The sequence below is a fragment of the Enoplosus armatus genome, chromosome 14 (genome assembly GCF_043641665.1).
Source record: "Enoplosus armatus isolate fEnoArm2 chromosome 14, fEnoArm2.hap1, whole genome shotgun sequence".
NCBI classification, from domain to species: Eukaryota; Metazoa; Chordata; class Actinopteri; order Centrarchiformes; family Enoplosidae; genus Enoplosus; species Enoplosus armatus.
The window spans coordinates 14,586,974-14,658,037 of record NC_092193.1 but is presented as its reverse complement, the minus strand read 5'-3'; the positions used below and the strand labels follow the sequence as shown (position 1 = coordinate 14,658,037).

The 71,064-nt window shown below is 40.6% G+C and overlaps 5 protein-coding genes across 7 annotated transcripts; 3 read left to right on the top strand and 2 right to left on the bottom strand.

Annotated features, from left to right (window-relative positions):
* Positions 1 to 22,973: 22,973 nt before the first annotated feature.
* LOC139297021 (junctional sarcoplasmic reticulum protein 1) lies at positions 22,974 to 27,350 on the top strand. Its single transcript, XM_070919602.1, is given in 9 exon segments — positions 22,974 to 23,025; positions 23,921 to 23,973; positions 23,975 to 23,998; positions 24,000 to 24,021; positions 25,751 to 25,779; positions 25,880 to 25,955; positions 26,061 to 26,195; positions 26,281 to 26,381; positions 26,451 to 27,350. Coding segments are annotated over 9 exon segments (879 nt in total). The 3' UTR covers positions 26,838 to 27,350.
* Positions 27,351 to 27,482: 132 nt separating this feature from the next.
* sf3a2 (splicing factor 3a, subunit 2) lies at positions 27,483 to 30,933 on the bottom strand. Its single transcript, XM_070919452.1, has 8 exons — positions 30,909 to 30,933; positions 29,721 to 29,993; positions 29,583 to 29,629; positions 29,083 to 29,192; positions 28,920 to 28,969; positions 28,322 to 28,462; positions 28,168 to 28,236; positions 27,483 to 28,058 (listed from the first exon to the last, which is right to left on the bottom strand). Exons 2-8 carry the CDS (start codon positions 29,916 to 29,918, stop codon positions 27,783 to 27,785), a joined length of 891 nt encoding a protein of 296 aa, XP_070775553.1. The 5' UTR covers positions 29,919 to 29,993; positions 30,909 to 30,933; the 3' UTR covers positions 27,483 to 27,782.
* A 1,336-nt stretch (positions 30,934 to 32,269) lies between these two features.
* On the top strand, positions 32,270 to 36,143 carry plekhj1 (pleckstrin homology domain containing, family J member 1). Its single transcript, XM_070919337.1, has 6 exons — positions 32,270 to 32,611; positions 32,798 to 32,865; positions 33,005 to 33,071; positions 33,281 to 33,371; positions 34,335 to 34,398; positions 34,932 to 36,143. Exons 1-6 carry the CDS (start codon positions 32,518 to 32,520, stop codon positions 35,022 to 35,024), a joined length of 477 nt encoding a protein of 158 aa, XP_070775438.1. The 5' UTR covers positions 32,270 to 32,517; the 3' UTR covers positions 35,025 to 36,143.
* A 714-nt stretch (positions 36,144 to 36,857) lies between these two features.
* On the top strand, positions 36,858 to 43,757 carry LOC139296715 (fizzy-related protein homolog). The gene is made up of 14 exons (XM_070919195.1): positions 36,858 to 36,987; positions 38,381 to 38,458; positions 38,870 to 38,985; positions 39,183 to 39,246; positions 40,671 to 40,801; positions 40,899 to 40,984; positions 41,074 to 41,257; positions 41,417 to 41,482; positions 41,759 to 41,861; positions 41,996 to 42,180; positions 42,301 to 42,534; positions 42,951 to 43,055; positions 43,248 to 43,340; positions 43,463 to 43,757. The coding sequence occupies exons 2-14, from the start codon at positions 38,386 to 38,388 to the stop codon at positions 43,502 to 43,504; spliced, it is 1,482 nt and encodes a 493-aa protein (XP_070775296.1). The 5' UTR covers positions 36,858 to 36,987; positions 38,381 to 38,385; the 3' UTR covers positions 43,505 to 43,757.
* A 13,047-nt stretch (positions 43,758 to 56,804) lies between these two features.
* LOC139296496 (spindlin-W-like) lies at positions 56,805 to 61,823 on the bottom strand. Of its 3 annotated transcripts, none has more exons than XM_070918907.1 (5): positions 61,757 to 61,823; positions 61,053 to 61,094; positions 59,818 to 60,077; positions 59,052 to 59,285; positions 56,805 to 58,583 (listed from the first exon to the last, which is right to left on the bottom strand). In XM_070918907.1, the coding sequence occupies exons 2-5, from the start codon at positions 61,070 to 61,072 to the stop codon at positions 58,378 to 58,380; spliced, it is 720 nt and encodes a 239-aa protein (XP_070775008.1). In that variant the 5' UTR covers positions 61,073 to 61,094; positions 61,757 to 61,823; the 3' UTR covers positions 56,805 to 58,377. The 3 variants fall into 3 exon arrangements, with proteins under 3 accessions (XP_070775008.1, XP_070775007.1, XP_070775010.1); XM_070918906.1 differs by having other exon boundaries at positions 61,695 to 61,803; XM_070918909.1 differs by lacking the exon at positions 61,053 to 61,094 and having other exon boundaries at positions 61,757 to 61,796.
* Positions 61,824 to 71,064: the final 9,241 nt, after the last annotated feature.

Below are 71,064 nucleotides of genomic sequence, written 5' to 3'. Positions count from 1 at the left end.
TATCAGTGGAAACAGACTTGGACGTGAGCAGGGTGGCGAGCAGGAGGAGGATGTGGAGGAGGGGGGGTTGAGAGGAGGGGTGGGGGTAGAACAGCAACAGTGAAAATGAAGGATAAGAAAAGAAATAGGAGACTGGAAGCAGGCAGATGGGGGGGATGGACGATAGACACGTGGAGGATATCAAAAAGGTATAATGCGTTGTGAACGAGGAGAGCGCAAAAGACAAAAAAAGAGGAGAGTGGGAGGGGAACGGGGAGAAAATAGGGACGTGATCCGGGTGGAAAGTGGGAGCAGAGGGAGGGACTGGGCGGAAGGAGACAACAGAAGTTGGGTGAGGGAGTATATGCCTAAAAGGCGATAAGGAAGACTGGGCAGGTGAGGGGAGACAGGCTTCAGAAATTAGGTTTTAGATGGACTAACCTTCCGTGATGATGCCTCGAGGGTGGGCAGATGCCACTAATCTCTCACTTTTGGCTCAGAGTATTGCCATGTTGGTTTAGATTGGCCTGAAGGCTATAATATACATAATGTCCAGCGTACCCAGAACCTATGTATACAAAGATGGTGGCTACTTGAAATTACATGAAGCACTCTGAAGTTAAATCACTCCTATTTGTCTATTTGCATTATACTTAGTTTCTGCCATTTTATTGAAGTAAAGCTCCAAACAACCAGTGTGAAAACACATGCACATCTATCTTGTCCAGGTGCTGAGTCCAAAAAAACTGTACCTGTGATTCATATCTCCCCCTGGACGCCCAACACCGTCATCTGCTCCCAATAAAATGTATTCCCTGTAACATGAAAAATAGCATAATGTTTAGAGAACAAATTGGCACCTTGACACACAGACTCAGGTGTGTGTCGGGAATAGAGTCTCACCCATAAGTGTTGATACAGCCAACTGGATAAGTGCACACATTCAGGCCTGAAAGATATTAATAACTACCAATAATACATCTCAAATTAATGAAAAACAAATGTCTGCCAACATACTGGCGTGTGCCACTATCATGTCCACTCAGGCTCTGAGCCACGTTTACCAAACGTTGTACGTGATAGTAGACAACACAATCTCCACTCAATGTTTACTTACTCGCTTTGGTGGTTTGCTCAGTTGTTATTGAATTCTAATTTCTAATTTTCTATTATTCTGCAGTTTTATGTCAAGCACACAAAAAGCACACAAGCTGTGTATGAAAAGTGCTATACAAGTATCATTATCATGGGGTGTCCCTATTGCCTACCATGTGATTGCAACATCCCTGGATTCCGGTTTGGGACCTTGTTGCATGTTGTTGCAAGTTTATTATAATTATTATTACAGAAAACAAAAAAGAAACATAGGCATAAAAAGTTGTTTTCAACCATGAAATAAAATAAAATAATCACAGAGTGGAGAGAATAAGCTATCTGAGTGCTTTTGCGTGTTGGCTTAACCTCAGTGCTACCTGCTATCTTTCTCTGCTCAACCAATCAGCATTTGTTTGGCACATCTGGGACTGGAGCTACACATGACATGTAGCTGCATAGTTGAGATTTTGAAGCCATCTTCTGCAAGCCACGCGTTATCCAAAAACCTATTTCCTGTGTCCCTCTTTACGTAGCTGTATGTTTCGGCCTTGACATGAGGGCATACAGACCTTCAGTACAGGCAGGATTGTGGATTCACATGCTGCTGCTCTGAGGTGTTTCTCTTCTTTACCTGCGCAGCAACAGCTCAACCATACCAACTAGCAGCCAAGAGCAGTAAAAACTCTCTGAACTGGATGTAAATCTTCAGCATGGTGCAGACGCACAATGTTTGTTTCTCAGTGATACCATCAGAGAGAAAGGGGCATTATCAGCGTTTTGCCCTACAAACACTCTGCAGCTATGCAGCGCCCTGAAGTCACTACAAACACACATTGTCTCCCTCAGAAGCCACAGCAGGCGGCCAGAGCCGGTGTGGTGTGTGTGAAGTGCAACAGAAAGTCACAACAAAAGCTTGGACATAAAATGAGAGGGGAGATGAAAAGGAGTGTCACAAAATGTTAAAAAGTGAGTGGGACACATAAAGCGGATGGAGTTACAGTATATTTTAGAGGAGATTGATAGCAGAGTAGGAAAAGAGATTAAGAATAATCATATCTGGAAGGGAAAGACAGATAGAGTATGTGCCTGACGGAACGATTGCTGGAGATAGAAAAATGAAAGGGGGAGGGAGGAAGAGATTGTGTTTGTGTGTGAAAATGGAAACAACGCTGCAAGGTGGAGGGAGACAGAGATGGAGTGAGTGTGGGAATTAAGAGATATGGAGATATGACAGGAGAGGCCTTGCACAAAATCAATACAGCTATGACTGGAGAGAGATAAAGTGGATTGAGGGAGAATTGGGGCAGGAGGAGGAGAGAGAGTGGTGACAATAAAGCTGAAGGAAGGGCAACGGAGGAAGGGGGGAGGGGCGAGAGAGAGACAGAGGGAGTGAGAGGGTGATAAGGAGAAAAAGAGAGAAAGAGGGTGTGATGAATATAAGTGAGCGCAAGATGATGTGAGAGGAGCTGTTGTTTGTCCTCAGGCTGCTCTCTTCGAGGAAGGACAAGGATGTGGGGGTGGTTAGCAACATTTACTGACACAAACTGTGAGCATGTACGCGTGTGTGTGTTCTTGTTTTTCACAGCAACCAGCCACCAATAACATTATATAAGAAAGATCAAAACAGAAGAAACCATGGCAACTGTAATCCAACAGCCACTAGCTTCACACACACATAGAAGGAACACACAATATTAGGTGTGACAGTGCAATTACAGATGCTAAAGATCTTTTCAGATATCACAAATCTGTCTTTTTAATAATCCACGCCTGATGTTATTTTTTTAGTACCACGAGGAGAGAAGAGCTCGCAGCCTAACAGGGAAGAGACGTTTTTGTTACCACAAGGCTCTTAGTCAGAGCATTCCTGACGGGAGCCCAGACAGTGACGGGCATAGCTTCTGGTAGATGAACGTATTTCAGGCCTGAAACAGAGGCATGATGGACAGAAGATCAGGGCATCTGGGTCACCGTCCCAAATGACTCCCTCGCTTCCAAAAACTCAGGCACGAGCCTCCAACGGCTGTCTGGATCCCCAGCTTAGGAGAGGATGAGGGGGATAAATGAGGTAGCTCCAGAGAATGCCGTTTCACCAGCTCCAGCTTAAAAGCTCATTTACATCTGTTTCACCCTCACACGGGGCTAAACTGGGTCTTGGATGGCCTAAATACCAGTTACCCCACCTGTCTTTACTCTTCGACCCACTGACCATCAGACTCTCAGGACACCAAGCCTGATCACTGATTGTTTGCCCCGTGCAGAGATCACAGCATGTACTGTGTGTCTAGAGCCACTGAAACTAGAGCTACACACTGAAACTGTGATTTTACACATTTCTATGGATGTACATTATTGATATTTTCACAGATGTGTGGTTACAGGTGTTACTTCTTTTGTTGCAATTTCAGTACGTGTCTGTATTTTCCACAGGTTGAGCGTCCCTGTTTTATGCAACTATGGTGCTTGGTGTAGATGCAGAGATGAACGCAATCACTTTAACTAAGAAGCTGCTGCCATGCTAGCTGCTCTGTGAGGCTGTAACATTACAGCAGTGCTTTGAGCTAAATGCTAATGTTGGCATGCTAGTGTGCGCACAATGACAATGCTAACATGCTAATGTTTAGCAAGTGTAATGTTTACCAGGTCCACCATCTTAGTTTGGTGCTAACAATTGCTAATTACTGCTAAACACAAAATAGAGCTGAAGCTGATGGGAATGTCAGTAGTTTGGGGTAAATTTGGCCATTAATTAATCAAAGTTTTGACCTGGTGATAGTGCTGGATGAAAAGTCATGTGCAATTATAACTTTTTCAATAACAGACAGTTAAGTAGATAAAGCACCCGACTGAGACCACTGAGTCGTCCTGGTTTATCATATGAAAATATTATCTATACCATAATATGAGACAAGATGTCTGTGATACAACTTACACATTTATGATTGTTATCAGTACATACAGACTGTTGACATCGTGTAACAGCAGAGGTCACCAGTGTGGGTGTGCAGGGCCTTTAAGTCTCCGGCCTTAACTTGTTAGAAAAAACAATGAATGGCTGTATTTGTTCAACGACAAAATATTATCACATTGTATACCAACACTGAGGTATATCATCAAAAACATTGTGACATTTGATTTTGTTTCCCCCCAAACAGCCATTAGAGGAGAGACGGATGAATGAATATGTGTGCGATTACTGTCTGAGTCCATGAAGTCGTTTGCCTCTATCACATTAGGAGATTTAGAGGCTCTTTTAGTTCCAGACTGAACAAAGAAAAGCTTGGCTGCTTCTTGATTTTCGTGTCGAGTCTAATGGTCAGGAGTCCTGCGGGGACCTGAGGCCCCTCTCACTGAAATAAGGAAAGAGCAGCTTGAAAATGGAGTCAGCTAGCAGATCCAGTGAGGCCTTTTACGTGATAATTAAAACTTTACTGTCAAATCTAAAAATCACTTGAGGCCACTGTGGAGAGGAGAGCAGCAGACGGCTGTCTGACATGCTGTTGTGGAAAGTAACAAAGTACATTTACTCAAGAACTAAAGTACAAGTTTAGTATTTCCACTTTATGCTACTTTATGCTTTGACTTGACTACAATTCAGAGGGAAATATTATACTTTTTACTCCATTACAATTATTTGATAACTTTAGTCACTAGTTACTTTGCAGATTCAGATTGATAATACAAACTGTAATAAACAAATAAAATACTATATTATTATTAGTTAAGATAAGATTTATTGCTCCCTGGGGGAAATTCACAATCTACCCAGGAGTATAAAGTAATTAAAAAGAGCCCCACCTTTGCCAGCTGCAACATTAAAAAACATGCACATTAATGCATCACTTACTGCTTCACTTACTCAATTATAATCCAATAATATAATAAACATTATTCTGAAATGGGCCATTCTGCCTAATGAGTACTTTTACTTTGCTACTTTAAGTATATTTTGATGCTAATACTTTCGTACGTTTAAGTAAAATTTTATATGCAGGACTTTTATTTGTAAAAGAGTATTCCTACACTGTGGTATTGCTACTTTTACTCAGGTAAAATATTTCAGTACTTCTTCCACCATGTGTTAAGATTTCATCAGTGGGACAAACAAAGGAGAATTAATCTAGTGTCCGTTTCACGTTTCACATCTCAGTTCTCCAGCTTACCTCATTGACGTTGGTGTGCATGGACTTGAGTGTGTGTCGGCGGGTCGGTGGGGGCGTTGTGGCTGATTGCCTACCTCTCAAAAATCACCTGCTGATATAATGTCGTTATCAAAAATGTGGTGGGAATAAACAGAAGGCAGAAGGCATCCTCCCTGTGAAGCAACAGTTTCCATTCAGAGCCAATATCAGGGCATCTGTCACAGTGGCTCATGCAATATTCCATCACATAGTCGCTCTGGACCATATGGGTTATAGGCAAATTCTGGGTATCTAACCAAGCATTTCATTACAGCATGTTGTCTTTCTGTGCTTGGATTGAAGCAGAAGTAATGGTGCGGAGAATGTGCCACAGCACTCAATACAGTTTTCTGTATTGGATCTATATTTTTGATTGAGGTGTATTTTGTTAATAGGGGGAGTTAACCATGAATTCACAGACATATTATCCCTTACAGATACTTGTTTAACCCGGGCCACAGGGGGCTGGAGCCTATCCCAGCTCACATTGGGCGAGAGGCGGGGTACACCCCGGATAGGTTGCCGTCTGTAACAACACATAAAGACAGACAGACATTCACACTCACATCCACAGCTATAAGAAAATACTATGATTTTTAGCCATTCTAGTGGCATGGCCCTGGGGATGGCAATGTCTGTCTCTTGGTTGGTTCACCTTTTTGGTCCAGACTGAAATATCTCAACTATTGGATGGATTGCCACCAAATTTGGTTCAGACATTTATCTCCCCAAGAGGATGAGGACTAATGACTTTTGTGATCCCCTGACTTTTTTTGTAGTGCCACCATGAGGTTCACCTTTATGGTTTTGAGTGAAATGTCTCAACACGTATTGGTTGGATTACCACGCAGTTTGGTTCAGATATTTATGTCTTCCTTAGGATGAACTATGTTAACTTTGTTGATCCATTGACTTTTCAACTAGCACCATCATCAGGTGAAATGTTTTATTTGTCCAACACTTAATGACCAAATACCTGCAAAACTGATAACATTCCCATTAGCCTCAGCTGTACTTTGTGTTTAATGCTAAATTAAGACGGTGAGCATGGTAAACATGCCAAGTACAGCCTCATAGAGCAGCTAGCATGTCTGTAGATTTAGTCAATTAGTTAATCTTAGTCTAGTTAATAAGAATATTAATCTTTGTAGTTGAAAGTTTATCATGGATTCACAGAGGCAGATAAACAATAAATGTACCCAATATAAATCTGTTCATTTATACAAAATAAATACAAGACACATTGCTGTAATGAGATGCCAAAAATGTAGTAAAGAACTTATCTGTGAAGAATGTTGACTGAAACAAAGAAGTTTATCAGTGCATTTTAACTAACCCTGCATCATTACAATCTGTTGTCACACACTTGTGTTTTCTACTCATTTCACAATAGGTTCGATTATGCTGTGTGTTACTCTGTGGGGGCCCAGGTGTGCATCGCATCTATTGTGCCTGGTGCCGAATTGTATTTATGAATATCATCATACTGAGACGACAATGGAGTTATTGTTGAACAGTCGCCCTTTTCTCCTCTGTTATGAGAGCTATTCTCATGTTTCATGATACCAACTTCACTGAATGAAAGGCTTTTCTATTCATAAAAAAACACATATACGGCACAATTGTTTATGCACATATTCATCTTCATTCTTTTCCTTTTTCTGTTCTGCATAATGTCTCCTTGTACACGCTGGCTGGAGACGAAATGAAAGAATGATGACTCAATTAACGGGAAGCAACAGGAATAATGTCTTTGGACATGTGGAATGAAGTGTGAGGATCACATATTGTCACTGCAGACGCGCAAACACAAAAACACAATTATTGTGGCCGTGCATCTCTGCGGTGTGTTACATACTCTGCAGTGTGTGCGTGTGTGTGTGTATCTTGCATCTGATGATCTTTGAAAATAGTTTCTGACATGTGGAAGGCCAGAGGACACAACACTGAATCATATTGGTTGCTCCTCATATTAGATTCTCTTGTTTTCCTTTTGTCACGTGACAAGACACGACTCATACCTGAGGCCGCTCTCACCTTCCTGTTATTGCAGAGTTTCATTTTCTCACATCATCGATCTGATTTGGTCTGCAGATGAGGAGGAGGAAGAGAGAGAAGGAGGGAGAGAGAGAGAGAGAGAGAGAGAGAGAGAGAGAGAGAGAGAGAAAGAGTAGTTGTTGATTTTCTTTTAGTCTGAGTGTGGAAGCATTATCTGCTTTTTAGAGGGTGTTGTTGTTCAGAGGCAGCCGGCTGGAGAGCCCTGCCTGCTGTACCTAATCAGAACCGAGAGCGTGACGCCCTGATTAAAAACCCAATGAAAGCACTCACGCACACTCCATCCACGTCTGCTTTGAAAACACCAAGTCTCTCTCAAACCTTTTCTTTGCTTCATTCACACACTTAGATGAAAGCACATTACTTTGGAGGTGCGCAGAAAAGACACTGCTGTATAAATAAATAAATGGAAGCGTAATCAATATGTGTGGGTGTGTTCTGCTGGGCGAAAAGAATGAATTTCATGTACCGGGAACCGTGTCTGGGGAGGGTATACACTGTAAAATCAAGAGTAAGGTATAATCTTCCACTGTGAAGGGTAACACAGACACACATTAACACATGATGTGGCTGTAGCTTGATGTGAATCCCAGAACGGCTCTCTTGCGGGTCTGAATTTCCTTTGAAAAGGAACTGATATTTAACTGTAAATTCATAGGAAGGTTCCTGGAAAGGACTACTGTATGTGCTTCACATTTATGAGAGGGAAAATGGAGACAGTATTCACTTGTTACACTTCCAGTTAATTCAATCCAATTAATATCTAGTGTAACCTAGAGGCTGATCATGCCAAAATGTGAAATGTGTCTACAAGCAAGCAGTCAACATATCCCCCAAATTAAATGACAAAATACGTAATTTGTCCATGCCCCTTAGAGCGACGTTCTTGTTGATCTGACGCCCCTATCGGCAGGACGGCATCATTTGTCTGTGCCTTCCAAAAGCATTCCAAATCACTGGTGGAAAATGAAAATACATTTTGTGTTGTGACAGCACTATGGTTAAGGTTGGGTCGTGAACAAGCTCTATTCAGTCAGACTAGCTAGCTTATCGTGGTCTCTAAGGGAAAAATAAGTTCACATAGTTTATCTAACTGTCTAGCGCCAAATCATAACAGAAGTTATCTCAGGGCACTTTTCATACGGAGCAGGTCTAGACCGTACTCTTTATAAGATTATCTACAGAGACCCAACGATTCCCTCTATGAGCAAGCACTTGGCAAGGAAAAACTAATTTTTAACATGCAAAAACCTCGAGCAGAGGGTGGTCATCTATCTTGACCACTTTCACCCGTTAAAAAACTGCAGTTGATGTTCACAAAATCAAAGCTTGGTGGCTGAGATGGGATGTTTGGGATCATAGGTTTAAAGATGAAGCAGATATTCAAGCTCAGTAAGCCTCCCCTGGATGAATAAAGGTTTAGCAAATGCCAAGACACACACACACACACACACACACAGTACTGATGGCTGTGGATATAACTATATCTAGTAGCCTGTTAGCGAAGGACTAGGCGGTTATTAATCTTTCACCTTCACTGCTCTGCTGCATCTCTCTGTTTCAGTATATCTCTCTCTCACCTCACACTAACCTTTCATTCTCTGCCCTCCTTCTAGTTTTGCGGCTCTTAACCCTGTGGTCATGAGCAGTGAGTGGTTATGTATGCATAAAACGAGAAGGGGAGGAGAGGGAGAATTTTAATTAATTTCCATGCCTATATCTCCCTCCATCCACCTGCTCTATAGTCCTAGCAGGCAGAATGTAACCTGGAGTCAAGCCCAAGCCTCCATGACGGGAGAATTGCAATTATTTCTTCAACGCCCTTATCACACCTCATAACCGCATCCATCCACCCAAGTTCTCTCTTTTAAAGCCTTCATCCAGAAATTGAAGGCTGAGCACAGATACCCTTTTCCATCAGCGCCTTAGCTTAAAATTCCACAAGTAAATATATTCACGCCTCGGCGTTATCCAGTGTGGCAAAATTCTCCATTTACTACCGTACAGCTCTGGTGGCTGGAGTATTTGGGGATTGAAAGACCATACATGTTTCAGTCGATTAAATCGTGAACATTTTAAATTGCAGGTTACCATTTTCTAAGTTCTTACCAGTGGCATGTGGTCCATTAAGGGCGTTGGGGCGCCGCCTGTCCTGCAATTCCAATTGTGAAATACATATTTTAATGAAAAATTGTTAATGTTATTTCTGTGTTGTGTGTGTGTGTGTGTGTATATACATTTAAGTTGTTACTCTCACATAAATCATACATTATAACAGAAACGTGCGATGACTAATAAAAAAGCGCTGCATACAGTCTTTGTCTGTGTGCCGACACAGACAACTGAGGACAGAAGCAGTGCGCCCGTAAATGACACCAAAACGCGGTGGAGACTCTCAGCAAAGTTTTTTTTTTACGCGACAGTATAGCAGATAATGCCAAGATTTATTAGCCCCACTGAGTGGAAAAGTCGCGCCACGCCACTTGTTCCTACATCAACAATTCATGTATCTATTTTTATTGGTGGTTTCTTTTTCTTGGCCAAAATAAGGAAACATGGATGTTGTGACAAGAACACAAGAACAGTACATGTTAGTAATAGTTTCTTGCATTTAAAACGATTATGCAAAGTGACCCTTCAGCTTGTTGTCAGGTGATAGAGTGTGTTGTCCGTTCATTGTAGGGTTGATGGTTCAATTGTAGTATCGGTGGGTCGATCCCTGGCTCCTTCTGTTCTGTCTTGCTGAAGTGTCCTTGGATTCAGCTGATGAATAAAAAAAGCTCTCTGGTCACTCTCTGTTGTCTTAATGAATGTATCTATTAAGAACTGGCGCCAGGAAGCCAAACTCTACTCACAGGTTCGGTTTAGGGTCAGCTTGCCAACCCTCCCAACACCGGCCTAGATGTACCCCCCAAGCTGTTGTGAGAACGAGGCCCTCTGCTTCATCTTGTCAACAAAACCAGACAGAACCAGCTTCCCACAAGCATATCTCAAGAAATATAAACACCCCAAGGTCTTCAAGGCAGTCTGAACCTCCTCTGACGTCAAAGGTTGCAATGCCCATTTTGAGTTATTCAATTCCGTTTAACAGTGATTCAGCATTTTAGATATACATTCCAGCAATTTTCTACCACGCTGAACCCAAAATTACGCCCATATTGTATGATTCTGGACACTGTAGAAAGTGAGGAAATTTGGGCATTTAATGTAATCTGGGATTTTTGCATAATTGTCAAATATTGAAAATCTACTCCCCCAGTCACAGACTGATCAGTCACCCAACCCTGTTGTCAGACAAGAATGTCACGACTGGAGGATTTTGCAAAGCGCTGGACTGTGTTCAATGCCAGCAATTATTATGTGCATGTCAACTATATGTTATGGTCAGGGAAAAGATTGTGGTTATGGCCAATAAACTATGGTTATGGGATGGTTAAGGTTAGGCAACAAAAACACTTGTTGGGAAGTGAACTCATATATAGCTACATATCAGGCAGACTACTTCCTGCATTGGTACCAAATACTGGCACTCGATGTAAATCGTGAGATGCAGAATCATCCAATAGGGATGTAATTCCAAGGGACACTGGATCAACTACACTGTCTCAAACATTTTCATACATTTGATAAAAGAGTGGTAATCAGCTGTTTGGAAGGATAGGAAGGCATACATGTATGCAGTTTGTACTTCAAGGGCTTAAAACATGCAAAATCACTGGTACTGACCTTCAAGAACATTACTTAAGGGCACTTTAGTAGAAATTGCTGCAAAAGTGAGAAGTTTTCTTTACTCAACTCTTCAACCCATACTTTACAGACAGTGGGAGGATTCTTTCACCTTTACTCACCTATACACCTCCCCTGCTGCCCCGCTTTAACAAGGGGAACCTTTTCTGCTGAGAAAAAACACATGTACAAGAAGAAACAATTTCCTTCATTAACTGGCTTCCTCTTTCCTGCTGCCACACTTCCTGTCCTTGTGCTGCCTTTCGCCTCCCAGGATATCCGATCTGCATGAGGAGAGAAAAGATGGCACATTAATCACCACTGGTACTACTCAGAACTCCCCTGACAGTCTCTGAAACACACACATACAAACATTAAAGATACTAAACCTCACACACCATCGAGCTCTCCGAGCCCACAGAAAAGCAGTTCAGTTCCATGCTGTTAAAGCACTCGGGGCGTCTCACCGGGTTTAGAGAAGGACGGCTTAGAGCCAGGTTGGGAGAGGTCAGGGAGAAGGGCACAGAGGGATGGAGCAGAGAGAGGAAAAGATCCAGGAAGGGAGGAAAGTGAAAAGTGGGGATTGGGACAGCAGAGGGAGAGATTAACTGGCCTGAAAGAGGGAGGTCTAAATGAGAATATATAACGCATGAAGTAGAAGATTGACAAGTGAGTGGGTAGAAGTGACAGGAAAATGGAGGCTTTGGCAGAAATATAGTATGAAATTGGTTGCAGAATTAGAGTGCATTTGGACACATGATGGCGGAGAGGCCAGAAAATGAAAGGATTGTGCAAAGAGGATAAGGGAGAAAGAAGGTGGGAGAGAGTTGAGGCTTTTGGTGGTTACCTCCATTCACCTCAGTCTGAAAAATATATCCTCTGCTAAAGGCAAAACAACACCCACCTACATGCTCTCTCTCTCTTTCTCTTTCACACGTACTTAGACACACACACACGAGGTAAGATGCTGATCCCTGGACCCTTTGACCCCAACATGGAGCCACCACACTTTCTCTCTCCGTCTTTGTCTCTGTGTCCTCGCTCTATTGCTGAAGTGAAATCAGGCCTGAAACACGGAGAGATTATTCCAGCACACTGCAGTTTATTTCACCAGAACCACGCTCTGCTGTGCATGCATCCAGTGAAGAGCTGTGCCAATACACCTCACTGGCCTAACTTGTCTCATTGTTGTTTCCCCTTTAGTAATGATTTTATATAAAGGTTTTGGAGAAGAGGACTAATCCTAGATGGCCGGGGCCCTCAGCCAAGTGGAGGGCCAGTAAGCCGACAGCCAGCATACCTTTCCATAAACAGAGACAGATAGTAAGAGCTGGTACACTGTACATTTGACTGCACGATTAACTCACTGGTGTGATGTAATGCAGCATTATAGTTTCTATGGACTTTAAATAGCCTGCTGCAGCCTGACAGTATGCAGCTATGGTATGTATGGCTTCCATAAGAACATGTATTGGGAGATTTGTGGTTCATTAATAGCACTCAGAGCCATAAATGGGCACTCCAGCGATTTAGTATTGCACTTCTATAATGTCTGAGAAACAGATTAATAAAAGAATGGTCAAAATTGAAGCATATCCTGACTTTTAGTCCCTAGTAATGGTCAAGCTGGATCTACCTACACTTCCCACAATGCAACTCGACAGCATCTTTTTTATGCTCTTCCTGCCACGACTTTCAAATTCTACATCCAGTTTATAATGCATGCTTTCTGCTTGATTTGAATTCTCCAAGCTCAAGCTGAGATAACTCTGATGACATCACCATGTCATCATCTTTTTAGACTTGACAAGCCTCCCTGCAGAGCCACAGAGGACATCATGAGACTGTGTTCAAAGGCTCGATAGCACTAACCATGACGAGGAAACTGACTTTGACATTTAAAATTGGTGGAGTACCCCTTTAACATGGTATTTACCATCAAGGTAACTTCTGTAACTATGACGATGAGCGGGTTTTGTGGTGCAGCAGCATTGTTTCATTGTCTTTGAGATGTCTTCTTCTCCCATGTGTGCCAATGTGTGTTCACATTCAAGTGTGTGTGTTATGTCCACCTGAGTCCCACCAGGCTATTACAACTGACAGAGACAAAAAAAAGGTGTTATCCTTTTAGATTCCTTGATGTGTGTGTTTGTGTAGTCACTGTGTTTGTGTGTGTGTGTGTGTGTGTGTGTGTGTGTACAGGGGTTCATAAGTGTTTGTGTGTGTGGAAGCAACGGTGTGTGCAGTGATGCATGGCCCAGTCTTCATCTGTGCACAACATAATAAGCCAATCACCGCGGCTGATGGAGAGGGGTGAGTGATGAGAGCTCCATCTCCCAGCGGAGAATGAGACTGAGGGGGATAGATGATGTGTGCTGATGCAGGCTGGGCTGCTTGTTGCCTGGCATGACCAACCTAACACCTGAGACCGAGGCCACGGCAGCACAGCAAGCCACAGCTGATGCGGGCCTCATTGTTACAGGGAGCACATACACAGTGAATTATTGCCTCGGCTCAAGCCTTGCCAAAGTAATGGCAGAAAAACACAGTTTGTTTTATAATGCATCACATCTGAGGTTGATAGCTCTGGCACAAGTTGTGCTAAGTCTGAGCTCTGTTTACTCTCACAGTGGGCCCCAATTATCTTGTGATATATTAAGAAATTAACAAGCACTTGGTCAAGCGTCATGGCATTTCATGCATACAGAAAGGAAAACACTGATAAATGAGGCTCAGGTTTGCATTAATTACTGCGCTCTAACTGCATTGAGACAACAAATGGTAATGTTATTTTATTTTGGCACCTGCCGTGGGACTCCTACGCACAGCTGAAATGGGAACAGTCTTGGATTATTATAAGGAGGCATACACTGATCACCCTCTTATCACCTGCTGCAGGACCACAGACACACTCACAGAAATACACAATCAAGCAGACGTTTCATAACACATACAGAATACAAGCAGCGTCTCCCCCCTGTATTGATCCCATATTGATTGTTATTTGTTACTGCAGTTCTATGTTGAACAGGGCTATATATCTGATAAAGGCAGATAAATGCACAACTCCAGAACGCTAAAGAAGCAAAAAAAAAAAGACATGAATAATCACCAAAATTTCTAGACGATCTGTGATGGCATTACAGTGTCACAATCATGCAAATAGCCCGGGGGTGTGGGGGCTGAATCAAAGGAGGCGGCAGCAAATCCGTCTCATCTATGTAACCATTCACACATGCAAAAGAATATTCTCAGCTGAACAGGGGGTGAAAATTTGGCTGAAAGCATCTTATTGCCTGAATGTTCAGAAATGACTGCTGGTTCCTGTTTTAGAGAGAATACTCATCACTGCACACAAATATGCACAGGCATATACAATGTGCATTTACAGTCAACAAACAGGCAATAAGAAATCTGCTGTCAGGTGCCAGCAAACGCTCAGTGGGCACAACAATCACATATGTGAGCCTGCATGTGAAATCAGAGAGGTTTGTCTGGAGTGCCTGCAGTGGTGAGATAAACAAAAAGCAAGCCTTGCCCATTTGTCAGTATGTGTGTGTGTGTGTGTGTGTGTGTGTGTGTGTGTGTGTGTGTGTGTGTGTGTGTGTGTGCAATCTGAATCTGCGCTCTACCTCCCAGGACAACACAAGCCTGAAGGAGACCAGGGGCACGGTTCAGTTCAATAAGCGTATACTTACTGCCATCTTTCCCTCCATAGTTCTTCTATCTCCTGCTTTTCCCTCTGACTGCCTCATTTCACAGCCCATAAATACAAACTGAGACCAGCGATACAGCAGCAAGAACGGAAAAACATCCTATCAGGGCACAAACAGAAGCATCTATTTTGTATTCTTGTTAGCCTGCCATAGCTCTGTTGCTTAACAACTAAATATCTGACAGACTTGTAGTGCACCAACAAGTTTTATTGATTTATTAAAGGCTTTATGTTACTTTATGATACTACAGTAATGTGATGCAACAGTAGTTTGTAAGCATCCATTTGGCATTTAGTTTTTCCTGGAACTCAGAGTTGGGAGTCTTGTTAGTTGAGTACCAACAGACGTGTCCTTATTCCTCTTTTGCCTCCAACTTCAGTCAACCCAGCATCTCGTATCATCGTGGGGACAATGTCTGACAGAGTCCAATAAATAATTCACTGAATATAATCAACAAAACAAGTTATTTCTTTGAACTTTTGGGTCCACTTTGAAAGCAATGTGCCTCATGTATGTCAAGTAAGAGATGGAGTGTGTGTGGGAGAGAGATGTACAAAGATGGAGAAAGTGCATGTGAGCGTGTGTGTTATCTTTTTTCTGCTTTGATCTCTCTTGCTATTATCCACTTTCGCCCGCGGTCAAGTGTGCAGCTGTCATGGCTCCCCATGAAACAAGGAGACAGACAGAAGGGGGGTTCCTGTTGAGTGAGGGCTGCGATGAGTCCTCAAGTCTCTGCTGTCACTGCGCACAACGCAGCTTATGTAAGCAGGAGACGGCAAAGGAGGGAGGGAGGGAGGGAGGGAAGACGCAGAAAACAATGAGCAGAGAAAAGAAAGAGAAGGGGAAGAGGGGGAAAAAGTGTCAGGCAGGCAGTGAGAGAAAGAGAGGGAGACAGAGAAAGACGGGGAGAGCTGTCATCATAAAGAGTCTGACTCATTCCTACTGTTCTGGATATAGCACTGAGCTGAGAGGCATGTAGCTAATGTATGACAGCTTGAGAACAATTACAGTCCTTCAAACCAGGATTAGTCTCATAATATGTGAGAGAACGGGCCAGTCTCTACAAAACTACACAGAGAAAGGACTCAGTTTCCACTGAAACTGCCACCAAATTATGTCTATTTATTTTGTTTCTCAATAATTCCACTATTTTTAGTTGAATTTCAAACGTTTTGTAACATTTTTTGAAAAAGGGGGAACTATTTTCTAATTTGCTGCCAAACTGAGTTGCAGCACTCAATTTTTAGGAAGATAATAATATTTCATCTTTGTTATATCTTCCTCAATTTTAGTTCATCAGATCAATGCAAACTTCTGCTGTTTAGATATTGAGGTTTTCACAGAATCCATATAGGACAACTTTATGTGTGAATATCTGATAGCACCAGCATCGGTCAGATATGTTATTTATATTCTATCATATTCCCTCTGCCTTTGTGTCTGTAGTTATCCGCAGAGGCAGTTAAGGACCTCCGCTTGGCATGTTCTCCCTCTGTAAGTGCCTCCAGAAAGGACTGGCTGTGAAAGCTGCAGTCAAATAGCTGTAATTATCTACAATCAGTTGACAACCAGGGGCCGGCTGAAAGGCTGCTCACACACAAACACGGCGGAGGGAGAGAGGCATTGAGGGGCATGGAGGGTAAAATATCTCGGGGAAAAGAAAGGAAAATGGCAGGGATGTTACTTTCAAAATCAGCCAGCAACATTGTGAAAAACATGTTATAATTGAGATCAGAAATAAAGCTGCAGCAGCAGATATGAATACTAATCAGAGAATAAAATGACAACAGGACTCTGAAGCTGTCTGTCTCCTACAAAACCTCCTGTTTCTTTCCAAAAAACACCATCTATTCCAGGAGGTTGTTGTTTTAAAGGGATGACACGTGTTACACAGCTGCATGAACGTCTCAGTGCTTTTCTTCATTTATGAATAAGTAGTAAGTCAGTAAGTACATTTTATTCATAAAGCGCCTATCTACATCAGACGTCACATCGTACTTCACAATAAAAGACAAAAGAAAGACATGAAATAGATACACAATAAAAAAAAAAAGTCATAGAGAAAATAGAAATAAAAAGATCAAGGAACATCCAGATGTTTATTTTCTGGATTTGGAGACACATCCAAACTGTTTTTATAATGTGGACAAAAGGAATGTGATTAAAGTTAAAATAAAGAGAATAATAACTGAACGTGTGTGTGTGTACTTGTGTGTGTAATGGTAATTATGGTCCAACAAAAGCTCTATACTTTGTTGAAATCTGCATTTTTCCATTATTATGAGTACAAAATCTCTTGGCTTTCACACGTGACCCTTCTGATCACTCACTCTCTGGTGCAGTTTACAGTCTTTTAACTATATTTTTGAGGCTTGTAATGAAAAGTCAAGTGAAACACTCAGCCAGACCTCCCCAGAGGAAGAAGCTCATATCGCTGCTCTGGAGCTTTCATTCATATTGCATGATCTTCATATGTAGAAGATCAGTTTGCCCAGTTGTCAAGAGACTGTAGATGTTCAAAATTCATTTTTTTGATCTCTTTAAAGAAAGAAAAAAAGTGAATTTTGACATCTACAATCCCATGACAACTGGGACAACTAGACTGGACTTTGAACCTCAAGTTCATACATATTTGCAAAGTCTGATTTTATCTCAAAAGTGTGTGTTGTGTCTGTTTGATTTGGTTTTGTTATGTTATTTATTTATCTGCTCTTTGACTTGCTGCTGAATTTCTCCCACAGGGGATAAATAAAGTTGTATATAATCTTTTCTTATCTTAACCTACTTTTCACATTTACTTGAATACATTGTACTGTAAAACATTTAAGTCGAGTCACAAGCCTGACAGTCGTGTAGGATATTTTGTCTGCCACTCACAAAATCTTGCCCATAAAGCCTCAGAGGATTATATTCCTAATGCACAGGCTGAACACCGCCGCTGATGGCTCAGACAGGCCGAGAGAAACTAAGTGCATGTAGGCTCCTTGATTAGGCAGAAAAGAAGGCTGATGGATGAGTAAGACGAGGGTTTAGGATGCTGTCATTCCTCCTAACAGCCATCAGAGCAAGATGGCAAAGGAGAGGCAATGTTTTTAGCATGATGATGCTGAGCTTGAATTCTGCAAGAGAGAGACTTAACTGTGCTGCGGTTGGACGTGCAACAAAAGGTACATCTCTACTGAATGTCTGAGACGTTAAGAGAAAACAAAAAGTAGGCAGAGAAGTTGATTGCTTCCCCCAAACACACACACACACACACACACACACACATGGCCCCTGCCACTTCTTTCATGCGTATGTGTTAAATAATTTATCAGTCCTTGCTAAACAAAAATCACCCCCCTCCTCTTTTTCTCTCCTCTCTCCATCTTCCTGTCTCACTCCAACTGTGTATAAATGAAAGCTTTATCTGAAATTGATTAGCAGTTTCACAAATTTATAACGAGTTAATAAGACACTGGAATAATTGTGATTATGGGCCTGTGTGCCTATACTAACATGCAAGAACGTGCATTGAGAAGTTGGGGCCTCAATAGAGATAAAAAGCGTTGTATAATCCCTGATATCATGTGATCAAAGCTCAACATTTTGCATGTCCAGACTCACGTGTGTGTTGAGACTCCAACGTGGCCATCGCTGAGCAGCAATAATAAATCACACTCTTCCTCGGTGCATGAGGTTTCACTTTACTCGTCTCCCACCGGCACAGGCGCTTCTGCCGGAGCATTAGGGCTGTGACAGAAGCTGTGAAGCATTGGCCTGGAACCACTGCTCTGGAGCATGCTGAATGGCTGAACAGCCTCAGATGAATAGATGGTAATTAATACACATAGCACCCGGGAGACCGCAGTACAATCTCAGGGCAAATTACCCTATCAATAAAATGGCCTACAGACACAATGAGAGACAGAGAGGGTGAGAGGGAGAGGGGAGAAAAGTGTGCATATTAAGGCCAAGCAGCTCTCAGGTGTTGTGAAAGCAAAGTGGTTCATGTCTTAAAAAAAGAGCCCATCACTCAGTCATGCCTCTCATGGGAAACAACCAGAAAAGCGTTGAACTGGTTTTAAAAGGTGAAAATTGGGAGGAAAAGTTATGAAGACATAACCAGAGAGAAGGAAAGATAATATGCAGCAGGCTAAAACAAGAGAGATCAGTGTCATAACGCCTTGGCATCAAAGTTACATAAAGATAGATAATGAGCTCTGCAGCAGGGAGATGGTAAAGTTGAACTCAATCAAACACAACCAATTGGATTTCCCATGCCTTTAAAGAAATCCAATATCTCTAACCAATTACTCTTCTTTGCTTCTCAGTTCACTCGATCTCCTGTGCGCTCATCCCGTAATGACCAAACAAGGCTTCAAGATATTTGGAGGAAAAGATCAATGGGAGGAAAAGGCATCAAGCCTGCACATGATGAAAACGTTTTGCCTAATCTTCTCATCCAGTTCCCTCTGCCGGTGACATCCACCAGCAGCCTTCCTCTGGGTCAGCATCTCACTCCAGCTCCTTTCTCAGACGAGCCTCTCTGGACGTCACACCTCTGCTTCCCCGACCCCGCGATGGGAAAATGAGGGACAGATTATGACATTGTTTGGACATTTGAACATTTATCTGCCTGAGGGCACGGCCCGGATTTACAGCAGAGCTCTCCCCCGTGAACTCAGCAGGACTCGAACTTATGATCCGGTCAGTTACATGTTGTGGTCTCAGAAAGATCAAAGGCTGAGCGAGCTGCCTGAAGAGATACAGAGAAACGCATGAATCCCACAGTGGCTCCAAGAGAACATGAAGGCTTTGGTTTGAGATTCAAAGTGAAAGGCGAGCGGCTCTGAGACATATGACTGAATCCTTGTGGATCAAGTGTCATTCCCCTTCAAATACAGGTTTTACACTGTCAGCACATCTGAGAAGGAGGATGTTTAACACACAGGCAGATATCTCTGCCGGAAGGCTGGCAGGTTGTCCTGTGAGGCCGTCTGGTAAATGAGCGTCGCTAGTTCAGTCCCACTGGCTTACTCTCAGGATGGCAGCAGCTTGTTTTGTCCAACATAGTAATCTTTTAAAAAGCAATTTTAATACAGGGACAAAATTAATGAAGCAATACGAATGCTTGAATGCCAGAATAAATAAAAATGAGAGTAAAAACAGTTTGTTTTATAGGAGAAATAAAAGATATACATGGTTCATACATACAGTATGAAGTCTCTAAGGGGAGTTGAACTGCTGGGTCAGCAACATAGCGAGCACTTGTCAGTGTGTGTACACAGAATATGATTTAGTCTCATGGCACTCACACACAAGGGAAAGGCATCATTTATGCTAAACACTTTTTTTCCCCACCAACATATATTACGCATAAACACTGTAATGTAAATAAACTCTATTCCATATTTCTCATTGGAACATTCAATTTACAACCTATGCTAGTTCTGTATGTGAATAATTTGAACTAGAAATTGCTCTGAAGAGGGTCGATTCAATGAAGCACAGCACAGCAACAGCTGAAGGGAATAGTTTGGCTGTTTCTTTAAAGAACCAAAAATCTGGAAAATGCAGAATGAGCCCGGGAGGATAACTTAGCTCAGCCTCATCTCCATCTCTACCAGTGTCCATCTATCCGCCATGCCGGCCCAGTTCTCGTTCATCTCCAAGTCCAAGACTTCGTCTGTCAGAAGTGTCATATCTCAAATTCTTCAGGACAAGTCTGAGCAAAGTCCACAAGTCTTTTGCAAATTGCAAGAGATGCAAATCTCTGAATGCTGATCCTTAAAATGACACAGCTTTCTGCCAAAGCTGTGTTGATACTTCAGTCTCAAATCAAGGCCCACTTAGGAGCTAAAGCTTTCAAAGTTGTGAAGCTTTGAGTAGAAAATGTTTTATTGAACTGCTATTTCCAAGGTCAAGAATAAACCTTCATGTTGTATGCAATGTAAAGCCAACATGGATGAAAAGTGTTAAAGATATATGATTAAAATCCTAACGGCTTACATGTCAACAGACCCATCCGCGTGACAAAAGAGAAAATTCCATCTGCTGATCAAAACCTTGTGATTGGTTGAGAGCCACGTAACTATGTAGACCTTGAGTTGTGGTTGTTTTGTCAAACTTTACAAGATCAAGAATGAATTCAAGTACTTATGTGTTGATACTCCTTTTACATAGCAACATAGCTGACACCAAGTCCTTTCTAGGCAATAGGCCTAATAGTTAAATATGTAAGGTGTGTGGACATTTTTCATGATTTTCCCACATCAAAACTTATGAATGTCTTTGTTTTCTAATCTCAAGTCAAGGTCTTTAGGGAGTAAAAACTCAAGCAAAACTCAGTAAAGTAAAAGTGAAGACTCACGTCTTTGTTTGAAGCATACTGAGCCCTTAAGTCTGACTTAAGTCAAAGCTCTGTACACATTGTCTTTCAGCGTTAGCTCAGCTCTTCTTTTACAATGACTGCAAATGAAAACACAATAATTAAATCCAATATTAATTTAAGTCCCCGTTAGTCATTCAAGTCAGTCAGTGTGTTTGTTTCACGGTCCACCATACTCCTCAGTGAGGGAGAGCAGAGAGCAGCTCCCACTGGGTGCTGGACAGTCAGTGTGTCCTCTGAGCACAGTCCCCATTATGTAAGGACAAAAGAGGACAGAACCAGCTCGGTTCTCTCCAGTGCCTCGATTTGGAACGTAGATGTCCGCGAGCAATGTTTGCTCACCTTATTGGGCACAATGTGTCCACAGGGGGCTTGTGTTGCCTTTGAAAAATTCTTGAAGACTTTGACCCAAACTTTTCAGAGTTTCACTTTTTTTTTTACCTCGACGTGCTGAGACTTACTTACTTTCTGACATTAGGGAGGAAATCTGTCAATCTGCAGGCTCAGAGTGATGCTGAAAGACTTGATTTGGAAGAATTAATTTATCCAAATCAGATGCGCTTTTCAATCAGAACTGTTGACACAGATGATGCACTCTAACTAGTAGTGAAGCTGTATTCTTGGGACTAATAAACACTGACAAATCAGTGGGGTGAGAGTGTGCATTTGGTCAATTAAGTCTGCAGATGAGCTCATTATAGGCAAGATTAACAATAACTGAACACATGATGCCACTATTATGATCAGTGTGTGATCTGTATACTGGAATATGAGATCCTACAGCTCATCATATACACACATATGCATAACATATTGTACATGTTGTTTCTTAAACAAACACAATACACAGCTTAATATCTGCTAAGGGTTGGTTTTGATGTTGATGGATGAACACTTAACTAGGCACCGGAACTAGACTCGAAGCCGTTTTTACTTGGATTATATTTGTTCCCAAAAACACTGGTATTTTTAGAGACAATATTAACTCAAGTTAAAGGAGGTGTTGAGGTCAACTGCAGACTGACTTAGAAATTAGTTCTAATGGTTATTCATAAGCATTATGGCATGAAAAAGATATGCATATATTGTATTTTGGAAAATGTTTAGTTGAAAGAAAATAGAAGTTGCAAGAGTATGAAATTTGCTGTATTTAAAATGGAGATTCAACCTCACCAACTGAAGGGTTAAGATTACATTTTGAAGTTGGTTGTAATGTTATATGTTTTGTTTTTATGGTAATTTATATACATTTCTTCATTCATTAAGAGTAAATCATATTTTCTACAGCTTTCTATGCTAGCAGCTCTATGAGGCTGGAGCTTCTTAGGCACAGCTGTGCTTTGAGCTAACATGCTGATGTTTAGCAGTCATAATGTTTACTGTGTTCAATTTATCAGCAAGCTAACATTACCTAATTAGCACTAAACACAAAGTACAGCTTTAACTGATATTTGGTCATAAACCAAAGTATTGCACAAATTACCGCAAGCATGACTAAAACCAATTCTAATTAGAGGATGGCAACGTCTTATATACTCAATATAAGATGGTGGTTTATAAGTCACATGACTGATTGACAGACTGCATATATGGACACTTCGGATACGTCTTCAGACACCACCTTGATGGGGGTAAGATTTCCAAAAATGTTTGGTGAATAAAGAATGATTTAACGACGAGTTGTTTAAATTTAAAAGCAACACTCTTTCTGAATGACAGAAATTCGTTTTGTCAGTTTTTGTACATTACATCATATGATGCAGCTCTGCATTTGAGACCCCCAGCCTTCTCTTGGCCAGTTGACCCCCGGCGAAGGTTACAGAGCTTATGTCCAATTCAAAGTGATTACTGATGGGTATAGCAATGTGTGATTCAGCTGGAAATGGGCAGAGTCCCAGCAAAGGTATGAGTCATCAACATCGCCACAAGTCTGTTTACCAACACTTCCTCTCCCCTCCCACATAAAGGTGGCCTGCAACCACCTCACCCTGATATAACCCAATCATCTTTACATCTGTTGCTCTGCTTCTTGTTAGCGGCCTCCACATCACGTAAAGAGGTGAATTTGCCTGACAGCTTCACACACACACACACACACACACACACACACACACACACACAGTATCAGAATATCCACTTGCCTCCTTCAGTTGACATGATTGGTGAAGAAAGATGCACTAAGGCAACATAAATAATATAATTTGATAAAAAGAAGCGACTGACAAAATGGTCATATTATATCATTAAGTGTTTGATGAAGAGGGTGCGGCCGATGGTCAGCTCATAAAAAGGAAGTGTGTCAGCCCCTCTGTTAATCTGCATGACAGCAAGTCTGTCTGACAGACTTCATTTGTAGAGCAGAGCAGCCTGAAACTCCATCTTCCAAGTCCAGTGGCGCTCTCTGCTGGTGAAATACAAAAGAGTGTCCATATAATGTCCAGGCATTCAGGCAAAAAGTGGGAAATAAAACCTTTTCCATACACAACTCTGTGTTTTTTCCATCTGTTTCAAAACATGAAACCATTTGTTACAGTTTTTATTCATAGGGGTGTTGCCCTAGTTGCTCAAAATCTGTGGGATTCATGAATTGTAACTTCTTTGATACCAAATAAGATACAATTTTCCCAACTTGTTACAACCTTCTTGGGCCTTCTTCTTCCCCTCTCAGCCCTCTCTTGGGATTTGACAGCTGTATGGCTCATGTTAATGTCGACCCTGCCTCAGTCAACGCCTCTGACTGACACTCAATTCTTTTTGTTTTTTTCATTCTTCGGCACCTGTGCTTGGATGTCAGACAGTTCGGAGCGTGACTCTGCTGCCATCTCTGCAGAGGAACAACAGGCACTGTGACAAAAGGTTCCCACGACTCTGCCCGGTGGGACCCCAAATGTCGAGGCAGGTAGGTCCTTATTTCAATCAGGGTCAAAGGTTAGGCTTCATTGCGAGAGAGGATAGCCAGGGGTATAAGGGTAAAGTAACATCAGCCCTTTTATCTTTTTGTGTATTTATATGCAGTGTGTATCCATCTGTCCCTCCAGTGGCATTGCTTCATCTATTTATAGGGCTGCTAGGACATTAGCTCAGTGTCCGTGTAGAAATGTCGTGTAAGACATAAGGGCCTCACAGCATTCATCCGTAAATGTGAAGGTCAAAAAACTGCTCCAGTTTTATTCATGAGGTCGAGTTTGACCTTTTACTTGTATCATTTTACGCAGTCAAAATGGAACGCTGATGAGACAATGGAAATAACTTTTTGTCTTTAGTACAAAGTGAAGAATACTGATAAGAACAGCTGCAATGGCACTGGTCCACTGAATCATCTTGTTTTTGGAAGCTAACAGCTGGCAAGAAAAGCATTTCTTAAAAATACCAACAACCCATAGGCTGAACCGGCCTCTGACAACAGCCAGGTCCACATGCAAAGTTTTGTGTAATGTATTACATATCTAAATCAGCTAAATACTTTTTTAAACAAACTCTTGAGCCACTTCCATTTGTTCCCTCTCTCTCTTTCTCTCTCAGGGAAGGGATGGAAGAAAGCTATGAGACATTTGAGGAGGAGTTAGGGCCACCAAGAGCAGATCCTCCTCCACAGAAGCCTGTTCGACAGATCCGCAGACCAGGTGGTGACACACACACACACACACATACACACACACACACACACACATACACACACACACACACACACAGAATCTGTAATGCCTGCACATAAAAGCCTTCATCCATTGTGCATATATTGTACTACTCTATAAATACTTGGGAGCAGCAGCAAAGGGAGCCACTGAAACATGACTCCTGGTCAAAGGCAACACAGTGATAATGCAACTCGGCCATGCTGAATGGATGGCAGGTGTAATAAGCTTCACTCCCTCCAAACACATACAGAGTCCTCTTAAAAGACCATGTGGGAGAAAGTATTTTTATTTGACAGTACTTTGGTCCTGACTGAAGTCATCATATACAGTCTTTCATGGTCTCCAGAAGATGAATCCTACTGACTTTGGTGACCTCCAGACTTTTCCTCTTGTGTCAGCATGAGGTTGACATTTGTGGTTTTCAATGAAGTGTCTGTTAAATTTGGTGTAGGCATTCATGCCCCCCTCAGGATGAGTTGTAATAACTTTGACGATCCCATGACTTTTCATCTAGTGCCATCATCAGGTCAAATATTTATTTAACCAATACTTATGGTTAAAAAAAACTGCAAAACTATTGAAATTCCCATCAGCCTTAGCTGTACTTTGTGTTTAGTGCTAATTAGCAAATGTTAGCATGTTAACACGCTAAACTAAGATGGTGAACATATTAAACATTATGTTAGCATTGCATTGTGAGTATGTTTGTAGGCTGATGTTAGCATTTAGCTCAATGCACAGCCTCACAGAGTCTCTAACTTGTCTGTAGACTCTGTTATGTCTGAAATATGACTTTGGCACAGTAGACTTGTATTTAAGAGGTTAATAAAATGGAGCATATGTTGGCCAACAATAATGTATGAATATAATTAATAATTAAATTATGTGGATAAATAAATTCCAGATTGACGGCATGGTTATTTGGGCTTTTGTTTGTTGTTTATGTTTTATAATATCACCCCTTATTAAATCTCCATCTGTCTGTTTCAGAAATGTACGCTACAAGGAAAATCAGAGAGGTTAGTTGGAAAACAATCAATGTGAACAATTTTTCACGTGTTCACATTCCTAATCTTTCCTAAGTACTTTTTTTCAAAGCGACATATTGTTCTCTAATAGGAAATGGCTCCAGTTCCACAGCAACCCAGAGCAGAACCCAGGACGTTACCCAGGGAACTCAGCTTCCCCAAAACAAGTGAGTCATTCCCATCGTCCTCCTCAACCCTTGTCAGCTGTTAATGTTTACTTACGTAGCAATTACAATAAAAGCTCCCCCTCCTCTTTCTTGCATTTCCTTCAGCATCCTTGCATAAAGCCTTGTCCATTCAAGACCTGGCCCATATTGAAACACCGTGGGAGAACGTCACCCTCAACCGCTGTTTGTTTGTGGCCATTACCATCCTTGTGCTCACCTCAGGCTTTCAGAGGCTTCACGGCAAGTAAACTAGCAAGCAAAAGTAGGACCACAGATACAAAATGACATGCTTTCTGAGGCTGAGTGATCTCTTTCCAAATAACAGAAACTCTGCGTGGTCAGGGGACAGCAGAGGAGGAGGAAAAAGAAGTTGGACTGGCAGTGAGACGGTCAGGCACATTACGACACAGAGGCCAACCACCAGAGGTAAAGAGTAACACTTCAACAGCTGTACATGTACTGTGTCAACTACTTCATGTGTTCTCCCCCCTCCAGCCTGAGACAACTCTATGGGAGGTCATGTTTTGGTGGCTGCCAGACCTAGACGATGAAGAGGATGAGGAGGAAGATAACGATGATGATGATGGGGAAGTCAAAAGAGGAAAGCCAAAGAGAGGAGCAACAGCACGAACATCAAGAGGTCTCAGAAACAAGCCGCTACCAGACAAAAAGCTCATGAAGCGAAGAGACGGGAAATTAAAAGACAGGAAAGCCAAGAGAGCAAAGGACGAAGAAACCAAAGACAAGAACGAAAGAGATGAAACGGAGGAGCCCGAACAAGCAACAGATGATGAAAATGAGGATGAAGGAAATGAGGAGGTAGTGCCGAAGGATACCAAGTTAGAGAAACAGAAAGAGAAGAAAAAGACTCAAAAGGGATGAGTCGATTCTTTCTCTCGTGGCAGACACCAGTTTATTTTCTTAACAATTTTCACGTGAATTGATTTCAAACCATCCATTGAAAGGTGACAATATCGTATCAAATAGATCTTCTCTGTCAAATACCACCTGAGACTCAGAAATAATGTGTGCTTCAGTCAACTGACCGCACGCAATTAGTGTCAATGTGTTACAGCTTTTTGTTGCTTTGCTAGACAGATTTGATTTTGTGAAGTGGAGCTTTGAGTTACCTGTAAAGACTTTTGAAGTTATTGTGCCGACTGCTCTCTTTTGAATGTCCATGTGATGATTTGATTCCATTTAGTGTTGAAAGATCTACACCTTTAATAAACTGCTTGTCAACCATGGCAGCTCAGTTAACTGTCAGTAGTACGTAGCTAGAAGGGACTGAACATGGATAACTAATCATCGAGGGGTTTTCATTTGACCCACCTGAGAGCTGCTTCAGAGAGCCCCGTTAAAAAGGTCTTCTGTCCATTAAAGACAAGCTTGTATCCTGATCAGACACCTCGAGTCTAAATATTTCAGGAACTTCTGCAGTGTTTCTCTTCTGCTGTGACAATCACAGGAAACACCAATAAATCTTTGTGTGTGATGTCTTTGTAAAGACAGACTTTGAAAGGCAAATGTTTTTCTCCACAGAATTTAATTACAAAAACAGCATCTTAAAAGACAAGCTACTTTCAATCATAGCTCCATATCCAGAATCTAAGCATTTATACAAAACAGTGTGGTCATACGGGCTGCCCTACACATTTACATAAACAAATGTATATAAATCGACTAAATGTGGACTTTAAAGATCATTTGAGGGAAAAAAACTGAATGTAGCTGCAATATGTAAAAAGGAAGGTGGACATTGTAGACAGGCAGGGCAATGTGACTGCTCACCATGAAAGACAGCAGTCATGATACGCTGGTAGGGGATCAATTATTAGACATTGAAAGGCCGTCAGGTGGAGGCGGCCTCATTGGCATGGGGGGCATGGGCATCTGAGGGGGCATATGGGGGGCACCCGGGGCACCAGGTGGGAGAGGGGGGACGTGCATCCCTCCTGGTGGGGGAGGGGGCATAGTATCATTTGGTGGACGAGGTCCAACTCCACTCATGAGAGGAGGGGGGCGCTTCACACCTGCAGGAGGTGCTGGACCGCTGGACTGGGTAACAGATTTCTCCATTTTGAAGTGGAACTGTAGGAAGAACTGTGAATAAAAAAAAAAAACATGAAAGGTTAAAGCACGTATCTCCCGTTCTCAAATTAAATATCCAGGTTGACTTTGTGGTAACAAATGTTAATCAGCTTATCAGTACCTGTTTAGTTTCTCTGTTCCAGTGGGTCCAGAAGCGGTTTTCTGCTTTATCAATTTCTCTACTGGGGACCTAAAAGAGCAAAGAGGTTCGTGTTATGTCGCAGCAAGAAGAAATTCATTATAAAGAGCAAAACAGAAGTGCAGCTCCCACTCACCTTAAAGGCAATAGTCTCATATGGTTCAGCAGCCAAAAGCAGGTACTGCCAGCGGCGATCAGGTGGCTCGATGCGCTGTTCGTAAGCAGACATGAAACGATGCCTGGGTCCAATTCCTTCAGCGATCTCTGGGTAGTCAATCTGAAGAACAGAGAGAAGGGAGAAAAAAAGGAGTTTATAGATTTGTCTCTTGACAGTCAGTAACCTCAACGACTAAAAACAAGATTCAATTATTACTACTGCGGTAAGCACTTTTAGAACTTGAAGGTGATGCTTTGTATCTGTGATACCGAATTTCAGTAGACAGTTGCTTTCTTCATTTTGGCCAATTTGTCACGTTAACAAAATTGTAGGTATGTGACCAAATAAGTGTGGCAAAAATTCTAACTTATTAACAACATTTGCTCTGCTCAAATCTGCTGCAAGCTCCTCCATAAAGAAGAGATGTCAATAAACAAATAGTGAGTGCTGGCTTTAACATGTGGCGTTGTATTAGACAGCTGTTTGAGATGGAGAAAACCTCAGTTTCTTAGAAGTATATTGCCAGCCTTGGGTAGAGAATATCAGCCATTTCAGATGTCAGTGGTGACACACTAACCTGGAAAAGCAAGGACTGCTGTCCAGTCTCTGGGTCCCTCTGCTTGGTTACTATAAAGAAGAAAAAGACATAGATCATACATTAAAATACAAAACATTTGAAATCATTATCAGCATAAACTAAATAATGACTGCACTCATGCATAACCCCGCAGCCAGCTTACCTTTGTACCCTGGCCGACCAATTTTGACAAACTTCTTAACCTCTACTTTCACTTTCGCTGGTGCTGGCTGTGCAGGAGCTTCTTTTGCTTCCTTGGCTGCTCTCCGCGCTCTGAAACAAACAAAACATATTGTTTTTCACTGTTCACATTGGACACAGTGGGTTTTGCTCTGTCAATTAACAGCAACCATGAAATAACTGATGATCCATCACAAGTCTAGTATATGTAAAGTGGACCTGTGGTTTGACACATTTATTATAGTATTAGATATTATTATAGAAAGGTGAGGTAAAATGAGTCCGTCACAGTAAACACAACATAAACAAATACAAATTATGGGCTGTGTGAAATCAATTCCTGGTGTAGCTGTATGCATAGCTGCAGGCCAGCTTAACCCATGGTTGCTTTGACAAAGCAATAACTCTGAACTCAGCACAGCTGTGTGTTGACCAAATCATCAGTTTAACCGAACCAAAACCTATAGACAGATGTGGACTTACAAGTTGGTCTGATGTTTCTTTCCTTGTGTGTGAGCCAAGTAGCTGCCCTGTAATGCAGAGGAGAGCAGTTTGTTAGCTTTACTCAGATAACAAGAAATAGTTCAGATAACATAATCTGGGAAAAATGTGCCTACTCACCTCATTGTTATGAAGTGTCAAGCAAAGTTTGCACTCATATGATCCTAAATGATTCTTCATAAAGTAGGGGTCTTTGTTGATGTCAATGGTCTCCAGGGCCAGCTGACGTAACCGCTCTCGCCTATCACGGTTACTCTCAGAGGCAGAGGCCACCCCACCGCTCCCCGTCTTCCCCCCAGCTCGATGCTGGAAATCCATCTTTACAAGGTGATGGGCTCAATCACGCAGACACCCACACTTGTCAGGTACTCAAAGTAGATCCTTCCTGATTATCTGAGGAGAAATAAAGCACACAATGTTGCCAGGGATGTAAATAGTGAATAATATTTACTGTTATAACTGTACTGTGTATTCCTGGATTGTGGTACAACACAGTACAACATGTGGAGTTACACTACCACTTCTGAGTAAATATACAGCTACTGATTACTACTACTAACTGCATTTGCTGTATTGATACTTTGATTTATTGATCAGATAATACTACGATTTGAAAGTAAGTTCAAGTCTTATGTGCGTGTATACCGTTTGAAAAGCAGATATAGTAAATTAAGTGCACCTTTAATTTAAAAAAATGTTAAAAACAACAACATGCGGTTGTCACATTTAGTTATCAGTTTCACAAGAAACCGCAATACTGTAGAGTGTTAATTTTCAAAGACAGGTTTTCATTCACTCATTTAGACACATTTACATTTCTGTGACTAGTCTGGGTTATATTTCATGTGTTTTAAAAACAACACAATGACTCCTCGGTCCTCTCTTTCCTGAGGTTATTTATGCTAACTTCCCTTGCAAGGGATCTGTCTAACTACTGGGAAGTAAAGCAAACGGGTAACAGCATAGTTATTTAACCAAATAGATCTTAATTCATTGAGAAAGTTTACCACAATTAACAGTTTTATCACGCTGCTATACAAAAGCATTATATTGAGTCATCTCTACAAAATCCAGTTAGCATAACGTAATGCTAACGTTAGCTACTGAATGCATTACAACAATGCTAACGCTAAGCTAACGGTGTTGCCAGCTAGTAATGAATAGATTTTAACAATTTTGAATGATCAAACGACACGTAAAATGTAGCTAGCGCTGTATATATGATAAGAAATTCGTTAATTCCACGATGAAACGATAACTATACATGACAAGATAGTACAAACTGTTCTTTTTGTCCAAAACACTCACCGACTCCACAACGTTATGATCGTGCCACCATACATTTGTAGTGCGCATGCTCAAGTGGCTTGTTCATGCTCTCCGTCGTTTTTTGGCGGTTGGTAAACAGCTTCCGGTTCATTACCGCCACCTCCTGGACTGGAGCGAGGGCCGGACTGATTTTCCTGAAAAAACAATGATGGACCACATTTTTTCCCAAAACTCCACCATGTCCTAAAGGTTAAATACTTTTAATTAATTAATACCAATTAATATCTTAATAAAAATATTTAAATCTTTATCAATAAGGCAAAACCCACAAACAGCTCTTCAAATATCTATGGGAGAATGATTGAATAAATCCATAGAGTTTACAGTTATCATTTTTTACACCTATTTATTTATTTTATTATTTACTTTTTGACTTTATTATCCCATGCAAAACATTTATCTCATAGACAAACTATTCAAGCTGACCTATAAACACATCTAAAATCAAATATAAAGTAGATCTGATTAGTCCTAAATATTGACCCCGAACACAAACACTACTTATACGTTATATTAACGTACATCACCCCTGTCCCCCCTGCGTTACATTAACGCACCCACCCCCTACTGGACACTTTACCTGGACACTTTACTTTATTCTGGTCACTGCACTGTTGTTATTTATCTTATCTTATTTTTATTTTTATTCTTATTCTTATTTTAGCTTTTATATTCTACTTATTTGTTATTAAAACAATAGCACCTTCAGACCACAGCAAATTCCTTGTAATGTATGTTACTTGGCAATAAACAGTTTCTGATTCTGATTCTGATTCTGATAGCCTAGTCTTCATTGAATACATTTTTGCTCTTCACTCCTTTACTCTCTTCTTCTTGCTTTTCCCACTGGTTTCTAAACAGGGTTATACATGTCACGTCAAGTCAAGTCAATTTTATTTACAGCAGATTCGTCTATAAAGAAAATAATCGTTAGTTGCAGTACAGTAAAATCCAGCTTTTACATTAATGCATGAGTAATAATAATCTAATCTAATCTAATGATATTATATAAAATAGTATAACTGTCACAGGGGGCATTTTTCTGTATTGACTACTTCTACTTTTAATACTTTGATTATGTTTTCCTGATCATACTTACAAACTAAAATAACATTTTCAATGCAGGACTTTTACATGTAACAGAGCATTTTACAGTGGGGTATTAGTGCTTAACGTTATGTAAAGGATCTGGATACTTCCTCCTACAGTTCTGCATCATGAAGTATTCGTAAACGCGCTGTTCGCCTAGTTTGACCCTCACTGTCTACCGTACTATTAGCAGTGAGGAGTGTCACTGCCAACCGAGAGGAGTGTATGTGTGTGTGTGTGTGTGTCCTGTATGTAGCATGAAAGAGAAGTCCGACTCCACTGTATTAGCTTGACTGAAGAAATGACCAAACACACTCCGTCACATTTCGAGAAGCTCAGATAGCGAGACAGCGACGTTTAGACGAAACTGTTACTACTTGTTACTATTGTTATATCACCCCATTATTATGCTGTCGGTCGTGGGAATGGCTCTGCCATAGCGAAAGTAGGTAGCCCTGTGACTGCCTCCTACCTGTGTTTTACTGCGTCAGTGACCGTGATGCGTTTCAACGAGAAGGAGCTGGTCTCTCTGAGCCGCCAGCCCTCAGAGAAAGCAGCTGAGCTGGGGATGCGAGGACCCAAGAAAGGAGACGGTAACACGGTTTATTACATACCGACTCAGCTCTTATCGCACCTTACTATTTCCGTTTCGTGTAATGTTAGATGTTGGCTAATGTTAGAGATAGTTCCTGTTCATGTCATTCATCAGCTGTGGTGACAACAGCACTGTTTGTCTGTGATGTGAAGTTTCATCTCAGTTACTTTTTGTTATCAAACAGTTGTGAAGAAGAGGCTGGTGAAACTCGTCGTTAACTTCCTCTTTTATTTCCGGACTGATGAGGAGGAGGTCAGTTGAATCAATATTTGAACACCTGTCTGTATTGCATTTATTGTCACAGCATTGCCTTGCCTGTGCCTCCTGATAAAGTGAAACAACTTCTTTTAAAGGACAATAATCTATATTAAGTCATTTTTTGATTTGACAGCCAATTGGAGCTCTGCTGCTGGAGCAGTGTCGGGTGGAGAAGGAGGACAGCCAGACCTTCTCTATCGGTGAGCTGCAGTATCTACACAGTTACATTACTAACCTGCACTGCTGACTGGTTTCACATAATGGAGTCAGTGGAGATGAGTGATGTGTGTGCTGATGCTGTTCAAACTGCATAGAGAAATGTATGGCTTCATAACTTATGACCTAATGTTACGTGTTTGTGCATTTGTACTATGTATTTCTGAATGATTCCATGTGTTTCTCTTTGTAGCATTTCTGGATGAAGCAGAGAGGAAGTATCTGTTTGAGTGTGACTCTGAAGAGCAGTGTGGAGAGTGGGTAGATGCCATTATCAAGGCCAGGTAGGACTGACTCCATCTTATTCCATTTAGAGCAGATACATGTGTTTGGTGACCAGGTAGTAACTGACATTTTATTTCAGTCAATTATCATGTAATAATACCAACATTTCTCCATTTAATATAATTACAAGCTGAATACTTTGAGATGGCAACACAATGGCATTTAAGACATAACTTTAGACTCTGAATGACTTGTGATTTGTCAGCATTTATGAAATTATGATAATGTAAATAGTCAGCACGGTAAACAAAAGTCAGTAAAACAAAAGATTCCATGTTGTTCTTTAAAATGTCGACAGTGAACAGTGGAGCATAATTCTTGCAGTAAAATATTCATACATATTGCAAAGAGTCATTGAGTGATCAATCAAAACAAAAGGCAGTATGTCTGTATTGTTCCAACTTAATTATTAAACTATAGTCATATGATGGAACATTAGTTTACTGTGTTCTCTACGACTGAATATATCACATATCTGCGTTGATAAACATGGCTCTGGTGTTGCTCTGGTGTTGGTTGAGGCCTCGGCAGTTCTGTGCGGTGTCAACAATGTGATTTGTGTTGGAACAGTTTTCAACTGATCCATCACTACTTGACCTTGTCTTGTGGTAAAGTTTACTGGGAAAAACATAATGGTCCCAAACGGGGGAGGATACGGGATCATCTTGGAGCTCTGGCTTCTTAATCGTGTTTATTATTGTGATGAAGCTATTGTACCTACATGAGCTGGGCTGATCTGCCTGGCATGGATCAGCTAACAGTCAACAACCAAAACACAGCTTTTTGGGTGGAACATGCACTTTTAATGTTCCACCTATGCCAAGATGTTCTGTATTAAGAAATTAAGACAACTGAAAACAAATGTGTTACGAGCCTAGTTACAGCCCCAGTCTTTACTGTATTTGTTTTAACACTGTTCCCCCTTTGAATGTCAGATTAATTAGTCATCTCATCTCTTGCAGTTACGAGTTCATGAGGAAGAACCTGATATTCTATCGAACTGAAATCCACAGGCTCACTGGCAAGGTGAGACCCCTCACAGCAGCATGTTAACACACTAAATGCCACACTGATGGTGCTTCTGTTCAAGGTACTAGGAAGAATTTAAGTGTGAAGTGTATTTGTGCCATGTTGGGCCCACTGAAATGCACAGGAGCATTAATATCAGCAGAAGATAAATGGTAGATCAATAGAGGAAGAAATACATTAAGTACCACAGAGAAACTTAAAAGCAATATGTCTTTTCAGAAACAATTTCCTGGTCACTCAGGATGATCAACAGACAAAAAATAGTTCCCAACTGTTCATAGCAAAGTCTGTGAAGAAATATGGCTGTTGAGGTTATCAAATGCACTTTTCCAACACTGTAAGCCACCAAACCCAAACTATCTGTATAAGTAGACACCCGTAGGGTTTAAATATGTTTTTGTGTTTGTTTGTGTGATTTCGGTGAACTAACCCTTTGATATAAAGATTGATTCTGCTTCAATAACAGGGAATTTTCTCTGCACATTCTTTGTTTTCTTACAGTCTTTACTCATTGTCTGCTTTCTCTGTAGGACCCCTTGGAGCAGTATGGTATATCAGATGAAACTCGCTTCCAGGTCAGCAATGGTCTACAACTGATGTCTAGAGACACCGCCTCCCTGTAGACCAGCGTCCTGTGTCCAGATGTACTTTATTTTCATTTTAGTTTACCTTGCCATTCCACCATTTTCACTCCTCACTGGTTTGAAAACCACAGCATTATCATAAGCACACAAGCCTTTTTTAGCTCTTCACTGCTCTGAATGTATTTCGTGTTGCTCCAGACTCACAGAGAGGTTCTTATGCTGATGTTATAGCACGATATCTGAGGCCATGCAGTGATAACTCTGATTAGTTCTTTCATGTCATTGTCGATCATAATAAGATCATAATCATGGTCTTATTTTCAGTTTAGGGTTTTTTACATGCCATTTTCTGCATCATTTTCAGACTTTGCCTTGGTTCATTGGTTGTCTGTATAAAACATATTTTATACTATGTTTCTACTTGACATACTGTATTTTTAGACAATGTGATTTTGAGAGCACTTGTGCTGTAGAGCTGTGTGTGGCTGTGACTTTCTTTCAGGACTATTAGCAATATGAGCATGACTGTGTTTACCAAGAATCAATCCAGGACATATGGACATTTGGTGTAATCTAGTGTTAATCAAGTAAATGCACACTGTTTGAAGAAGCTTATGATTATTAGATACCCTGGCCTATTTCGAAAACGTTCAGCAGTATTTACTCTCCTGATTTGAACTGCATGGGCCCTTTTGATCTGCTTAGTTGAGCCATACCTCTTACTCCATTTTTTCTCATGCAAAATAATTTTTAGCTATCCCACTATGTATTTATCAACTAGCCCATCTAGACTATTTAGTTTTAAACTATACTTTTGCACATTACTGTGTGTCAAGGTTTTTTTTTTCTCAGAATTTCAATTATGTACTTGAACCTACTGTACCTTTTCTGTGGCACACAACACCAACTTCTTTGTCAGTGTAGCTCCAACAGCTAATGGTGAGCTGACATTTTACTCTCAATCACGTTTCACTATGTGGCATTGTTCTATCCATCAAATTGGTAAACTGTCTTTCGACAGTCAGGAGTCTACCCACATACAGGATATGTCATTGAATGTGTCTTTATGTTGAACTTTTGCACATGGAATGTGTTTAGTCTGTTTTTACTTCATGTTAGATTATATTTGTTTCACTGGCATCTCTTTTTTTATACTAATAAAGCCATTTAAAAGATACTGTAAATCCATGCAGTGTGTCATCTATTAACTTGAATGAAATGTATTAACACTAAAATGTTATTTTATAAATGTGTGTATTTAATCATGGTCTGTACAATAATGGCAATGATACTGCAACTTTTGTCCTTCGCATAGACTGAATATTACAGTTACCTTCAACAATATCAAGACACATGCTGCCCTCCATTGTTTCTAATGTTAGTTTGAAAAACGCTGCACAGTTTAATGTGCAGGTTAATTTCTGCCAATTCAGTTGATCATTTTACAAATCAGTTATCAAGAAAATGTGCATATCTGGTTAAAATAAGATTATTTTAACCAGATATTATTAATCCCTCAGCTGGGAAATTTGCATTGTGGCAGCAGCATACAGGATAGTGCAATAGAGACATAAGTAGAAAATCAAGATATAATAAATAAAAACAATAGCTACTACTAACTAACTACTAACTAAAAAACAACTATTATTTACACATTTACAAATTCACAGAAACAAACTGTTGTCACTGCGCCACCTCAGTTTAGTTGGCATGTTAACAATGTGTGTTTCACATGAACTCCACTGAATATGTGGGAAGAGGTATTGTGACTGTGACACGTTTCCTTAGCAACGCAAAATGTGTGATTCAAAATCAGCGACGTCACATCCTTCCCGTGATGCTTAGCGAGCCCAAATTGAACGTTCGGCAAAAGATAACATTTGTATTTTGCTTGCTCTATTTTTAAGAGTAAAACGCATAAAACAAGATTTTTCAACTGGAATTGACACCAGTAAGAAAAGTAATTCAACGGCGCTTCACGGGAGGAGCTTATCGGGGCACGGTAGGTGTTAATACAAGTGAAGATTGTGAACAAACAATGTTGCTAATGCATTAGCCCGAGAGCTATCGTATTTTACGTTAGGTCAGCCAGCTGAGCTAGTGTTAGCATTAGCATAGCTTTGTATGTTGGATAATTTAATTATTTGGGTTTTCAAACATTTTAGTGTTGTGATTACAGATCAACGATAACCACCACAACACAACGAGTTTTTTGTTTCTTGGAACCAGCTAGCAAATACGTGTAGTTAGTAAGGTTTTACATTTATACTTTGCTTGTTTTCACAAAGATAATTTAAGTGTTGTTAGCAGAGTACTGAGCCCACCCGCAGCTGATCATGAGCACTGTAACTAATGTCATTGTCATTTACGAACAGATTTGCCCCTGATTAGCTAGTTTAAGAGGGATTTAAACTAAGGCTCTTGAGTTTAACCAATTCTTTGGTTTGTCGTTGTAGTCGTATCGATGGATTTTTCATGCCTTTAACTGTAATGGACAGTTTTGTTGCCTAATTTATCACAACACAGCAATTACGAAGTCGGATTTCTCTCATGGTTATCTCTAGGAATGCTTCCTGAAGGTGACTATAACGTTGGTCTTTTCATTATAATCCAGTGAAATGTTATTGACATTAACTAAATGACTTTCTTTACCTAATAACAAATGTGATAATAAGTCGATACCGGAGGAACGTCTTGTGTTTAGTGTGATACTCGTTGTCCCATGAGAGAACATGTGAAACAACACGGCTTGCCAGTAAGCCTTCAGCAGTGAATTTAGCAAAGTGGATCATTTAATTTGTCATGTCAAAACATGTACGTGGCTATTACAGAAAGATTACAACAAAAAATTGATAATGTTCTGATAATCCATTCATTGTTAAAGTAATTTATCAAGTTCAATGTCAAACATTTGCTGGTTCCAGCTCCTTAAATGTGAACATTTGCTGCTTTTCTCTGTTAGACATCACCATGGGCAATGGAAACTTGTGATGAGTGTTTTTTCACAATTTCACAATATTTGTTTTAATTAATTCATTGATTGAATATAAGAGTTATTTCCAGTGCTTCACAGCAGCCTTATGTCTTAGTTTGCTTATCAGTCATTTATGAGCTAAGTAGCCATAGCTGTCAATATATTACAGTTGTTTGCGAATTGCAGAAATATATATTTTGCCACATTACTGGTAGACATCTGCTCTCTTTTTTCAGACACGTCAGTGGTGAGTCAGACAAAATATGCAAGAAGTCAGCAAGTCATAACTATGAGAGTACCAGTGTCTGTTACTTATCATCTGACACATGCATATATGTCCATTCTGGAAACTGTGGTTTTTATGATTGTTTTTATCTCACAGTTTTACGATTGTGTTAATCGGTCTTATCTTGTTTTTCAGGCATCATGGATCAGGACTATGAGTGCAGGCTGCTCAGGCAGATCAACATCCAAAATGAGAACGCAAGCCCCATAGTAAGTAAATAATACACACCCTTTTATTTCCTCTTGAACCAGTAGTTCTTAAAAAGAATGATTATAGATTGCCTCACCTTGCCAGGGTTAACAGTCTTGACAAGTACGTGACTATTATGATTAGGTCATTATTTTGAACATGATAGCATGATGGGAGCCCCTCCCAAAGAGGATTGTTAACTAGCAAAGGACTTACGATAGGCGGAAAGGGTGTTACTCTCAGTGTGTTGGAAGAATAAACGGTTTAACAGGCCATCCTCTTCATTTGACGATGTCACTAGTGTTGAGTGATAACAAGACCTTACTGGCCAAATGACTGAGTTTTGTGAATGTAGCCTCCTGTTGTTCACACCTCAAACAAATGCACCATCTGCCATCGTTCTCCTCTCCTCTCTTGTGTAGAAAGCTGTAGGAGCGGTGCGAGCTCTGACACCCACCAGCTCCCCCCTGTCCTCCCCTAGCAAACATGGCGATCGCTTCATTCCCTCCCGGGCTGGAGCCAACTGGAGTGTCAACTTCCACCGCATCAATGTGAGTCTGCGACAATACACCCAGGACTTCACTGTCTTTCCTATCAAAAGAACAGTGTTCTCGAGATCAGAGTGTCGATTATGGCTTACAAGGAAACACTATCTATTCACATTTTTCTTTAATTTCTCTGTAAATACATAACACGCTTAAAGATTTGGTTGAAAGTGATCATTTATTTATTTCATTGTCTGAAACAGGAAATTGAAAAGTCGCACAATCAAAACAGGAAAACCAAAGACGGCACAACAGACAGTAACAAAGGTAATCAATCCACCTTTATACTAAGAGACTGGAGCTGCGACAAATAACAATATATTGTGTTAAAGTGTCTTGAAATATGTACATTCACATTTAGCGAAACACAAACAAGTTAGTTATGTTTAGGGGCTGCAACTAATGATTATTTTTATTATCGATTAATCTTATTATTTCTTTAATTGTTTTGTATATAAAATGTCAGAAAATATTGATAAATGCCATTATAATGTCCCTCAGCCAAAGGTAATGTATTCAAATTGCTCTTTTTTTATTTGAAAACCCCAAGATTTTCAGTTTGCCTTCATATATGACAAACAAAAGCACCAAATCCTCACATTTGAGAAGCTTGAACCAGAAAATTTTATATAATTGCCTGAAAGTGTGCATGCAGCCTGTGACAGTTGCTCCTGTTTGTTTTCTTATTTTTGTACTTTTCTCCTTTATTCCTTTATCATAACTTCGTATTTTTAACTTTTTGAAGTTGTGCCCTTTCCAAACATGCTGGTAGAGAGAGTTCTGGTACTTTTTTTTTACCCTTGTGTAATTGATCAATAAAGTATTTCTGATTCTGGAAAATCAGTATTATATACATTTTTATATGACTATAATGGTAGCCGATTTATTTTTTGTTGATTGATTATTCGATTCATTGTTGCAGCTCTAGTTTTGTTTTTGGTACAGTGGCACCAATATCATGAATCTGATCCAGAGGCACAGCTACTGTATATATCCTTCCTTTACTGCAGACATTTGAACTATGAACTGTTGTCTTTCTAGCAGTTCAGCCTTTTGTCGATTTCTGGCTGTTTGAAGTTTTAATGATGGCACGTCTGTGTGTTGCTGTGAGTGTAAAATGTAGCCCAATCGATATTAATATTTTAGAGTTTAAGAAATATTATAGCGATGTCTATTGGCCAATGTTACGTGTATGTTTTTTTTATATAAACAAGTACTTTTGTACCTGCCAAAATTTAAAAGTCAGTGCTCTCTGGTGGACGAACTATGTAATAGAGACTGTTTGTAAACTACCTGAAACATTCCTTTGACATGTCTGTACATCGGTTTCTTGTTACTTATCGGCCAACCTCCGCCTCAGTATCCACACATCTGTGATGATTGAACCTTTTTAACTAGAGCCCAACCAGACTCAGACCTAAAACTTCTTATAATCATGAAAAACATTGTCAGATATCTGTCTGCTCCGGTCAAACTGGATCATTTGACCTTCTCTTGTTTACTAAGCCTGGGCAGGCTCATGGAAACTAGAGATAAGGCCTGAACAAAGCTTAGTGAAAAATTCTCCCTGATCTTTAGAGATGTGAGAGAGAGAGAGAGCTAAGAAATTGCAGAGGGAGCACAGTGTTTGAACTTAATCATTTCGACAGCCTGGTTTGATTTCCCCTCTGTCTCTTCCTCTTTGCCTTTAGCGGATGGCCTGGCTTACTCGGCTCTGCTGAAGAACGAGCTGCTAGGAGCGGGCATCGAGAAAGTCCAGGACCCCCAGTCAGAGGACCGCCGTCTGCAGCCGTCCACTCCTGCCAAGAGGAGCCTTTTTAGTGTAATAACAGTTAACATGACTGGAGCGTCTAATGTACTGGTGGGGAGTACATGGGGAGTTTTTCCTGCATCACTAATCATCGGTTTGTGTTTTGTAGTATTCTGTAAGTGCTAAGAGGGCTCTGCCAGAAGAAGATGGAAACACAGTCTCTCCATATTCTCTATCACCTGTCAGTAGTAACAGGTAATATGTTTCCCTTGTCATTCCTCAAACGTTATCTCCTCCATTTGGTAGAAGTAACATTGTATTTATCACTAAAATTGTGTTTGCAGCCAGAAACTACTGCGATCGCCAAGGAAACCTACACGCAAAATATCCAAAATTCCTTTCAAAGTTCTGGATGCTCCAGAGCTTCAGGACGACTTCTACCTCAACCTAGTGGACTGGTCCTCTCTGAATGTGCTCAGTGTTGGACTGGGCACCTGTGTCTACCTGTGGAGTGCCTGCACAAGCCAGGTGAGTGTGATCTGATAAACAAGTGCATTGAGCAAAGCAGAGGCATCCAGCAGTGTATTTACTATACTGTTTCTGTATCATACATATTAACTAAAAGAGTCTTGGGATGAAATTGATCGATGTTAATCGATTTTAATTCTTTCCTCTCCGTCTTTTTAGGTGACGCGTCTATGTGACCTTTCTGTAGAAGGAGATTCTGTAACATCAGTGGGCTGGTCAGAGAGGGTGGGTTTCTCTCTCACCTGTTATCTTTTCAAATAAGGTTGTAGTCGAGCCCGCTTACCAAAACTCAATTCACATTTTAACTGATCAAGCAGAGAGTAACTGACCTGACAAAGATCCATCATGGAAAAGGACTGTTACTTGACGTTTCGTAAAGATGCAAATGGAGTTTTGGTGTGCAAGCTCTGTTTCAACCTGTTTTTTCTAAAAGCTGTTTGAAGTCATTACAGACGCTTTGTACGTCAGTGTGATATTCAAAGTGTGCGGCCTGATTTTTAGGGTAACCTGGTGGCAGTGGGAACTCATAAAGGCTACGTACAGATCTGGGATGCAGCAGCAGGGAAGAAGCTCTCCGTCCTAGAAGGACACACGGCCAGAGTGGGTGAGTTGAGAGGCTGGAGGCGGGGACGGTTGCACGAGTGAAACATTACAGCCGTCATTCATTTTCACACAGTTGTTTAGCAACATCTCTCGTTCATGGTCGGTGAATCATCCTTCCTCTGATCTCTCTGCCAGGTGCATTGGCATGGAATGCCGACCAGCTGTCGTCTGGGAGCCGCGATCGGGTCATCCTGCAGCGCGACATCAGAGCCCCGCCTCTCCAGTCTGAACGCCGTCTCCAAGGACACAGACAGGAAGTGTGCGGGCTCAAGTGGAGCACAGACCACCAGCTGCTAGCCTCAGGTGGAAATGACAACAAGGTACGTAGACGGAGAATCTCACCTGTTTGTCTGTGAGCTGCACGTCAGTGTCAGAACCACTTTTTCACAAACTCATTCCTCTACCTCCTCTTTCCCCCCGTTTCAACCTGCTGCCTCCAGTTACTGGTGTGGAACCACTCGAGCGTCCTCCCGGTGCAGCAGTACACGGAGCACTTGGCTGCAGTGAAGGCCATCGCCTGGTCTCCCCACCAACACGGCCTGCTGGCCTCCGGAGGCGGCACAGCAGACCGCTGCATCCGCTTCTGGAACACTCTGACCGGCCAGCCCTTACAGTGCACAGACACCGGCTCTCAGGTCTGCAACCTGGCCTGGTCCAAGCACACTAACGAACTGGTGAGTCGCCTGAAGCTTTTGATAGAATGCATGGTTCTGTTTGTTTTTAAATGCAGGCAAAGGTGTAATACAGTAATGTACAAGGACCTGTGTTTTAGGAATCTTAAGCTTTGCTCGCGCTGTACACAGCATCATAGAAGTTATGTGTTCGTAGTAAAGTTACCTTTTAAACTCTGAACTAAATCGAGATGACTCACTACCCAACAAGATGCAACATGTAAATGACGTCATTTCAGCATTGTTGGAAGGTGTAGCTAAAATAGGCAAAAAAAAAAAAAAACATGTACTGCATGCAAGGAGATGGATATGTTATGATTTTTATTTGACAGTATACAGGCACATACTAAGGCCCAAACTAACAATGTTCCGTTTAAGTCTGAGGCGAATATGTAGAAAACATTGTCTCTTTTCTGCAGGTCAGCACACACGGTTATTCCCAGAACCAGATCCTGGTGTGGAAGTATCCCTCTCTCACTCAAGTGGCCAAACTTACTGGACATTCCTACAGAGTACTCTACCTGGTCAGTACATACTGTGTGTGTGTGTGTGTGTGTGTGTGTGTGTGTGTGTGTGTGTGTGTGTGTGTGTGTGTGTGTGTTATCTGCAGACCATTAGTCCCAAGGTTACATAAAGCTGAAGCAAATAAAATCTACTTTTGCATACCCCTAATTACATTTTGTATATTCGGCGTATAATAATGACTTTATGTGCAGGCCATGTCCCCTGACGGAGAGGCCATTGTGACGGGAGCTGGAGATGAAACACTTCGGTTCTGGAACGTCTTTAGCAAGATGAGATCCACTAAGGTATTAATTCTTCCTGTTTTCTCACTAAAATCCCCGCCTCTGCTCTGGTCCATCTGTTACTTCCCTTTATCCGTCTGTAATTGTGTTGATCTTACCTTCTTCTGTCTCCCTCCCTCTTTTAGGAATCGGTTTCAGTGCTGAACCTCTTCACCAGGATCCGGTAGTAAGCACACCTCTGTACTACGAGGGAATGAAGCTGGGAAAGGGAATTAATCTTTGCATGTGTCAAGCTGTAAATGGGCCCCTTCTTTGAGTGTTCACCTCCGTAGTCTACAGAGGGCCCCCTCGATTGCCCTTAGTTATTTAGCCAAGTTGTAGCTGGAGGTGGGAGGGAGCTGGAGAGGTGCACAGAGTGTGGAGGGCAGAGGAGTAACATAGCCTACATACATACGTACAGTATTCCACTTCCTCCTGAACGATGGAGCCACTGCCTCGGCCAACAGACCAGTGATCTCTGATGACCGGGAGAATTTTGGGGTGTTTCTCTCCCCATGTGATTACGTTTTGTTTACAGACTGATGTTGTGCTTACCTGCCAAATATTGAGTTTGTCCTTTTGATTGTCTATTTATTTTATTCAGTTTTTGTTTTCGTTTTTTTTTTTACATATTTTAACATATATTCTTACTAGTGTGTTTGTTTCAAAGGCTGGTAGATTTCTGTCGGTTTTCGGTCTTATCTGTGGAGTATATTTGGCTTTGTTAAAAAAATCCAAGCTTGTCTTTTTATTTTACTGAGAGGCAATAATGTTTCATGCACACTGATAACAGATTACATAATCCTGTGCTGTTTTTGGATGAATGGGCCTGATCTCCTTTTTTAAATCTGACATTAAGTTAATTTTTACTCTAATGATATTAAGCAGTATTGGCTCATTGTTTCATAATCTCAAGAAAACTCTAGTAATGGCATACGGCACATCTTAGAAGACTAACTATTTGGTAACACAATTGTACATTAGAACAACTTCTTACAAAAGTAATTCACGTGAAAATTAGAAGATTTTAAGGTCACTTGACTGAAGCTTTTCAGTCGTTTTGTGTTTCTACTTTGTTAAATGGAAAATCAGGCAAAAACGAAAACACTTTGGCTTATCAGTGTAGTTTGTAACAGCAACTAAAGCACACAGTAAAAACATTTGGGATTAAATCAGTTAAATGCTGCTTTGTGCAGAGCTTCTGCTGTGTCTGCTAATATATTCAAGCTCGGGGTGCTTGTCTTTTGCTACTTCAGACTGTTTCTGTGTTGAGCAGTAATGCTCTTGTACTTTTTTTTTTTTATCTGGAAAAAGATTTCATATCATCTACATTATGTTCTCCCAGTTTTGATTTTCTTTTTTCCCCCGTTTGAATGTTTGAGTCGACTAGCGTGCCGCATTTAAACGAATGCTATTTATTTGTGTTGTGTAGAAAGGTTCTTGTACAGAAAACGGCATGTTTGTTTACTAATGCTATCTGTGGGAAGCTGATGGGCAGTTTCACTGCTAAACTCTTTGGAAATTTATTTTAATGCCACTTCAAAATCAAGACAACGCTGCCAACTTGAATTACAGAAAGAATGTTAAAAAGAAAAATATTTCTGTACTGAGAGATAATCATCAATTAAATGATCATATCTTGTACATTATGTTGTTGTTTTATTGTCCAATAACTCGAGAGTAGACCTATAAAATCAGCCTGCTGCTGTGAAGTAAAATGGGCAATATCATTGTTATATCATTCTTTCTAGCCCAGGCTTTCTTAAAGAATACTTTTATTTTATAGGTACTAACAACTATTTCCTGTGTAGTGGAAGCCTGATCTATCTTGTTCCTCTGAGCCATGGAGCTCCAAAAACACATGAATGAGCCACACTTCTGCACTGGGTGACATGTTCCTTCATCACTATGAACACGGGCACTGTCGTTTATTTTAATTCCACTCTGCTAGCGTAAATATTGACTCGAGAACCAAATGTGGTTTTATCCACAGCTGAAAATAGTCCTCAACAAATGCACTATTTATTACTGTGTGAATGGTGTTTTCTAAAATCACAGTGCCAAGCTGTTTTAGGAAATGATTTGTCCTTTATAAAAAGAAATTAATTATGCATACTTTTCTTCTGTTTTCAAGAACATGGAAAGAGCTTCAAACCTATTTATCTCTTAATGGTAGCACTCACTGGGAAGCACCATTTGGGGTCACATTTTGTTAGATATATGAGTTTCTGGTGTCCTTACCTATCGTGATCCTTCTTAGCAACATAACTATAGTTTGGTAAATATTGGAACAGCTTCAATGCTTCAGTCTCTGAACCATTCTTCCTAAAGATATTCCCAGATTTTGGTTATTTGATGATGGTGGTGGAAAAATCTCCCATTGGCGTTGAATTGGGTTGAGATCTGGTGATTGAACATTTACATATTGTATGGAATAGCCTGTATTCATTAGGTTTTCTCCACTCATTTCTTGATTTTTTTCCCCTATAATTCGTTCCTTACATAGTCACCTGTGTGCTTCAGTAGATGTGCCTTCCTGTGTTCAGACTGAACACCAGAGGGAGACATCGTGTGAGCTACTCCACAGCCAGTGATACAGAGCTACACTGCTGCTACCACACCCATACAATCAGCCTTAACCTGTGTTACCTTGAAGGTGAGAATCAGATCTAACACTCACTGGAGGAGTATCCTGTTAGTAATGTTGACTGTCTTTATAGCAGGCGGTGAGGAAGGTTAAACACCCCCACATTGTATCTGGTTTCATTTTCTCCTCAGTTACAATGAGAGCTTTGAACGGCCAGAAAACATCCTGTGGCTTCACCTTGTTCCCTGGAAGTCTGCAAATGTTCATCATATTACCAGTCCAGCCCACACAAGCATAGTTTTCACCCAGGGTATGAAAAATAATGAATGTACGCCGCCTCCAAAAGCTCCCACACCTCTGCTCGTGCCCTGTGGCCTGCCCAAACTCACTCTTACACATTTAAACAGCAAATGGATTTTTATCAGCGTAAACAACAGCTGAAGGGTGTAAATACATGAAGAACAAAGGATCTTAAATGATTCTGCTCTCGTGGTTTTGCTATAATTTACAGAGAGAAATCAGAAAATGGCTGATATTGAACATCTTGTTGGAATAATAACTTTGAATAAGAAAAAATAATGAAAAATTTTACTGCTAATTTAGTGACGACAAAAATTAAAGGTCTTTTTTTAGTGAAGTGTTTGTTTTTCTGTGTGATGAAGATCAGATACTGTAGGCCTATGTGACTCAGCGTCTATCAACACCAGAGAGCCAGAGCCTTTCTCCCCTTCATACCCTGTTATAATGTCATCTAAATAACATGCATAGTCCATTATAGTGATCAGATAAATCATCTGAATGGAAGACATTCAACACAGTCTTCCAGCTCATCTGTGGCTCTCGGTGGGCAGATGTTAACATTAAGCCCTGAAAGCAGAGGGGAGAACGGAGGGGGATCACTAATATGCGTAATCCTACCTCCTGATGTTTCTATCAAGAGGCACAGACTGTGATCTTCATTATACAACTAAAGCCTCACAACACAGCGAGCAGGATCTTCCCCCAGGTTCCTCCCTAAGCCCGACTCTTGAGTTGCATTGATAACCGGCCTGCAGGGATATCAAAGGAACAAGGCTTTTGTGGAAACTAATAGCTGCAGCCAGCAGCTGCTTTTTGCTGCTTTTTGGTCATTTTGTCAGAGGGAACAGAAGACAGGGAGGGTCACTCATGTGCCTTATTTACAAATAGACACTAGTCACTAACCCCAGCAGGACCTTTGTATTCATAAAAAGGGGAGTAGCGTGTTTTTCCACAGACTGTAAACTGTGACGAGCTGTCAAATTGCAGGTGTCAGAGAAGATGCTATGATTCAAACAGCTCGCATCGTAATGATCCAGTTGCAGCTGATTGTCTTCAGGCTTTTAAAGATTTTGGTGAAATGTCACACAGGGCCCTGAAAGCAGCAGGAAACATCCTTCTCATGATGTCCTTGTTGTTTAGTGTCTTCCTCCGAAATGAAATGGCAGTTAGAGCGACTAACTGATTCAAATAAAAATAAGTGGGTTCCAGTTTCAGTCCTAACAAATAAAAATGTTCAGTTCAGCTTGGCAAATATGAGGAGTTGCTTCCTGTTCTCTGCGTGTCCCTTGTAGAGAGAATTTGAGAATCATTTTTGACATTTTATAGACGAAGTGGAAATAGTTGTTAGATGGAGCCCTAAAATGTAGACTAATTATGAGCAGGATTCTGTATGTTTCTGCACACATATTGCTTTTTGAAGAATTCTGGCTGCATGGTGGGTTTTCCTTGTCTTGTAACAGTGTATATGTTCAGGGATGATTCCTCATAGACTACTTTCACAAGGCAGATGCCACCCAAGTGTCTAATTACTGACAAAGCTTTTTTGATACCATGAGGCTTACTAACAATTATTATGATTGTGAATTGTAATTCACAAGGAGGTATAATCCAGTCCTTCTGGACCAAAAGTCAGACGTTCAAATTTCATTTTTGAATTCTTTATAAGGAAACACACACTTCTGACAGGTCTTTGTTTCCTCTGGTTCAGATCGGATGAGAGACAGAAGCACAGACACCTCTGCTGACTGTGATAATGCTGCTCAGTTTTACAGTCAGTAATGTACTTGAACAAAAATCCAACAATATTAAAGCCAAACTCTAAGCTTTTAAACGTACAGTAATTGTAAATTTAAATCACTCTCTTGGACCCTACCAGTCTACGACTACTGCTAAACTGCCGAGGAGTTCAAAAACAACGAGTAACAGTATGATTTGACTATTATGTCATTTGAAGATAGCACTAATGCAGGAATGACTTATGATTATTATCCACCAACCCACTTAGATTTGGGAACATCAGTTTCTAACAGCCTACGGGGGTATATGTGCTATAATTGTCCATGAGACATAAGACTGTAATGGTACGTGTACAATGGTATACTACATCATAGCTGGGTTGTGATGTTGATAGCATCTCCATGGGAACACTTGTTTTATTTATTAATTATTTTATTATTATTTTATGCATAAAGGTTTTATTGTTGACATTGTTGACTTTGGTCATTTTACATTTTTTTAGTTACTTGTTTTGTGTCTCAGTGTAGTTAATGGTGTTTTATGCAGTGGTGGAAGAAGTATTCAGGTCCTACCACACCGTGAAGTCCTGCATTCAAAACCTTACTTAAGTTTAAGTATATAAGTATTATCAGAAAAATGCACTTAAAGTATCAAAAATAAAATAAAGTACTCAGTAAAATGGTCCCTGTCAGTGTTTCACTATTACATATGATGTTTTGGATTAATATCATTGCTGCATTAATGTGTTTGTTGCATTTTACTGCTGAAGATGTTTAAGTTTGAGCTAATTTTAACTACTTTAAACACTGTTGGGTAGTTTAATCTATAGCAATGCATCATAATCTATAACATCATCATATGTTTGTAGTAAGTATCTCTAAAAAGTCAACTTTGCAGGAGCTCAGAAAAACAGGTTTTCAGCTTTGTGACTAATTCAAGGCGGTTTAAATAGTTTATTTAGATTAAGAAGTAGGAGAATTTTCTTAACCCATAAAGGAACACACTCCTTCAGTTTAGTTGTCTAAAGCTGTCAAACAAATGTAGTGGAGTAAAAAGTACAATATTTGGACCTGAGATGTAGTGGTGTAGACTTATAAAGTTGCATGAAATGGAAATACTCACGTTAGATACAAGTACCTTGCATTTGTACTTAAGTATAATACTTGAGTTTACTTGGTTACATTCCACCATTTAACATCAACTATGTCAAATGGCCGTGAAGTATTGAGTCTGTCTTTTAGCTGCTCTTCAGTTGGACTGAGCAGACCAGAGGCGTGTTTAATCCTAAATGTGTGAATGTATTTGCACAGGAGGATAGACTGAAATTGTATTTAGCGCAGTTGTTTTCCAAAGCAATTCATTTTGCCATTTTGCAATTTCCACAGCCCTCAGGTGTGTAACATTTCCCTCTTGTTGTTTCCATCACAAATTAATTTGAAGCACTATCTCGATCTCACAGTTCAGGTTTAATTCAATTACATCGGAGCTCCTCGCAAATTTAGGGTGTTTTTCTGTGTGTGTGAGGTGTTTCCTCGATTAGATTAAAATTACGCGCTGAAATAAACTGCATTGATTTAGGTCTACAGCAAAAAACAAAACAAAAACAAAAACATTTCCTTAAATAGAAACCCGGTATTCCCCATCGACATACATCCTCAGCCTCCATATGTTTTATTCATATGCATCCTTAACCTTCATATAATGTAATTTGGCTGCTGGGGTTTTGGGCCGCACCCTTAACGAGGTCTGAAAAAAAAAATCCACGTCAATTGGCCTCCTCGCGCACATCGTCACTCCACATCGTCCCGCCTCCTCCTTGTCCTCTCCGGAGCAGCAGACGTATATATAAACACGCTGATCCATCTTCCTCCAGCCTACCCAGTAACATCATGATAACCATTACGTGGAGCTCAGATGGGAGGGCGCACGGGCTCAGACCGCGGCTGATTCCAGCAGAGAAAGAGACGCAGCCTCGGCTACTCATCCAGCACACGCTGCATAACATTATGTCGGCGTCACCTGTTGTTCCCGTCGACACACGGTGAGTCCATCACTTACAGCCTTTTGTCCTATTAACAGAATGCATGTTAGGCTCTTTATTTGCAGGATATTCGTGTGCTTGCAATGTTTCCCGCTCAACAGAAAGCTGCCTTTGCTGATTTGTCTTGTACTTCAGGGTTGGAAAACAATTATGATGAAGCAAAAAAGCCTTCGAGCCATTAAAATAAAAAGGAAAACACAAATAGCTGTTCAAATCCCCGACTGCGTCTACGGGAAATTAAATGACAGCCCCTTCCTCCTCTTCCTGCCTCGCCTGGGGGAAAATGTTTATCATGTCGTCATGTTGCCGTGATTTGAGAAGAGAGAAGAAGAAAAAAAACAGGAGAATTGACTTCACTTTAGCTCAGGAGCAGGGTCGCTGCAGATCATATGTGTCAGACATTTGAGGTCTTTTTCGGCTTTATATCCTCCTGAGAGAAAACTTCGGTGCAGCAACAGGTGGCATGTTTCTTTTTTTTTTCTTCCCGGGCCGGAATCGAGGCGAGATGCTGAGGAGGAGATGGACGTGGAGGAAAAGTAGGGCGTCATTCAGCACCGAGACACTGGACAGCTCCCACGTCGAGGGCTACTCGTTTCTCTTTAGCTGCGATCTGGACGGAAATACAGCTTCATTTGTCGCTTTTGCAGCTTTTTTATATTTATTTTTTATTTTTTAAATCACGTTGACGTGTCTCGTGAATATTAACCTAATGGTCAGCATTCAAATGTCCCTGCTGGAAACTGAATGGACGGTGTTTGAGTGGCAGGTGCTTGAATGTCAGCAACAGCAAATGAAGTAATTTGTTTTAATCAATACTATATTATGATTATATTATGACTTCAGTGAACATTATTGATTATCTCTTCAGGGGTCTCCTCTTGGTCTAAATAGAGAGTTGTCTCTGCTCAGCTCTCCTCTTTTCTCTAGTTTGCACTCAAGGACCCCCCTTCCTTGCTTCCTTCCTTGTTTCCTCCCTTCCTCCCTTCCCTTCTAACACTAAACTGTCCCCATCCTCCCATCCCCCCTCTTCCACTGACTCCCAGTCTTGTTGCATAGCTACCAGCTCAGAAACATACTGGAGATGCAGGACAATCTGTCTGTCTCCTTTCTCTCCCTCTTTCTTTCAGTCCAAATGTGACTTACTGGAAAGAAAACACAAATCACTGAGTTGATGTTCATGCATTCGCATTTTCCAATTTTCTCAACCTAAATAGGGTGTAATTGCAAATTGTGCACAGCTTAGCTTTTCTGTTCATTGCATATGGTGAACAGGGTTTATTCTAAGTGCTGTGCTGTGATCCTCTCTGTTCCTCCCCTCCTCCTCCTCCTGTCTCCCTCTTTTGAGAGGAGCTGAAAGGTTGGCATTACAACAACAAAGGAAGGATGGAATGTCAACAGGCTTCAGAGAGAAATGGGTTGAGGGAAACACAGAGATGGGTATTGCATGTAGTGTTTCCATCTAAAGTTCACAACCTCGCAACACACCTCCAGCCGGTGGTCCGATTGCTCTGCAACACCTGTGACACGTGCACATCCTGAAATGCTCTGTAGCTCTGAAGCCTGCACAGGTGACGATGCAAAATCGATATGTTTAACGCCAGAACAGAGGAGGGAAGATTCAAACTCAAGTAATCCAAGGCCCAGTGATGTTACAAGGTTGTCTCTTGTCTCTCTCTTTTTTATTACAGATTGAAGCAGTGGACGTGGAGTGAGAGTATGCATTGGCAAAGTGTTGGTAGTGCTGAGTGGAAGACTAGTGATTTTGTTGTGACGCTGATCAAAGAACAACAAGTCCCAGTCTGCCTCTCAGCACAAGCAGTGCTCTTCAGTCTACGTCAGCTTTAACCTGCACAGCTCTTCAAATCGGAGTCTGTTCACATTTCGCTGTTGGCGTTTTAACTGGCTTTTCCTGTTTATTCAGCTGCAACAATAATATGCAACCTGCCCTTAAAAAATCTGAAAAAATTCTGATTCATCCCTGCCTGCATTGCCCCTGTGTGATTAGGTAAAGCCTTAATGTTCAGCAATGTTAATTACTAGCAAAAATTGCAATCAAAAGCATAATTTAAGCAGATATATTCATGGAACTGAATCATCCACAATGAAAACTGCTCCAAAACCTTGGGGAAATACTGTAATAATGACATACAGCAGCACACTTTGTACAAAACACACTGAAGTAACCCAGTATTACTCATTTTAGTTCCTTTCTGATATTTCATTCTGAACTCCACTTCTTTACAGTCATGGTACATACATGTAATTGTTAATCTAAATGTTCATTGTTCATTAATTAATCTGCCGAAATCAGTTTCCAGCCTTTTATATTGATGAAATAAAACCTGAATGTCAACCTCTTACTTGTATTCTTGCATTTTCTCACATCAGCGCCAACGTGACAGTTGAATCTGAAACCACCACACACACTATATATATATATATATATATATATGTACAACACACTCCAGGTGCTGAGGAGATCCCAAAGAAAAGAAAAGAAAAAAAGAAAAGCACCCTGGTCTGTCCTGTTCTTGTGTCCTACTAACTACACTCCACTCTGCACTCAAACGTATCATTCCTCTTGGATGACATGGCCTGCTGCCAGAAAGCCTTACTTAATGCGTTACTATGTGCAACACTTTGAGTACTTAGAGGACCGAAGACACGTCATCCATCAATAAGAAGGGTCTAAATCCCTCCGTGGACTTAAGTGGCTGCCTCAGTCGCTGTAATGGACAGTGGATAGCACTTGCTTCCTGTAGTGCTTTAGTAGTTTATTCAGCGTGTGTCAGAGGTTTGAGTGACCAGGTGAATGAAAAAGAAGGGAGTCAATTTCCTACATAATGTACACCAAATGGCAAATATATCACAAAACCTAAAACTCTACAGGCAATTATCCTAATGATTAAAAGAAGTGTTGACCTTACTAACACATTTCTAGGCTGCATGGTGCCAAAGACAGTGTTCAGTGAGAACTTATTGTAGTGGCAGCGCTATGGGGCCCATTAGGTTCAGAAATAATTAGGGAATGAGTCTCATATACACAGTATCCATCCTTTTTATTACACTTCACTGCCAGTATTTGGTCTGCTCATGGGGTGGATGCAGAGCCGGGCCTTTTCTGAGCTTTGATTAATATCAGTAAACAGACCTGAGCAAATATAAGACATCTACAGTCACTAAGAAGTCTGAGAGGCTTGCTCACACACCAGAGAAGACTCAAGTCCGACAGATCCTGCTCTCTGCTCCGGTACTGGTGTAACAGCTGATGCCATATTCACATACATGAGGAAATTTAACAGACACAGAAGAAAATAAATATAGTAACAGACACAGATGTACAATTAAAAGACTCCAAATGACTCCACATCATCAAGATGCGTCAACATTAAGTCAAATTCTACCAGCTGTACTTAAATATATACCATTTATATGTAAAAAGCAGTGGAGGTGAGCACAAATATTTATTAAAAAAAAGGAAATTTAAAATGATTGGATGAAAATGATGGAAAAGGCTTGATGCTTCAGCCATTAACAATTTGAAACCACAAATACTGTCTCTTTTTGCTGTTGTTACCAGGATACCTGCATGAGTGACCTGACAAGATCCCCGTTTTTGTTACGCATGACAAACAGGGAGCTTTAAACAGAAAAGTCAAGCCCGCCTCAAATTAAAAAAAGAGGACATTCTTAAAAAAAAACAAAGTCACTTTATTTACGTTAAATGTCATCTGACCAATGCAAGGATTAAGGATTGTTGGATTTACCATACCTGAAATCCAAAGCTGACATGAAACCAACATGTACGTTTAATTTGAATGACAAATTATCTTTATCTCCACTGACACTAAACCTATAAATCAATCATGTCACCCAGACAATACCCACAGCCCCTTTCACTCAGGCAAGCTTGCAACGTTTTAATTAAAAATGCATCGGAGGCTGGTCTCATTCACACTGCACCCTGTAAGTCTCCAGATTGGCAGCATGCTGGTTTTTCATATATAAAAACCAGGGACTGGCTGGCGTTGCTAAGCAACACAAAAGAGTCAAGTGCATTTGTTTATTGGCCAATAAGAATGCAGACAAAGTTTCAAGGTTTTTTGAGGAAGGTCCTGTAATAATGTAACTCACAGACAAAATAGAGCCAAGGACTCTCTAATAACAACCTTTCACATATTTGAGTGAGTGTATAAATAGTGCTTCTACAGAAGGCTCCCTTCACAGAGCTCATGCACAGCTCTCAGCCTGTTTGGGGAAGAAGTCAAAAGGTGGCTGATTTACTGTTGGTTTTAGCCACTTACAGAAGGTAAAAAATATCGCTAAATCCCTTTTCTCTTGTGTGAAAGAGGCTCTATGAATTTAGAAACAACTGAGGTGGTCAGCAGTGAATCTGACCATTTTATAACACACTCTGGTTATATTCCTGGTTTGATCTGTTTTGTTTCTACCTATTGTTCTGTTAATAAAGAAAAGGATAACAGGAATAAAACATGCCCACTGTTACATGTAGGTGTACAGACTTTTGGGCCCCCAAGCACTTCTGCCCCCCACAGGACGATGACAGAATCACACATCACAACCATAACCAGGCACATATGGTCCGTTATTTGTCCTATTTTACCTGAATTAAAAATCAAAGCCGCCGCGACCTTGTGATGTATTCACAGTCAAAGATACATTATTGTTATGTCTGAACAATGAAAGCTGCCAAGAGTCCAGGCAGATGGTTTCACGAAGAAAGAAAATGGTAGAAAATAGTGATGGATGTGTAAAAGGAAGTGCACAACAGGTGACAAATTGCATCAGACACATTCTCAAGAGCGCAGACCTTGTGTAATGCATGCACTCCCTCCTCGTCGTTATTACTATCTGGGCACCCAGCCTGGCGTGATGGTATGCCAACTGTTCCCCGCTGTCTGTACTGGCACCCGCCACCAGCACCCTGGCACCTCGGCGGGACTCTGGGGGAGGGAGAGGCAGTCAGCAGTCAGCATGTGGCTACATGTGTGGTCAGGAGGAGCAGGAATCAGGAGAGAACATGTCTGCTCGTCATCAAAGCAGGGCTGACATTTGATGAACAGACACAGATCAACCCTGTTATCAGACATAAGCTCCACCTCATGGCAGATTGTGCTGGGCATTAAATAATTAGAAATATCTAAGCAGGTCATCTTTAATTTTGTTGATGATAAATCACTTACAGTACTGTAAATAACTGCTGCTGTTATTAGTGTATTTATTGAAAATAGGGGGAAAGTTATTCACTACAAAATAGAGGCCTTTTGCACGATCAACAAAGACAGCCTCTTTAATAGCCCACTTTATGGGGCACAACTCAGAGTGACAAAGGAATCAATAAGGATTATGATAATGTTCAGCTTATACAGAGTGTCTACTGCTGTATAAATAAACAGACATTAAGATGATTCTGATCCTAAATGATCGACTGTGTAAGTTAATAGTTTCTGATTTCATTGGCCTTTAAATACAGAAGCTAATCAAGAAGCTGATTAAAATAGGCTACAAAAAAAGGGAAGCAGCTGAACTAGAGGGAAAATGTTGACGGAAACTTTATCCTGTTCGTTACTCAACTTTTCAAAGCATGACACGCTGATTTACTTTTCATTTTGTTAAGTTTTCATTTGTTACAACCCGTTTTTAGCCATGTAAGCAGCGTGGCTCTACGGAGGCCAATGTCAGGTGGTGGTCCACCACTTAGGTCCCGATTGAAATGTCTTAACAACGTTTGGAGGGACTGCCATGAAATTTCATGGATTCATGCTCCTCAGAAAAAACGAAGCCTACTGACTTTTGGTGATTCCCTGACTTTTCCTCTAGCGCCACCATGAGCTTCACATTGGTGGGTTTGAGTGAAATGTCTCAATAATTGTTCATGTCCCATTCAGGATGAACTGTAATAACTTCGATGATCCTTTGACTTCTCATCTAGGGCCATCATCAGGTCAAACGTTTTATTTGTCCGACACTTTTTATGTTATGACTAAATACCTGCAAAACCAAAGACATTCTCATCAGCCTCAGCTGTACTTTTTTACTTTGTTTAGTGCTAATCAGCAAATGTTAGCATGTTAACATGTTAAACTAACATGGTTAACATGGTAAACATTATACCTGCTGAAACACCAGCAGGTTAGCATTGTGAGCATGTTAGCATTTAGCTCACAAAGAGCTGCAAACCTTTAGTCTTGTTAAAGCATGACACATATCATCTTGGTAATTTTGTTGTTGAGCCCCTCGCAACATGTAACAGCTTTTGCCTCACTGGGAAACATGGGAGGCCGAAGTGTCAATGTCAGAATCGAGCTGTTTAATAAGCTGAATAAGAAAGACAGGCGACAGTTTCTGAGAACGTTTCTGACTTGGTCAAAGCCACCACAACCAGGCTACCAGTGTGAAAAGCAGAAATTAAAACTAAAACACCTCACACACAAGAAACATCTACAAACATGTACAATCTACAAAAGTGTTGTTTCTTGTTTTGCAGGTGTGAACATCAAACTACAGTGCGTGCTGGAACCTCTTGCAAATTCATATCTAACTGTACAATTTGTTACGTTTATTTATGCAGGGAGGTCGACTGAGCTGCTCCTGAGCAGCTTTTGTACTGTAATGTGTATATTGTTCATAACATAAGACAGTGTTCTGGGAAGTCGCAGGCCGCATCAAGTCGATTTCAAAAATGTATATTTTACTTGAATATGTGTTAAGTTGCTCAGCCACTGCATTTGAAAGGTGAAGATGGGTGCTTTAGAAAGAAATGCTGTAAATTCAAGCAGCGGCTTTGACAAAATGCACGTAGAGTATCCATTCACTGTATGAGAGGTCAAGGAGAATGTTATTGTGTGGATGAAGAGGCGGATTTCACATAGGGCCTGCATTTAAATATTCACATTCTGAATACGTCAATTGTGCCACAATAATTGCAATATATAAAGACTTAAAACTGGAGGTCATGAGGAGGACCTTGAATTATGAATTATAGTTTTAAGTGTGGCGTGCCATTCAGTAAGACATACAGATAACCTCAGACAGCCCAACCATAGGGACAAAAATGTGCATCAGGTCATTATTTCAGAACAAATCAAAAACCTTTTCAGTACATTATACTAATTGTTTGCTTTACTTGAAAAACAGGACCCAACTTTGTATCGTTTCACTGATAACTTGAAGTGCTTTAGTAATTTATAGGGAGTTGCTCATGTACCTCTTCTGATAAAATGTGGTTGCTATTTGATTAAATTAATGTATTGTACTTCTTACAACCAGGATGGAACTCATTCACAGGAATGGATAAAATATCCACTGCAACACAAACAGCATTTAACAATAACTGGACGAGCTTGTTTTTTTTTACGTTCATAAAAATGTCTCCGATTATATTTACAGAACAAAACATATTTAGGGTCACAATGAACAGTATTTGGAGGCCTGAATACATCATATCATATTATATCATTCATTTTTGGCAAATAATAGAGACGTCAGTCCGAAATACGAAACAATGTTGGTCGCCAATTTGAACTACATAAATAGTGTGTAGCACAAACACGGTTGGAACAACTTGACATCAACATCAGTATTTTTCATACATTATTATAACGTAGAAAACTTGCAGTTTACATGATGCAACAGAACAGAAATATGAAACATGACCTTCTTTTTTTAGGATAATCTGGTGTCTTATATCCATGATGTGAGACAGTCGATTCTCATCAATGCCTATACACTTCAACTGAAATCTGAGTTCACCATGATGGTAAAATCAGCACACTGGTCAAATGAATGTTACTTCTATATTCAACAAACGGAGGCCTACTCAGTGACACACATGAAGCACAGCAGGCAAGTTTTACCAAAATGTAACCAGCAGCACAGCCAGATATTCCAAATGAAATAAATAGCACAGGCATATAAAAGTGAAATGAAATACGAGTAAAACATAGAGGTATAGGTAAGAAAGCTGAATTCTTTTAGTTTGATGTGTTGTTTACAAAAAGTATGAATTTGGAGTTGCACTATACAAGTGTGATTTAAACAACACAAATGTCTAGCTCCATTTCATCTGCTGGGCTATACAACCGGTCTCAGACCTGCTTTATTTACACTGAAGAGGACCTAATGGTCATACATTAAGGTCAACTTAAACTTAAGAATCAAAAACCAACATGTCTTGTAATGTGATAATGAAAGAGGCCTCTGGAGCCCGAAAATAATTAAAATCAAAAAAAAAAAGAAAAAAAAGACAGGGCTTTTGATCTTCGGCACATCGCCTCTCGCTGGAGGAAAACTTAAAATCTCTAACACTTTAACAGGTAACGACTGGTCGGGTCGGAGATGAGCCATCAGCTGGAGATGAAACCGGACAGTCAGTACTAAGTGGTCTTCACCAGATCGTAGACGTGGATGTGGACGTCATCGTCATATTTGATGTAGTATACTGTGGGCTTAGCTGGGACCTGGTAGATGACCAAGCCCGTCCTCTTTAGACCGTTATCTGTGACGTACTCCACCTGTTTACCCACAAGGCTCTCTGGCTCCTCACCTGGCTTCCTGTCTGCTGGCAGCAGGTGTTTGTTCTCTGGATGACGGACACATAAACAACAGTCAGACAAAATAAGACGAATGTAACAGGGGCACGCTATTTCTTCTTTTACCATTTTTAAGCAGCCAAAGTTTAAACATTTGCCAAAAAAAAATGAATTGAAACTAAATTATCTGCACTTTGAAGCTGAACCTTAAACCCTACTAAACATGCCTGCCCCAATTAATTTATCATCTCTGCTAGTCTCTATTTGTTGTAGATTTATTGTCTCTTCATGATAAGACACGAGTGCCTATAACAGAATGTACTCTCTTACTGTTGAATCAAGCAGAAACTCTGCACAAAATGTTCAGAGAGAAACAGGCAGCAGAGAGATTGGAGTGTTTTGTAATGCTGACTATGTAAATTTGTCCTGTTCTCTTCCTCCCACCTTTCCAAGAGCATCCGAAATATGAAACATGGACAGGTTTATGCACAGAAACAATAAAGGTCTCGTTACTCTACCTGATTCAGGGAGCACGCGCAGATCTCCGTCCTTATAGTCGTCCCAGAGCTGGTACATGTACAGCACCGGGTCCTTCTCGTAGGTGATGTAATACCAATGGGTCATGATGGGGGCTCGGGACAGCACCATGCCTCGCCACTCGTTTTTCTCACCGTCCTCCTTCTCGAAAAGATGCTCCACAGCTCGGCCCACCAGCTCCTCCGCCCCGGGAGGCACCTTGATCTTATTGTTCACTGCGGGAAGAAGAAACTTTGATAAGCCCATTAACTGGAAAACGTTTTAAATCCCAGATGACACAGTATAAAACGCCATCAAAATATTATTATATTTTCTTATAAAGCTTCCAAAGCACCAAAAATCATCTGCAAAATCCTTGACAGACTATCAGATTTGCTTAATATGCACTTTATATTAGCATCAGATATAACTAATTGCTCTCACTAAAAAAGTCCAGAGGTTTCATGATTCTGTCAGAATAAACAAAAGAAGAACTGGGTAGTTAGCATTAGTCATCACACTAGAAAAGATTGAGAAAAACACCAACAGAAAATCCTCAGAAAAGTGCCACAATAGTGCTGTTTGTTTGCAAAGTGATCCCTGAGGTACAGAGAAACACACAGCATAAATGACCACGTGTGACTGAAGCAGTTACCACAATAAGAATAAATAAAAATACCACTTCTCAATACTTTACTGTTTACAATACGCATACTCAAACAAAGCAAAAAGTACGTCCACGATAGAGATAGACGTTGTCACACTCACCAATTTTCTCTGCCAAAACCTGCAGGTTGGACACCCGGTTATCTTTGAAGAGCTCGATGCCGTACACACAATCGAAGCCGTCATATTTGACCATGTAGAGGGAGCTGTTCACAGTTAGGCGCTCCAGCACGGTGCCTTTCCACTTGGTCACATTACCTTTCTCCCTCCAGGTATGCTGAATCCTTCGACCCAGCAGGTTGTCAGGGTCTGGGCTCAGGGTCGACGCCGAGCTCTCACTCAGCTCTCCACTGCTACGCTTCCTGTGAACACAGAGGGAATAAGGTCCATATTAATATATTAGTTGTACATCCAAAGTAGGATGAACTTTATGAGCTATTCAATCAATATTTGATTTGACTGAGGAGGTCTTTAAGATATGAAATTAACTTTAAAAAACATCCAGGGTGACAAATGGGTACTCCAGCTCTAAACAGAGAGGACTCTATTCTACAGAAATTATATATATGCACACAAGGGTGTAAGGCTGTCATATATCAATATTCACAAGTGTCATACTATTAGGGGACGGGTGCCTCCACTTCAAAGTGCTACATCTTAACCAGTTTCTGTCATGTTTAGTCATCTTGCTACAGATACAAACTTGCTTTAGTTCCTCTAAACATGCCATCACTAATATGAACACAACATGTCACAGAGGGGTCGGCAGTAAACAATCACAGTGAAGCTTTATCTGAGCCATTAGTGCTGTAAAATAACAGCAAATGACAGCAAAAATATTTGTGTTAAGCCATTAGTCGGGTCAGACTAATTTGACTTATTAAACATATCTGTAAATGCTCGGCAGGTTTATCATTACAGCCTCATGCCATGCTGACAAACACACATAACATTGTTTTTAATCATCATCCAAGTACAAAGGCCAAATATGCCAGACTGAATCACAAAGAACTGATCACGAGATAAAATGATGCATTACAAACACCCATTCAATGTAATCTCAGCGATCTAACACTGATACAGCTTTAATGAAGAGCTGACACAAGCAAGTACATAATATAAAAGATGTCAAACAGTGTTGGAATAATGTTTTGTCCAAGTTTAAAGCCACTAGGCTGAGGTTGAACACTGGAAACACTGGCATTAAAGTTGTTACTAAAAGTTAAAATTAAATTTGAGAGGTTAGTGTATTTCCTGCTGTGTCATTCACGGTGCATATTGAAATATACTGTCATATTACACGAAGGTCAAAAGAGTTTCTTCACGCTTGATCCTACCTGCCCCGTTTCTTTGACATGTTTCCATAAATTCACACGACCCTGTGAGACACAAGACAGTTCAGTTAGTGAATATGACAGGACCAGCTGGTGCTTACATTCTTCACTAACTTAACACCTCAATTAATGTCATTTAAAATATATTTTTAGTAGTTAATAACTCGTGTTACCCCGCAGGTCTGCTTCCCTTAACTCCACCACAGCCATGCAAATTGGCCAACAGACCCGCATTACCGGATGTAAACAACATAACTGCGACAAGCCTAATGCTAATGCTAACTAATGTAGCTCAAAGCTAATAAAGAGTACAGGTTATACATCTATACAGCTAACCATATGGCTGATAAATGTGTAACTTCACCGGGACTAGCTGAATAAATGTCGACGTGTCGAGTGTCGTCAGAAATGTGTCTTCAGTGTGTCTAAAATTGGACACAGCTAAGCAGCTAACGTCATTAAATCCTTTCCGTCACTGTTTATTCTAAATTAGTAACATTTCTGAGCATTTGGCTTCTGTATTCCTACACTTAAGCTAGCTGAACAAAAGGAAATGCATCGCCATGTAAGCGCTGGTTTGGCACACTGGTTGTAGCTTCTACATTAACGTGAAAAATAAGGACTGACCATAAGAAATTAAATTACATTTTTAATGTTACCGACAACTTCAATAGGCGGGAGCCGGCAGAATAAGCTGTTTGCCCTACCTGGTCAATAATTTCACATGTGTTTGTCTTTGCAGAGCAGATTCCACCACCTAACGTAGGATAGATACACGGAAATGACCACTACAACTACCAGAAGGCGCTCGCAGCCCTCAAAGCATTATGGGATTTGAAGTCAGTTTATGTAGGCTTAGTTCCTTTGAATTAGTGTAACCGCTGACAACTCTGGAGCCAGGTCTAATCACCGTTACACAGCCCGGTGTTTTATGCATTTTTGACCTGTTGGAAATTAATATTAATAACATTTTGTTCGCTTTTAGACGTTTAGGATACGATGAAGCAAAGAAAGTACTTAAACTACATTTCCCATCATCGACGATAGAAGTCCACATTTTTTCCCCTCAGTCATGACTGCTGCACATCTGCAAGACATTTCTTTCCTGTACACCACCCTAACACTAAGTAACTCATAATTACAGTCACAGACAGAGCTAGATGCATCAAGCTGTTAAAAGCATATAATGAAAGCAATTAAATAAAAGACATTTTAACATCTTTTAAATTGTTTTTGGCTGAAAGACACACACTTGATTTGGGTTTTGTGTTAGCTTATAAATATATTCACAATAGCTGAATTGTTAGAGATTGTGAGTGAGATTTATAATCCAAAAGAAAGACATTATTTATGTATTTATATTGTTTTTAACTGCATGCTTTTACTGTGTTTCGACAATACACTGTCTTGAATGTCTTCTGTACTTCCAGAGTCGTATGAGATTTTGAAAAGTTGTTAAAGAAACCCTTTATGTGCGTGCTTTTATACCTTATTGCTATAATACTGAGGGGAACATGGACTTTTATATATCTATATATCTATAGCTGAAATGCTAATTTCCTCCACAAGATGTCATACTAAACGCAACATCTCAGCCACCGGCTCCTCTGACTGACTTCAGCTGATGGACTGAGCAGTGGGGAGAGTGAATGATGCAGTACCCTTGAGTGCCTGTCTGACAGCTTTTTCAGGGTGAAAGCTTTTGGTTTTATCTTGTGCCAAACCACCTGTATACACCAGTGTGTGTATGACTCACCTGTGACGTAGAAGTGAATAAAAAAACAGTGCTTAAACCATAACCTGTTAATGGTAATCACAAAGCAATGAGCAGAAATCATACACATAAATGAATGTGAAAATGCCTGTGGCTCGATTCCTTATAAAAACCTCTTGCCAATTGTATTTAATTAATACATTTATTCACCTATTTATGTTTAATTCTCTCATTTTAGTGTAAAATGCTTTTAATTTGACACACAAATACCAATTTAACATACATAAAACACATTTTATGACCAAACAGTAAGAAGAAAAAGGTAATGTTTTGAAAACAGCAAATTAAGTAACACAAATAAAGATGGCAGCCAATCACAATACAATCCAAATGACCTGTGTTGATGTTTTCCATTAATTCATGTCATTATGATTGAGTGAATGAGTAACGACCGTTGAGGACACCGAGGTCATGTCCTCATGTCCATGGCAAATTTGGGAGTTTACATTTTACAGTGAAAAGCTTACACGTGGTGGATGTTTTAAATGCTGTTTGCAGTATTTTTAGAAACATTTAAATTTGAAAACTTTTGGACAAAAATAAAAAATAAATAAATGATTCAGTAGCCCAGATCTTGTTCCTGGTAGTGTGAAAGCTTTCCAGCAGCATTCAGACCTTCATGTTGGGGAATAAAATTCACAGAAACTGAAAAGTTAACATAATAAAGTATGGTAATCCAAATAATTCAAATAAATTAGAGACCTTATTGGTGTCAGGTCAAAATCTTCTGATAGGTAACAGGTGGGATGCTGGAGGGACCTGTTCTCATGACGCCAGTATTCAAAATCTTGGCTGCAGCCCTGATCATGATGTTTCTATGTCTGCCTTAAAAGCTGGGTGAACTTCTCTGCAAAAACAGACAGCTAAATGTATTTTTGTTCAGTTTAACCTCACCCTACACTTCTTGAACCTACCTTCAATCAGCCACTCAGGGTCTAAACTCCACTGTGGCATTTCAGAAACTGTTAGCTCTCAATTAGATCTAATAATTAGATCATTTTACCCACTGAGAGAACTTTGTTGTCTGCCATTAGCAGCCATGGCGGTCTGAACGGTTACAGAGTTCACTCTTTCTATCAATCAAGTCGTGATTCTGGATTAAAACAGTTTGACCACAGATATTTCAGATCAGTCCGCTGCAGATGGAATTGCTGTGAAGTGTGAGTCAGTGTTGGTGCGCTGTAAAGCTGACAGCCTTCGTGAGGAAGCCAGTGTTGTATCGACACAAAGCTGTCCGGTGTCCAAGGTTGCCTCCTCTTGTCCTTGTTGTTGTCACAGCAACAGAAAAGGCCTGTATGCTGGAGAAATGGGCTGGCGGGCTTTTTTTTTTGTTTTTGTTACATTTAGTCCCATGATGCTCTGCAGCAGCCGTTCAAAGCAGTGGAGGTCACTCAGTTTTCAGGGCAAAAGGAAGTATAGCGTGAGACTGCAACTCAGCACATTCCCAAAACCAGTTGTTACATCTCTGCCCCTTGAATTTTTATGGTTTATACTGAATGTGTTGCAGTTCCAAGGCCCCCAAAATATAAATCCTTATGTTTACTCGTCTGTGACTGACATCCTCTGCTGCTGCTCTTCTCTTGCAGGTTTCTCCAGTGCTGCCATCTGAGAAGGGGAGCCCACAGCGGCCCTCTCCCCTGGGACGCCATGAGAATACCGTCTCCAAAAATAGAGGTCTCCTCCTCTCCTTCCAACTCTTCCGCTCTTCCAGGTATCTGTCGCTTCCATTTGCGTTACTGCGCGGAGGACACACTCACAGATCATCCACACACTCCTGCACAGAAATGATCTGCACCCTACTGAGAAGCGCTGTTGATGGTTTTTGTCAAGTATTGCAGGGAGATTGCATAGCAGACTCATAAAGTCTACCCAAGGTTAACGTGTGTGTGTGTCCATTGATTAGATACGTCTATTATTAGCAACATCCCTATGCAACCTGAACTAGGGTAGCTTTAAAAGAGTAGCATATCATGTCTGTATCATGCATGTTTGGAGCTGAAGTCAAATTTGACTGTGATGCGTGTGTGTGTGTGTGTGTGTGTGTGTGTGTGTGTGTGTGTGTGTGTGTGTGTGTGTGTGTGTGTGTGTGTGAAGCAGGGTGTTGGAGCTAAAAGAGAAGTGTGCTGCCTGTGATGACTGTTTTCGGCTTTAATTAGCTGGGTTCTGTTTCTGTCTGGATCACAGCTCACCTTTCCTCTCTGAAGGCGAAATGACAAATACGAACACGTTTGACAAAACCCTGTGAGCCGGATCAAGACCAAACATGAAGAAACAGTATCTCGAGTCTGTGACGTCACTGGATACAGAACAACACATGAGCATGTGTATTTGGCTGGCTGCTGGCTATTTCTGTGCTTTCTTTCATGTGTAGATGAAAGCTAATTCCCCCTCGGGGCTGAAACATGTTTCACATGTTTGATTTTTTAAATTACTTTTCAAACAGAATCTTTGGTCACATCTATCCCGGGAGAGATGTCATCCTTGTGTAACCCACTCCTGGGTGAGTACACCTCGCTTTAGGTTCGGAAGTAGATCAGTTTTGAGTACAATAACCATAAAGACACAACACAAGTGGATTCAGTTAACAGCAAATTTAGTTTGCCTGTGAATACCAAAACAATGAAAATTGCATCATGTTTACATGAATATGAAAAATAAAAAGCTGGGCCATTTAAACCAAAGAAAACTGTCCTTAGTTGTATCTGGTTTGGTTTGGTGATCACTTTAGATCAGCGTGTTAGTCCTCATGTGGGATTTCTCCACAGTTTCAAGTAACTTCCAAGTCAGCATCAGATGACCTGGAAATCAAGCTGAGAGGCTCGCCGTCTACTGAAATCACTGGACCTTCTTCACTGAATCTTCTCGCTCAATAAAAGACCTGGCCGAGGCATATGAAGCGCAACTAATTAAGATGAAACACAGAGCAACTACTTCTAGCTCAACATGGCGGCTTGGAGGAACTCTCTGTATCACATACTTTATTTCCTGCTCGCAAAACGTCAATTTTAGTAAGGGGTGGGAATGAGTGAAACAAAAGATTTGACTAACTTTTCACAACTGTAGTATCTAATAACAAAAATAAAAGCATTAAATTAAAACTAAAAAGTCAATAATTAAATTGTTTATAACTTTATTCATTGCTATTTTAACCCGGTTTGTTCACTTACATAAGTGTGAAAATATATTTTCCAGCCCACCTTCATATATTCAGTCTAATACATCCCAACAGTCCAAATTCACGATTTCTAGTGAGAGCATGGATCACCTTTGGATCGCATGTGTATAACTGAATCTCTTGGTATGTGTGATGATGAAGTGCTGTATCGTCAGGTTGACAGTTTGAGTCCCCCTGAGGTGTTTTTCTCATCTATTCTTCAACTCGTCCACAGCTAACATGTGAACTCGCGACCCTATAAGATTTATGGGCCCTCGTTACGATCGTGGACCGTGTGGTGGATGATGTTTCCATCCTGTACTGCCTCTTGATTACACATGCTGGGGATTTATCAGGTCTGACTGTCAGCCAGTGGCAAACTCAGCAGGTTTGGATTTCCTGCATGGAGTCGATATCTGTAAAAGACTGATGCAGTATATCTGTCTATCTATCTATCTAATGTGTAGAGAATTTCAGAAACACAAATACCGGTAGGCAGTCTTAAATAACAATGACTGATGCCACAAAGTATGAATAAAGTGCCCCAGAAATAACTGCATGATAGAACAATGGCCTTTTCTGAGAGCAAAAGGTGGCCGTAGCATCTGCCACCCAGCACTTAACCATAACACTAAATGTTTCAATGTAATTATATCCAGTCGATGTGATAATAAGTAAATCCTCTCATTAATTGGGTCTTAGGATTGTGTAGCTCTTGCTGTCACAGCTAATTGACCCCAAGAATGAGGTGGAGTACATCTCCCTTCATTTATGCACAACTCTAATTAACACCAGCACCAGGACCAGAAAGAGACGCATTTGTGTGTGCTTACATCTGTGTGTGTGTGTGTGTGTGTGTGACATGAGACCCCAATCAACCCAACCAGACCATATGGAGAGAGAAGCTTAATGTATTTATCCTGTATGATTATGGTATTCATGTCCTACAACATTATGCTCACACTTCACCTCCCAAAGTGTTTTGTATATTCTGGTTTAGTACCACATATTTAGGGCTAAATGCTTTATATCAGTGGTTCTTCTTCTTTCTTCTTCTTCTTCTTTGTTCAACATACCCTCACAGTCCTATGAGAGAGGCTCAGGTACCCCCATAGCCCTGTACAAGACACAGTGATTGTGTTGAATTGTTAAGACTTGTCTCTTGTTTTCTTTTTCTCAGTAGGTTCAGTCAAGTTTGCATTTGTTTTACTACCACTCTGTATGGCACAAGCTGGATTATTTATCCATTACTTTTAGCTAAACATTTAGACTTTTCTGCTCACTTGCTAACTAGCTGTCAAGTACTCTCAATTGCATCATTTGACTGAGGCCCGTCCTGTGCAGTCAACCATAAACTTTGTGAACTTGTTAGCAAACAATTGCCTATGTGTACATCCAGCAGTTATCGTCCATTTAGAGTCGTGTTTCTGGCCACATAACGAATGTAAGTCCAATATTCACTCTATTTTTGCTCTGGTTTTGGTCCCAAACTCCTGGGGGAAACATCTGGCTCTTTACCTAAATGCGCCACTATGTTCAGACATGTGGACTTATAATTATTCTATATTTAAGTCAGAATTCCTATTTTTTCAACTTAGCTGAGCCACTCCACCATCTCTCCAGGTATTTGCAGCTGTATGCTGTTGGGACACAAGTACGAAAATGAAATGATATGAAACATTTCCAAATTCAACAGCTGGTCGTTTTGCTTTTTCTGGAGAAATTGTGCTTTTTCAAATTGATGTTAAGGTCTATTTACTTGTCACTCCTGTCCCAAGTGACTAAAGTACACGTGAGTGGTTGAGCGTCTTGCTCAAGGACACGTCGACAGGACTCTGTGTTATTGATGGACAGAGTAGCTGTGGTGGAGATGTAATCTGACACCGTCTGCTTACAGGACAGCCTCATTCACCACGAGGCAGCCACCTCAGAGGCCACAGACGTCCATCCTTTTACTCCTCTCACTAAGAAATGATTTGAGCTTCATATTCTCCCTCTCGGATTATAAACATTCATGAATATATTGATCACTTCACCCTCCAGAGATGTTATTGCATCTAACGTTGATTACAGTTTATTCTGATGAGTAACAGTGATGTGTTATTGTCTGTAGTCTCTCCAGCAGTCGCTCCTGGACTTAGTGGACTCTCTATCTGTCAGCCCACGCTTTCTCCCCCTTGTTCTTCAATCCTTTAATCTCTGCATAAACCCACTCTGACTTCATAGCCCTGAGTCATACTGTATCACATCAGACTCCTCTCCTCTCCTCCACTTTCTCACAGTATAATTTGTGTTTTCATAGTGTCTCACAATGTGTGTGTTCTTCCTGTCGCTGATACACAAACAGCAGGGGGTGCTGCTCTGTCAATCCATTCCTGATGCTTCTTGCTGATTCCATAGGAGCAAATCTGATGCCCTCCCTCGCTGTGTGAGTTTAGGGCTGTATATAGATATATGTGTGTGTGTGTGTGCTTGTTCGAGAGTGTTATTTTCCCATGTGTAGATAACAGATAACAGAACCAGACAACACTCAAGCAAACAGCAAAGGAACAAATGCTTTTGTAAACGTCGAAGCTGATTGGTGCATTAATTCATATCATCAGCTAATTATTTCTAATTTAATACAAAGTATATTAAGTCTGACTTTAAAGCTGCAGTAGTGGAAGAAGTATTCTGATCTTTTACTTAATAAAAAGAAATACTGAAATGTTAAAATACATAAGTTTACAAGTAAATGTCCAAAAATCTAAATCTAAATAATATAAATAAAACTATTAACAACAAAATGTATATAAAGTATATAAAATCCATTGTGCAGCAGAATGGCCCCTCTTAATGTTATATTATTATGTGGGGTTTTTTATTATTGCATTATTATGGCTGGTGAATTACTGTGTAAGCAGCATTTTAATGTTGTAGCTGGTGAAGCTGAAGCTACTGTTAACTACTTATATTACATACTGTTTGGTAGTTTAATCCACGACAACGCATCATGTCTTGATCACATGTTTTGTATGTAAAACCTGAAGTAACTACAGCTGTCAAATGAATGTAAGGAAGTAAAAACAACATTTATAGAACAATATTGCTGAATTGTAGTGAAGTAGAAGTATAAATTAGCATAAAATGTGAATACTCACGTAAGTACCTTTAAAATCGTACTTAAGTGCAGTAGTTGAGTAAAGCTACATTCCACCTCTGTTAACATTAAAAAAGTGTTGTTATTGCACCAAATAGAAGCAAGATTTGTTATCATCCATCAAGTCATAGTTTGTTGGGAGTTATTTGAACTTCAGCCTGCCTTGTAGTATCTTTTCTTCCCAACACACTGCTGTTGTTATATAGTCACTGAAAGTACTACTATAAATATAATCCATCCTGACCAATCATATAAATGCTTTCTGCCCACTGAGCAGTGTAATAGATAGGATTATCAAGCTTTGCCAATCACCGATTTGCACACACTAATTTCTGCTCCGGAGGGCTGCGGCTTTCCAGTAAGTGGAGCATGTGAGTCTGATTTTTGTACCAAGTCAGAGGTTTTATAGCACAACATATGGGAGAGATATGTCGATCAGGGCGAATTTCATAGCATATTGCACATATTGCAGAAACAAAATGAAGATACACACAACAGCAATACCAGATCCACAAAATGCCATCTGTGACCAGAGGCTGTGCCAATAAAATGGCATTAAACCTTCAACCTGCTTTTTTTTCTGGTAAATACTGGAACCTGCAACAATGTGAGCCCCCTTTCTGATGTGACAGTCATTAAAAACACATCAGGATCTGATGTCAAATACACGTCATCTGACGCAAGGCCTCCAATCTGCTGCTTTAGTTTTAAATAAATAGATGTTGTTGGATTTTTTTTATGTTTACTGCAATCTGGTTTGTTTTTATGAGTCCGCATGACGAAAGCACAGCCGATAACGATGCCACAGGGTAGCTGTGGAGTAACAATATGCCTCATCCTCGTTCCTCAGACCCATCGTTCTCTTGGATTGCGTGTGTACGTAAGTGTGTGTTTGGCGGTGACGGTGGCGGGTGGGGTGGGGACGAGCTGTGTGTCTTGGTGTGGGGTTTGTTGGTGAGGAGGAGACAGAAGGAGAAAGAGAGCTGGTCTGCAGCTTTACCCTTCCAGTGACTCAGCAATTTCAGAGATGAATTTTTGTAAATAATCCCCTCTTCTCATTTCTGCTCCCTTCACTCCTTATCCCCTTTGCCCTTTTTCGTACTCCATCACCGCCTCCTCCCTCCTCGCTCCCAATAACCATTTATGTCTCATTACTTAATTGCTTTAAAAATAACATCTCATCATTGTAATGACTCTCAATTAGAGAAAAGAGGGACAGCAAATTTGAAAACTCATCATCACACATCCATTGTCTTATTATCGCTCCTTTTCTAGAAAAGCGATTGAGGTGGGAAACATAATCTGGTGAAATAAAAAAATATAAAAAAAAGGGAGAGGCATTATTTAAATTCAGATCTTCAGCTGAACACACATCACTGACAGCCCTCATCTGTTTAGTGCAGAGAGAGACGTCAGTGGCACTTTGCTGAAAGCAGAGAGACGCAATGACAGAAATAGACCATACTGGGATATCTGAGGAGAGGAGGAGAAGGGAGAGGCCCTGGGTATTCTGCCATCCCAGATAACACTGGCTCTCCGGCCTGGTGGGGTGGAGAATCAACGCCACCAGAGACAATGAGGAGCGTGAGCATGCACTGGGTCATGCACTGGACTCGTGTGTGTGTGTGTGTGTGTGTGTGTGTGTGTGTGTGTGTGTGTGTCTGTGTTTTTGGTCACAGCAGCGGTGGTCTGATGGAAGACAGAGAGAGGAAATGAGCTGAGTCAACCCTATTAGATTAGGAAGAGTCTACAAGAATCATGGGGACACTGCAGAGCGTTTGCTAGAGAGCACGTGTGTCATGGGTGTAACAACAACAAGCAGAAGATATTGAAGATATTCTTCATTTGACTAATTTGTATCAATCAGCACATTTTGGTTTGAGGTTTTTAAGCCTGATAATCGGACTGAAAGGCTGTTTAGTTTCACATCGTTATTCAGTCCGACATC

What these genes read in the sequence shown, in the direction of transcription:
- plekhj1 (XM_070919337.1), top strand. Translation starts at nt 32,518, where the DNA reads ATGCGTTTCAACGAGAAGGAGCTGGTCTCTCTGAGCCGCCAGCCCTCA. An exon ending in TCCGGACTGATGAGGAGGAG is followed by an intron (nt 32,866 to 33,004) that starts GTCAGTTGAATC and finishes TTGATTTGACAG; the next exon opens with CCAATTGGAGCTCTGCTGCT. An exon ending in GATGCCATTATCAAGGCCAG is followed by an intron (nt 33,372 to 34,334) that starts GTAGGACTGACT and finishes CATCTCTTGCAG; the next exon opens with TTACGAGTTCATGAGGAAGA.
- LOC139296496 (XM_070918907.1), bottom strand. Translation starts at nt 61,072, where the DNA reads ATGTCAAAGAAACGGGGCAG. An exon ending in ATGTCAAAGAAACGGGGCAG is followed by an intron (nt 60,078 to 61,052) that starts GTAGGATCAAGC and finishes CTGTGTTCACAG; the next exon opens with GAAGCGTAGCAGTGGAGAGC. An exon ending in GGTTTTGGCAGAGAAAATTG is followed by an intron (nt 59,286 to 59,817) that starts GTGAGTGTGACA and finishes TTCTTCCCGCAG; the next exon opens with TGAACAATAAGATCAAGGTG.
- sf3a2 (XM_070919452.1), bottom strand. Translation starts at nt 29,918, where the DNA reads ATGGATTTCCAGCATCGAGCTGGGGGGAAGACGGGGAGCGGTGGGGTG. An exon ending in TGGTCGGCCAGGGTACAAAG is followed by an intron (nt 28,970 to 29,082) that starts GTAAGCTGGCTG and finishes TCTTCTTTATAG; the next exon opens with TAACCAAGCAGAGGGACCCA. An exon ending in AGCAGTCCTTGCTTTTCCAG is followed by an intron (nt 28,463 to 28,919) that starts GTTAGTGTGTCA and finishes TCTGTTCTTCAG; the next exon opens with ATTGACTACCCAGAGATCGC.
- LOC139296715 (XM_070919195.1), top strand. Translation starts at nt 38,386, where the DNA reads ATGGATCAGGACTATGAGTGCAGGCTGCTCAGGCAGATCAACATCCAA. An exon ending in TCACCTGTCAGTAGTAACAG is followed by an intron (nt 40,985 to 41,073) that starts GTAATATGTTTC and finishes TTGTGTTTGCAG; the next exon opens with CCAGAAACTACTGCGATCGC. An exon ending in CCAAGCACACTAACGAACTG is followed by an intron (nt 42,535 to 42,950) that starts GTGAGTCGCCTG and finishes TCTTTTCTGCAG; the next exon opens with GTCAGCACACACGGTTATTC.